Consider the following 72,089-nt stretch of genomic DNA (forward strand, 5'->3'; position numbering starts at 1 on the left):
ACGTCCATAATGCATCGTGGTCAAAGTCTAAATGTACCCCTTTGTGGCTGTGATGACCAACACAGACCAGGACATGGATATGTTTACTTTTATTATTCTGTGGTTGCTCTTTCACCCGGATTGCGGAGAAGATTGTAGGTCTACTCAGAGCGAATTGGGTCTACTTGTAACCTATCAAAGAGCCGTCCTATTGGTCCGTAGCTTACGGAGGTCGGACCAATCAGGAGCCAGGAGCTCCTATTTAGGAACTGTCAACAGCTGCGGAGGACAGTAGACGTCGGATGAGGAAGCACGCCGGAAGCACGCCAGATTGCAAGTGGGTGTTTTCAAATCTCTAAAGGATTATACCTTGTTTTTGGAGCTATTAAAAGACCTTTCCGTGTCTTAATAACTGCAGAGAGGGGGTCAAAGTGGATGAGATGGCCATGGCCACGGGGGGAAGGGGTCGGAGACTGTTACAAAACAACACAATGGGGAGGGTGGTGCTACAAAGAGAAATGAATCAACAGAGCGACCAGATGAATCAGAAGAAAGAGATGTGATAAAAATGAGGAAAGTTGTGAGTCCTGAGTTTAAGGTTCAGATCAAGCTGAAAGATCACACAGAGGCGGGGGTGGGTTTAGATCAAATCAGTGAATCCACTACATGTTGCGGAATCCCTAAAAAGCTTAGGTGGAGGAATAGATGCAAGAATCTTAGCAAATTGGATACTAATGGTGATCTGTAAAAGTGCTGAGCAGCAAAAGAGGGCTCTGAATATGAAGAAAATGGTTGAAAACAATGTTGTGGCAGTGGTCCCAAGTGTAAAGGAAGGGGCTAAAGGAGTTGTTTATGGTGTATGTGCTACAATTACAGAGGAAGAGATCAGGGAGAACGTCAAGGGAGGCAAAGTGAAAGATGTAAAAAGCAATGGGGGAAATCCAGATGCTCCAGTACTTATTACCTTTGTGGGTGAAGCATTTCCTAGCAGAGTGTAGGGCTGTCACGATTACAAATTTAAGTTGACGATTAATTGTCACTCAACTAACTGCGATGAATTACTCTGGGCAATAGAGACCATGTATGCTGGCACCATGGCCAAGGTGGTGACCCCAGATAGCAACAGAGTGGAGTTTGACATCCTGGCTGGGGTGATGCAAGGGGACACCCTTGCCCCCTTCCTCTTCATCATAGTCCTAGACTATGCGCTCAGGAAGGCCATCAGTGGACAAGAGCAGGATCTTGGTTTCACTATAACACCAAGGAGGTCGAGACGACACCTCACAGAGTCCTGACAGACCTGGACTATGCAGACAACATCAGCCTGCTCTCCACCTGGAACAAGCACAGGAGCTCCTGAACAGAGTGTGTGCCAAGGTTGGCCTTAGGCTAAATGGCAAGAAAACCGAGGTTGTCACCTATCGGAACATCCACCTATAACAACAACAGGAGGTACTGCTCTGAAGGAAGTCAAGGGCCTGACATACCAGGGCTCATGCATGGGTCAACTCAATGGATGGTAACAGAAAGACTAACATATGCGCTTGAGAAGAGAGGCGTGTTGGCAAGCTGTCAGAGAGTGGCTCCAGGAAAGGAAGAAACACCATGGGTGGTAAGGCTCGAAACTGAAATAAGGAAAGCCCAGGCAAACAAAGAGTCAGTAATGGTAGTGTGTTTTGACGTTGAAAAAGCCTATGACATGATGGAAGAAAGGACTACTAACACAAGTTGCACACGATGGTTGTTGGTGGCAGGGCTTTTTGTTTGGAGGATTTAAGGATTGGGTCAGTATGTCAAATAAGTTTATGGTGGGGAATGGCACTCCCCAATGAAGTGTAATTAGTCCATTATTGTTTACTGTCGAAGGTACCAGCACATATAGGTAGGTCACTGTTTGCAGTTGATGGGGCCTTGTGGAAAAGAGGAAGGACTATGAATCATATAATTAGGAAAGTACAGTTAGCAATGGTTGAAGTGATAAAGTAGGGGTGTGACTGGGGGTGTAAGTTAGAAAGGGTCGGAGCATTAGTTAATCTAGATATGGGCAGACCATATCAGAGAAATGCAAAAAAGTAATACATGTGATGATATGTATGACTGGTACTGAATGGGGAAACTAAAAACTAAAACTGTAATAGATTATGGTATAGCGATCTCTTTTAAAACAGCTGTGATTCAGGCACAGGGTGTGTCGTTGGTTTTTTAAAACATCACCAGTGTCTGCCTAACAGATCTACAGAACTGGGAGAAATACCACTGGACTTGAGACAGAAACAGCTGATGGCAAACTATTGGGCAAATTAGCAAGGACACTGTCACAGCCATCGGCCGTATTCCTAAGTTTTTGGACTTTTAGTATATTCCTGTTCTGTTTGGTTTAGGTGTTCTAATCATGCTTCGTTGATTGTTTACTTAGTCTCTGTAGTTAAGTAGGTTCTCTATCATATCGAGACTATCTCTCCACCCAACATATTAATATGTATGGGGAATGACCCCACCTCGCTTAAAACGTGGATATTTATATAAGACACACCAGTCCTACTGGCACGCACGGCTATATATACGCCAGGTGTGCGTGATTACCAATTGTTTTTATCTCCACCAGGCAAGAAATGTAGAGCAAAACCTATCAAGAACAGAATATTTTGAGCGTTTTTTTTTGTTGGAGAAACTACTTACGAGTTGGCAGCCAAGGGAATCCACTGCCAGGTGCAGTTCAGAGTGTGGACAGTCATTATAGCCCAGATCGAAATAAACTCAACTAAATAAATTAAAAATATATAAATAAAACCAGTGTAATCACGCACACCTGGGCCTTATACAGCCGTGCTATGTTTTTTTTTCGTTTTAAATATTTTTTGACTCGCATCGCATCCCAGTCCGGGGCCCACCTCCGGCTGGCCGACGTCCAAGAATTTCATGTAAGAGGATGTAGATCTGATTAAATCAGGGCTCAGCTCAGAGTTGTTTTAGCTGTCTGTCCATGGTGGAAGTGCAAATAGCCTAATTAATTTAGTTCGAAAATGCATCATTATAGATTGTGGAAGCAAACCAACTTCAGTCCACAAATTATTTTTTAATAAAAATAATAATATATATATATATTTTTTTTTTTTGCTGGGGGGTGCATATGGGGGTCCCTTATGAGCTCTTGAAACCCCCAGATCATTAAGGCCGCCCCTGCGTGCGTGCCAATAGGACTGGTGTGTCTTAAATAAATATTCACGTTTTAAGCGAGGTGGGGTCATTACACATACATATAAATATGAGGAGAGATAAAAACTGTTGTTTTTCTTTTCACAGAATCAAATGTTTTAATGACCTTTGATCACACCTGAGGTTATTGTCTCCGCCAGACCGAAAGGCATGGCGAGAGAGTATGTTTTACCCCCTGTCCGTCCTTCCGTCCGTCCGTCCGTCCGTCCGTGTGTCCGTGTGTCCGTGTGTGTGTGTCCTGTCCGTGTGTTACCAGCTAATCTCCGGCACCGTTGGCCCGGTTGCTGCGAAACTGTGCACACACACTCCCTGGATGCCAATTCAGAACCTCTGCCTCAAATTTTTCACATGGGCCTGTTATAGCGCCACCTGGAGGCCGATTTGTGCAAAACCCATTTTTTTATATTACTCCTACAGATTTTCCAAACGTCATGCAAATCGGTACACAGTATCTCTATAGTCATGTGATCAACACGGATCTGTCCGATTTCCCATATTCCATCCTCATTGGCTAAGGTTGCCTTCCAAAATTTGCAGGATTGGTCCGTTTTGAACAAAATGCCTCAAATCATGAACGCAGCTTGTGATTTCCGTGAAATTTCACAAACACATTCCCACTAGGCAGAGGAAGAAATGCCACCTGACATTTTTCACATCAGCCTCATGGTGGCGCTATAAAAGGCTGATTTGTGTTTTTAACTATAACTGCACCGATCTGCGTGAAACTTTGCACGCACACTCCCTAGAGGCCAAGGAAAAACATCCTTCCTGCATTTTTCACATTTGCCTTTTATAGCGCCACCAAGAGGCCGACTTATGTAAAACACATTTTTGGATATTAAGCCTTCACATTTGATCCAAATTTCACACAAATCGGTACACATGATCTCTATAGTCATGTGATCAGGATGGAACTGTTTGATTTTTCATATTTCATCCTGATTGGCTAACAATGACATCTAAAGTTTGCAGAAGTGGCCCGTTTTGAACAAAATGCCACAAATCATGAACGCAGCGTCCGATTGAGGTGACACTTTACAATCACATTCGCACTAAGTTGAAGAACAAATGCCACCCTTTAACATTGCCCTATTATAGCGCCACCAGGAGGCCGATTTTTTCAAAACTTTTCTTTGTTGTATTACTCCTACAAATGTTGTCCAATCATCATGCAAATCGGTACGCATTATCTCTATAGTCAAGTGATCAAGATGGTTGTGTCCGATTTTTCATAGTCCATCCTGATTGGCAAATTCCGAACATTGTTGGCCCACAATAACCTACCTTACCTGGCGGAGACCTGTGCTCCGAGGAGCACTTTTTCTAGTTGTACTTATTTCCCTTCAATTGTGTTTTTGATGGTATATGGGTGCACATGCATAATGTTTTTGTTGATGCTCTGATTTTACACACACACACACACACGCACACGCACACGCACACGCTCTCTCTCTCTCTCTCTCTCTCTCTCATATTCTCGTCACTAACAACGTAGGAACTCACATTGTAATTAATTGATCATTGAAGTAGAATTAATAGCAATAGTAATTAACTTGTCTACATTCAACATTCAACATGTCACGATCCGGGTCTACCTCTCCTCTGCCCCTCCCCCTCCTCCTTGACTGAACTCTGGTTTTGGCCTTGAATTGACAATTTGCTCAGCTGAGCCTCCTCAGCCTAATGACTGCTGTATAACCCGTCTTCAGCTGGTGTTTCTTTGTTGCGTCTTTATTCATGCCACGACGTGAGCTCCTCTGTTTGTGCTGTTTATTCTGCTCCCCGTGTCGTGCGCTCATTTCTATTCTCCTCCTGTGTTGAGGTATACCTTGTGCATTTGGTGAGGTGGAGCTCTGTCACGACAATTATTTACCTGTACCTTAACAACACTGTCTGCCTGTGTAACAAATGGAACCAAATGGATCCTTACATATATCTGTAACTTGAGAGTGTACACATGGAACCAAATGGACCCTTACAGATCTGTAACTCTGAGTGTACAAATGGAACCAAATGCACTTTTTCTAGTTATATTTATTTCTATTACATTTTTTTTCTAAGCTCATGACTTTTCACTGCCCTAGATTTCAAATAGAAATATTGTACTTGTAATAAACAGGGCATTCTTATTACCTGATTTATTAGGCCTACTTATACACATATTAGTTCAAACAATGGATGTAGTAATATTTTATTTAACATTTTTCCAACTTGTTGACCCTTTTGAAGGCTTTTCCAGAAAACAGTGATTGAATATGCAGCCTTCATCACAAAATGCTTGTTCAGCTTCACATTCAAACATACATATTATAAAATAAAATATTGGCCAAAATTGTGCATCCCTATAAGAACACAAAATAATCTCACAAGTGCTGGGGCAGAGCCAGGCACTGAACGAAGTAGCCTACTGGCGATGGTCAGTGACATCAAAGTTGACAATCAAAAAGCTCACAGAGCTTGTACAGTATATCAGCTATTTTCACACTGTTTGCCTCTTTCTTATGTAATATTTGACAATTTGGCCAATTTGGGATTACAATAAGGTCTTAGAAGTTGTTAAATTGTATCCCCCTACCCATAGTATTGTGTTGAGTGAGAAAACAATGTTGCACATTAAGCTAATCATCTGGGGACCCCCCTGGGGGTACTAGACCCCTTCATGTAGGCCAGGGGTCTTCAACAGGGGGTAGGGGTCCTCAGAAAACAGCAAATCTACAAGCTCACAACGCTGGCTATTTTCGAAAAGTTTGTGTAGAGGGGAAAAGAGCAGACCAAGTACATAGACAAAGGCCAAGTTGGCTAAATATTGAGGGTTTAAAAGGTTAACTCTCTACACATATGAATCATGAATTCATAACATAAATCCTACATTTGAATAGAAAATGTGTAAACAAATTTTAAAAATGTTTTATTGATACAATACTGATGATAGTGCTGTCAAACAAGTCTATGAGGCTATCTTCAAAATAAAATATAGAAAAAGTTTAATCTGCATCACAGATTTATACAATATTAGTTTTAGTGGGAAGAACTGTTTTTCATGCACCCCCCGGAAATACTTCTGATCAATGTTTACTGATTAGAAAATGTGCTGAAAATGATGAGCTATGTTAAAAAGTTGTCAATGTCCCATCTATCATTTTTATGCAAATTAGTGCCGCCATAATCAAACAAATCTATTTTCACTATATCCCATATTGCACTTAACTGAACAAATAAGATGTCCAGACCTATGTCTTGAGGGTCAAGGAACACAATGAAACTATTCTTAAAGTGATCACATGTACCTGTGGCATGCTGGTATGCAAATCAATGCTGCCATTACAATATAATCACATTTGTACCAATTAGAATGCCAACGTTTTTAGCATTTAAAATAAATGCTTACCAATCAAATTCTTCACCAATGTGTTCATAAAGGTATCTACTAACATCTGTCAATAAGTTGCCAAAAGTGAAAGGCCCACCATTATGCCTTTCACAACTATGTCCTTGAATATTTGGAGTATATCGGGATCCGATCCAATCTGATTAAGCTCGTCCCAAAACAAAGCTTGTCCCAAAACAAAGTCTGAGTTGGAAAAAACTGCTTTTTACAACAACTAATCTGTTTGTCAAAAGTAAAGGTGCTGTCAAAGGTAACGCCTATTTTGACGGCTGAACAGATGTTGGAGTGGAGTTGACAGAGCCTAGGGTCGTGGAAGATGGAATGTCATGGCCAAAGATTATTATTTCTGTTTTGCTTTCGTTAAGATTCAGGATATTACATTCCTGCAGATGGAACAGTCTATTGAGGTTAATAAAACTGGAGTCGAGTAGGATTGTAGCAAATACAATCAAATTGATGTACTGCCCACCATAATATTAAAAAAGACAATACCTTCCGGACAAACACAGTAAGAGGAGGTAGAGATGCTGTCATCTGAAGCTGCTGCTGTGGCACATTGGATGCTCTCTGTGTCTGGTGTCATCCGACAGAACTCCACCACCTGAAGTGCGAGCATAATAATATGTACTGTTCCGTATCTCCAGTTGGGACTTTCTCCACTGTCTCCAGGCCACAGATCATCGCTGCCGGAAGTGTGCAATATGCTGCAGTAGAAAACTTAAAGCAATATTTTATCAAATATTAGAAGATGAGGTGAAACCTGACAACTTGTAATTAAGCCTTGAATACGAAGCACAACATAATAATCCTATTCTGTTAATTTACTTCATGAGGAAACAGTGATTCAAATAAGCTAGTTCTGAGGGTTATCCAGACCTTGGATGGCAATTAATTTGTGTCCATTACTTGCCCAGATATTTCTATTTAGACTGTTAGAGTGCTCTACTACTCCGACAGTGGTTTTGTGGCAAGTAAGGCCACAGTTGTAAACAATACACTGAAATACATAGGGTTAGGTATTCACTTGGGATGTTACAACTGATCTGGTTATTCAGAAGTACTGTACATAATGAACTACCTCGATCATGTCCCGTGCATGTTGGACATTGTCCTTCACTTATTTTTTCAAGTCTTCACCCTTGCTCTTGGAGGACATGAGCTTGTTGAATGTGTCCTACAATAATGAGCATAATATTGGGCAACAGTTAAGACGTTTTACAATAGAATGTAAATTAAAATGTGTTAGTACACACTTTATAATGCCCTTGGATTGACTTTTTGGAAATAATACAAATCTTCTTATAGGAAAATAACAAAATGGCCCAAAAATATAAAAAGCTACTCCTATGGAAAGGCTATCATATATGAATTTACTTATAATGAACCTATAACCTATGTTGTTTATAGTATATTAAAAAAATTTAGTGTAGGTAAGGTTTTGCCCACTCAAATATCTGGTCTGGCCCAAGGACTAGCTATTTTACTCATGGTACAAATTTTCTTTCATAATAGATAGTTATAAGTAGCCTAATACATTATTAGTAAAAAGTCCGACTTTACTGCAGTAGCCTTTTTCATAAATTATATTTGTACTTAGGCTGTCGTGATATTTGTACTTAGGCTGTCGTGAAAGTTTATATTTAGAGACTAGGGGCGTCGCCAAGTTACTACGGTCCGGTGGGAAAGCAGGGGTCACCTCTGGAACAGTTCCAGAAACCTTGACTTGAACCATCTGTGAGCGTCGATAGCAATGTATAAAGCACATTGCAGTACTCCCCTCCTGTGTACGCACACCCTGCCCCTGTGAATATGGAGTTTCAAACTGACATCATCAATATGACACCATAAGTATGATGTCATTCTTGCCCAAATATGGAGTTCCACATGACTGCAGTCTGGCCTCCAAAGCACTATAGTAAATCATGATGAGTCTGTATGTCTGTCTGTACCCGTTGTACCTGTTGTCAGTGTGCCTTTTGTACCCTGTGTCTGTGTCCCCCTCATGCCCAAATATGGAGAGCTCTGATCTCATCAATATGACGTCATAGTACTGACATCGGTCGGACGGTTCAAACCGGCGCACGTCGGAAACGCAAAACTGACCGATGCGATTCAACATGACATCATCACAGAGGCAGGAAAGAAAGCTTCGGCCTTATCATATCCCGGAGGCTAAGAGAGAGACCATCAGGGAGGAGATTATTGAATGTGAATGATTGGAAGATCATCTTCATGTTCATTTAGTTTGTTTACTTACTACATTAATATTATTATGATCATGAATAATGTACTGGCTCATTGCTTATTAAGTAGAAGCTGTGTGTGTCGTAGAGCTTTGCAGTGTCCTCAGATACATAACTCTTTCCAGATGTCTCCTCACAGACAGATGTCCGGCAGGGGTTCCATGAACGTGTTTGACAGAACCATGAAGAGGAAGCAGAAGGAATGGGCTTCATCTCTGCAGGACAGCCACAAATATGACTATCTGAGAGACGAGGTTGGTAGTCGAGTGGCAGACAGAGTGCATGACATAGCAAGGACATTTCCTTTGGCGCTGGACGTCGGATGCGGGAAAAGCCACATTACAGAGCATCTGGGCAAGGGTATCGTGGAGCGTCTCCTCCTAACAGATATGTCAGAAAACACGTTGAAACAGAGGAGGCCGTGTGAGGTTCCCGTCCAGTGCGTCCTGGCCGACGAGGAGTTCCTACCCTTCAAAGACAACGCGTTTGACCTGGCGGTGAGCAGCCTGAGCCTGCACTGGATCAACGACCTACCAGGAGCTCTGAGGCAGCGGGAGGGGGGCTTCTCCCCTCACGTGTCCCCTTACGCCGCAGTCACCGACCTGGGCAACCTGCTGGGCCGGGCAGGCCTCAACATGCTCACTGTGGACGTTGATGACATACAGGTCCACTATCCCGGAATAATTGAGGTCATGACGGACCTGCAAGGGATGGGAGAGAGTAACTGTGCTTGGAACAGATGCCCCATGTTGCACCGAGACACCATCCTGGCTGCTGCGGATGTTTATCGAGAGCTTTATGGAAATGAGGACGGCTCTGTGCCTGCTACGTTTGAGATCCTCTACATGATTGGCTGGAAGCCTCACGAGTTACAGGTCAAACCGGCGAGGAGAGGATCAGCGACGGTGTCGTTTGCTGATCTGTCTAAAATCAATCAGCCGTTGTAGCAGTATAGTGGCTCAGAGCCTCTGCCTGATGACCTAGAAGTCTAATATCTCCCCCAGCCTACAAGGAATTCCCTTTAGTCTAGTGGATAAGATGTTGGCTGCCAAGCGGGAGAACCGGGTTCGAATCTTGGGCGTTACACCGTCAACCACACATGCAGCGTAGAAAACATGTGTGTGTTAATTAGGGATGGAGTTCGAAAACCGAGTCCATTACAAACCCGGTTCTGCATTTATCGGGTATAGCGGCCCCTGTCTAAACGATTAAGACAAGAGGCGATTAGTGGTTTTCCATCAGATGGCGCTATTATATGACATACAGGTCATATAACCTGTATGACTCATAGGGTAAATGTATCTACCCTATTGAATGATGCCACTCACTGCCTGATGACGACAGACCCGGCCGGAATTGACGTCATTTTGTTTCTTGTGGGGAAATGGCTATATCTCCGTTCCTCTTGCTTTATGGCAAAAACAAGCCACATTCAAATGGCCACAGCTGTGAAACGGATAACTGCGAGCGAATACATTTTTTCCCTATAGGCCTACTACGATTTTTCAAAGGTAGCCTACAGTAAAATTACTCGTTTCCGCTGGCAGTAGCGTCACACTATTGCTCTGGCAGTTAAATAGTTAAAAACCCGAGAGCGGGAGGAAGGGGGTTTGGGAGCAGGAGAGGGGAAAGATGTCTGAAACAGGACAGTTTTGTGGTCGGAGACAGCGAATTCAATTAACTCCAAATTGTGAAGAGAGACACCGGTGGAGAGAGCACAAGATCAAGAGTGTGACCCTGTAAATGAGTAGGACCATTGACAGACTGTACTGGATTAAACGATTCATACAATGTAACAAAATCTCTGGCTATAACAGACGAAGAAGGACAACAAATGTGAATGCTCAAATCACCAGACATAATAATCCTGTCATATTGAGCCATAATAACTGATAGTAACTGAGATTTATTCCAAGAACCCTGAGGAAAGTTTTGGAGGCCTGTAAATTAACACACATAAAAGGGAACTTCCCATTAAGTACAACACTGAGAATCTCAAAAGTTGAGAAATTGCCAAAGTCAACCATGGAACATTTAAAGTTGTCTATGTAGATAACTGCAAGGCCTGATGGTCTGGGCAAATTAAAACAGGCAAAGTCGGGGGGGGGGGGGGGTTCTGAAAGAGATGCCATGACACCGGAGCCCAGCCAAAGACTCTGTGATCATAAATATGTCTATTTTGTTTGACAAGGTAAAATCCTGAAAGATAAAAGATTTATTTTTAGAGCTCTTAACATTTAACAGACATAGTACAGTGGTGGTGAGGAGACGGGTGGAGTGGGGATAGCTGGATTTTTGTGAGTAGGTCTGATTAAGTTAAATTAACTCTATGAGCTAAAGGAGTGTTCAGACAGGGCCTATTTCCAGTGAGGTATTAGATATGACAACGTCCCCACCTCTGGGGGCGGAGTCCTTGTTTTCTCGTGTTTGCATTAAGCCAATCACAAGGCAGGCAGGGTGGGGCTTGGTTGAATCTAGTTACCATTAAATAATATGCATTCAGAAGTGTCCAGATATATCAGTAGGCGGACATTTCTGATCGTCTGGCAACAGCAGACTATACCCAGGTGGGTACAAATTAAACGTCAGCTGAACAAGAAAAGGCAGGTGTTTCACAGTGATGACATCTGGCCCAGGGGTGATAAAATAGTGGCTCAACAGGTGCACTGTTGGAAAATAATTAATTTTCAGTTCCAATGAGACCATGGAGTCACTGGAGATTGTTTCAAAACATGCTAACATTAATTAACAAGGACACAAGTTGCCTTGTCTACTACTGTAGCTACTGTAGGTCTGTTGTACAGGCCAGGGTGATACAGACTGAGATGAGCAACAGTACATGGAAATTGATGTTAATACAAAATACCCCAATTGTAGTTATATCTAAACGGACTAAAGTATTCTAATGACTTGTGTGTTTCAGAGCATTATGAGTAGTAATAACATGTTTTTGTAGATAGATACCTTTATTATCCCGCGGGGGGAAATCAGTCGCCCAGAGGCGGAACAGCAGCTTAAGTTTACAAAGTTAAAGTTAAAGAGTAAGAAAAGAAAAAGTACTGTTTATTCGTGACATAGCAAATCAAACATCATTCATTCATTCAACCTTTATTTAAGATTCTCAGAGATATCATTGAGGGAGATCCTCATTTACAATGATGCCGAGATTACACACATAAATGTAAATAAATAACATAAGAACAACAAGAAAAACAATAAAGTTGACAATTAACAGTTAAAACAGTTGCATGTTGACAGCGATCAGTTAAAACAATTGCATACAGGTAATGCACAGTTATTATATATTTCCTAGAATGGCCAATAGATACTAGGGTATTTAGTTTAAGCTCTTGTTGCAAGAGGTTCCAAGACTCAGGAGCACCAAAGCTGAAAGCAGTCTTTCCCAGTTCCGAACTGGCAAAAGGAACCAGAAGGACTAGCCAATTGCTAGAGCGAGTTAGAATGTGACTAGGTTTCAAACTAAGGGTTGGGGCAATATGTCCACATTAGGAACCTGGCCTTGCCCTCCCTGTGTCCCCGACCAACAATGTCTCACTCCCCAAAAGGCATATTGTGACTTCTTGACCAAACGTCCACCGGTGACTTGAAGGAGGTACCCTTCCATTCAAACGGTGCGTTCCCGGGCACTTCCGCACTCCAGGAATACGGAAGTGCGGTTCTCAGACCCAAGACGGTCTGCCAATTTTCTTTTTAAAACAACATGCCACTTACATACCTGTATTACTTTGGCCCATGAAGGAGTGCAATTCTTTCTCATCTATATGTAGGTCACCACAATCATCAAACCTTTTCACCAATGTTTATTGATGACAGATAATTGGTGTTTGCATCTCTGACCATTTTACTGCTTTTAGTTTACTTAGGTAGAAAACTAAATATATTACTAACAAGGTTATCATCAATCTAATCTATATTATATTGTTATAAATTGAATTTCTGCTTCTACATCTTGGTTGCAACCCGACCCATGATGGACTTCTTAGTGTTTCTCTCAGGTTTAAAAATGATTATATAACACTTTGGTCCAAACAGCGACACCAAAAGGCCAAAACTAGATGCTAAAATAGCAAATACCTCCACTACATCTGCATATTTGCCTGGAGAGCTGATATATGCTGGGATGAAGGCTATCCACACTGCACAGAAGATCAACATGCTAAAAGTGATTAACTTGGCTTCATTGAAGTTGTCTGGAAGATTCCTTGCCATGAATGCTAGGACGAAGCTGAGGAGTGCCAGTAAACCAATATAACATAGTAACACTGCAAAACCAACTGTTGATCCCACTTCACACTCATAGACTATCTTATCACTGTTGTATTGTGTGTTTTTATGAGGAGTTGGTGAGGCAGACACAAGCCAGGCTGTGCAGATTATTGCCTGGATGGAAGTAAGAGCCAGAACTATTCCTCTCTGCTGCATAGCACCGAACCACTTCATAATGTCTGCACCCCCAGGTTTGGAGGATTTGAACACAGCCAACACCACCATAGTCTTTACCAGGATACATGAGACACACAGCACAAAGCTGATCCCAAATACTGCATGCCTCAGCTGACAAGTCCAGAGCCTGGGACGGCCAATGAACAGAAGTGAGAACATGAAACACAGTTTCAGTGACAGCAAAAGTTGGAAACTGAGTTCTGAGTTGTTGGCGCGTACCATGGGTGTGTCTCGATGATAAACGAAGATTCCCAGGACAATGGCACAGCTAAGTGTGCCTAGCAATGAGATGGTTGTCAAGACGATACCCAGGGCCTCATTGTAGGAGAGGAACTCCACGCTCTTAGGGACACAGTGGTCACGCTGGGGACTGGACCAGAAGTCCTCTGGACAACTGGTGCACTCTGTAGAGTCTAAGAAAGACGGAAAGGTTAAAGGGACAGACAAGTAGTTGAACAATGCACAATCTAAATACATATTTTGCTCACTTCAAATAATGTTACACAAGTTCCAAAAGTATCTGTCAAATAGCTTTTCACTTCAACTCACTAGTATTCCACTCAAGGCAGCTTGACTGACTTTATTCCTTGCTAATTAAAAAACCTAATGGGTAAAAACTGCTTCTTGTACAGCGCAGCAGTGCAATGGAACACATTGACAAAGGGAATGAAATCGAGTGTTTCCCTAATTGCCTGTAAAAAAAAACTCACAAAAATTGCTACAAAACATTACTTAAATAAGCCGGAATGTAGACGGGAGCAGTATGGGTTATGCCCCAGCCTGTGTCTTCCGTGAGGAAGAAGCCCAACAAAACCACGGTGAGGCCTTTAGAAGGGTCATTCAAGCAAGCCGGAAGTGGAGCCTGCAGTACCACCACGGCCCAAGGAACCATCACGCCAGAAGGAAATGTTTGGATCGGGGATGGTGCAACGGATCTGGTACAGCACTCAGGTCCTGGACCTGGGGAGACGAAGGAGGAGCCCGGCCAGGAGGCCACCCACAGAGCCTAGTCCCTCCACGTGCCAGAGCCTCCCTGAGTCCCGGCAGAGTAGTTCCTGAGAAGCGGACTGAGTGGCCCTGTCTTTCCCTATAGGACTAACCGTGGGTAGCTACTGGGACGTAAGTCGGGGCTTAATCAACCCCGGCTGGGTCACCTGGGCGAGGGTGTATGTTGTTGCGAGACCCGAAACACCCTATGACCCCAGGCTACAACATTGATTATACGTCCCAGGTGCATCCATGTGATGTTTTCTTTTATAACCAATACAGAAACGTTTTAGGGTCTTACTAGGTTAACTTTATTCATTATTAATAAAACTCTACTTATTAATAACTATTGTTTGGATTTTATCCTCAATTTGTTGCATTTCATGTTATTTGTTTTGTAAGGTGTTTTTACGGAAATAAGCCCCTGAAGGCTTATTTCCGTACGGTCACACTTAACCTTTTTGGCCGTATTTTTGCAATAGTTTTCAATAGGAACGGAGTTTGTTTTTGCCATTGCGCAGATTTCCACAACAAAATGCTCCGTTCCCATTGAAAACCATTGCAAAAAGACGGCCACATATAGGCAGAATCGAAGTTAGGTGTGACCGTACCCTCAGGCTTTAGTTCTTTTCATTTCTTTTTTTTTGTGTCCTCGGTGATGATACAAATGTGGCTGTATATCGTGAGGTGCTACTGTGCTCTTTCCTGTGCTATCACCAAATAAACTCAATCAATTACTCAATAAACTCAATCAATCAACCGACCAGTCTGATTGCTGATCTCTCCCTCAGAGCAAGCAATGCAGTCAAAGCAGCAGACAGGTTCTCCTTTCCTTCTGGCCACACGGGTTCCAGGGGAACAGCTCTCACTGCACACTGACCGAGGAGGCTACAGAGGAAAGGAACAATGATCAGTTTCAGTCTGAATTACATTCAAACCATGAGCTCAACATTAGTAATTTTTTTAGAAAGCCAAAGTGACCTTTTTGGTTTCAAAGTTCCAGAAGATTTTGTCTTCATCAAGGATGAGTTCTTCATATCCGGAGGCTGATTTCTTGACCACACCCACATTGTGAACATTTGTGCCATCAGGAAGCCACACCCAGTTCATGACATCATAGATTGGTAAAGTATCACCATTCTCATCAAATGATACATCATCACCAAATGAAGTGGTGAAGTTGACCTTTTCCAGGTAATAGACAAGCTAGAAGTTGTGATGAGGAAGGTTAAGACAAACATTCTCAACATTTAGCTATGTCATTTATATAATTTAGGCCTGATTTGCAGCCAAGAGCACAAGAACCGATTCTTTGTGGGTCATGTGATCAGTGACGACAGCAAGAGCGGTCTGTGACCCGCCCTAGTCAGCCTGCAGTCTAACATGGTGATTTTACCTCCAGCAGAAACGGCTTGGCTAGAAAATAATCCTACGTATTTGTTAGAGCCTTTTCAGCCAATTCAGTTATATTGTATTCAAGTATGTCTTGTGAATATTTAAGGTAAACTTTGAATTCATATCATACCTGCCATAGCTGTATTGTCTGCAAACTGGCACAGCTGTGCCCAATGAAAGGCCCTCTTCCTGGCACACATTGCAACATGTCATGGAGGGCATGGGCCAGAGCATACACAGCCTTGTACACATTATACTCTGGTCTGAGATCAGACACATCCAACAGTGAAGTTTCTGCTGTTCCTAGGTCCTCTTGTCCAGTACACACCACTCCACCATTATCCACCCACTCTCTAGGAAGGGGTGCAAACTTACACTGAAATGTGTGCTCCCAAAACTGCCTTACCTAAAGAAACACAATTAAGACTTAAACATAAATAAATCAGTTTAATATGAAAAGAACCAAAATACTCACAATGCTATTTTCATGGCTGTTGTCAGGGTCATTGTCAGGATGTATTTTTAACAAGAAGTCCTTGAGACCTGGTATCTCTCCACGACGGATGGCAATACCCAGGGTGCCTCTCAGGTACGGCATGAAGTTAGGAGTCTGGAGTATGGCCGATGATGTCCACGCCTCACTGGCCATCCATTGCAGACCTGTCACATTCTGCTTTACCACCTATTGTGTTGAACAAAATATATTAGTATAGTTTGATGTGAAGTGATTATCTGTATGCTTATTGTATACAGAAGCATTGAGATCAAAAGTGAAATAAGTCTAAACTAGAAAAAGTGCGCCAGGTCAGGAAAGTTAATGTGGGCCAGCAATGTTTGGAATTCGCCAATCAGGATGGAATATAAAAAAGCGGACGGAACCATATTGCTCACTTGACTGTAGAGATAATGTGTACCGATGTAAATGATGTTTTGATCAAATTTGTAGTAGTAATATAAAAAAGAAAAGTGTTGCAAAAATCCGCCTCCTGTTGGCGCTATAATAGGGCAATGTTAAAAGGGTGGCATTTGTTCTTCAACGTAATGCGAATCTGCATGCAAAGTTCCAGCGTATTCGGACGCTTGCGTTCATGATTTGCGGCATTTTGTTGAAAACGGGCCACTCCTGCAAATTTTAGATGTGAGCCAATGAGGACGACGGAATATAAAAAATCAAACAGATCCATCTTGAGCACATGACTATAGAGATCATGTGTACCGATGTGTGTGACATTTGGATAAGATCTGAAGGCTTAATATCCCAATTTTTTTTTTTTACATAAGTCGGCCTGCTGGTGGCGCTAAAAAAGGCAAAAGTTAAAAATGCAGGGCAGATGTTTTCCTTGGCCTCTAGGGAGTGTGCGTGCAAAGTTTGATGCAGATGGGTGCAGTTGTAGTTAAAAACTCAAATTGTTCTGTTATAGCGCCACCATGAGGCTGATTTGAACATTTTCCAGTGGCATTTCTTCCTCGGCCTAGAGGGAATGTCTGTGCGAAATTCACGGAAATGGCAAGCTGCGTTCATGATTTGAGGCATTTTGTTCAAAACGGAGCAATCCTACAAACTTTGGAAGCCAACCTTAGCCAATCAGGAGGGAATATGGAAAATCAGACAGATCTGTGGTGATCGCATCGCTGTTTTGAATCCAAAATAGGTCATTTGTGTGAATTTTGCAGATCCGTCGAGAAAATTCGTATCGATTGTAAAGGCTGCGTTGGTCACATAGACTGTCAAACTTTGGACATAAAAGGATGTTGTTGTGGATGAACGCCAAAATAAAACTTCTGTTGACTAATCATGATACGTGATACTAATCAGTGGAAGTCTTATTTTGAAATCCCGCTTTAGGAAGTTGTAGCTGCAGCCTGCGTTAGCTGACGAAACACAGCTACATTAGCTGGGGGCCATTTGTTATGATGCGGTGTTGGGGAAGATGTTTGAATGGATTATACGTTTATGAGTCACTCCACTAAACGTTTTAACAACGTGAAAACCATGCACTGTGGACTAATACTGTTCTTTAGACCATCCGTTGCAGTGGTGAGTGTGTTGTTATTTTACGTCGTATCTCTGTGTGTGCGGCTATGAACTGCATATGTGTCGTACATGCGCGCTCCCTCCACATGGAGGTTAGATATCAGCGCGGCTTTGCCCAACCGTTACTGTATTCTTTGATTTTGAAGAAATAATATAAAATATGAATAGTGATTAATATTAGGATATTTGTCTCAATTACCCCACAGCCACCATGTTAGACAAAATTGTCTAGAATAATTCTTCAGACAATTTCTTTGCTAAATTGTTCACATGTTTTTCATCCATTGGCAAATCACCAACATGTATGATATACATTTTTAGATCTGGGTAAATTTGCTTTGATACAACAGTAATTCTACCTGACGTGTATAAATCTTACTTTGACTGTCAAAAAAACTGTTTGTTGTGTAAAAGAATGTTTTATACTTTCTCCAGGTGCTTCCCAATTTCACAGCCAGGTGTAAATGATGGATGTTTACTAGATTTAAGGTCACATCACATGACATCACAGTTTTCTAGTTTTCTAGATTAAGGGGGTGGTTCAATTTACCCACTGGTTCATCTTACTGTACCCTACCATCTTACCATCTTATTATATGGTAGGGAAGAACAGGGTAAGATCACATTTTACTTTTTAAATTACTATGTCCAGAAAAAAGAGAATTCTATAATAAAGTGTTAATTTATCTGGTGTAGTATTTGCTAGATTGTCCTTATTGTCTCCGCCAGGCCGAAAGGCATGGCGAGAGAGTATGTTTTCGCCTCCGTCCGTCCGTCCGTCCATGTGTCCTGTCTGTGTGTTAGCAGCTAATCTCTGGCACCGTTGGCCCGGTCGCTCCGAAACTGTGCACACACACTCCCTGGATGCCAATTCAGAACCTCTGCCCCAATTTTTTCACATGGGCCTGTTATAGCGCCACCAGGAGGCCGATTTGTGAAAAAACCTTTTTTTTTAAATTACTCCTACAGATTTTATCCAAACGTCATGCAAATCGGTACACAGTATCTCTATAGTCATGTGATCAACACAAATCTGTCCGATTTCCCATATTCCATCCTCATTGCCTATGGTTGGCTTCCAAAGTTTGCAGGATTGGTCCGTTTTGAACAAAAAGCCTCAAACTATGCACGCAGCTTGCGATTTCCATGAATTTTCACACGCACATTCCCACTAGGCCGAGGAAGAAATGCCACCCTTTTCACATTGGCCTGTTATAGCGCCACCAGCAGGTCTAATTTAGCAAAACACATTTTTGGAACAAAATGCCTCAAATCATGAATGCAGTGTCTGATTGCCGTGAAAGACCTAAGAATAAATGGCACCCTTTTCACATTGGCCTATTATAGCGCCACCAGGAGGCCACAATAACGTACCTGACCAGGCGGAGACCTGTGCTCCGAGGAGCACTTTTTCTAGTATTCCAAATATTCCAGCATGGATGTCAGGCTTTATAGTGACATTGATTAACACACATATTCACAGTAAACTTCACTGTGAATCAATGTTAATATCTTGCTCATTACTGAGTATAGATTTGTACTGATTGACTCAAGTGAAATATAACCTTGTAGTGTCCCACCCCCCCAAAACGTGTTTGGTACCCCAATTTTTTTTGCGTGCGCAGCACATTGTCACCTTTTTCACCATGGGCCTGCCTGCACATGACTATAGAGTTACTGTGTACCGATTTGCATGACGTTTGGATAAAATCTGTAGGAGTAATATAAAACAATGGGTTTTATACAAATCGACCTCCTGGTGGTGCTATAACAGGCCCATGTGAAAAATTGGGGCAGAGATTCTGAATTGGCATCCAGGGAGTGTGTGTGCACAGTTTCGCAGCGACCGGGCCAACGGTGCAGGAGATTAGCTGCTCGCAGACGGACAGGACATACGGACATACCGACACCCTAGCCTTTGGCCTGGCGGAGACAATTAAGCACACAATTGGCTGAGCATTTAAATGTATAAATCTAGAGAGTGATTCAATTGCATTGCATTAAAAAAATGTAACCTATGGTTTTTTATTCTGAATATGTGTACACTTCATTATAGCTAATTTCATATTCCTTATAATTATGAACGCATCATGAATAATAAACCAAACCTCCTCCAGGAGTTTAGCCAAACGGCTATCAATTACAAATGCAATGACCACACGAGCTGTGGATTTCTTCATCACAGAGACAATCTTCTGAAGTTCATCTGGGTCAGAGTCCTTGGACACAACCTCTACATACGCTAGACAAGCCAAACTAGACTGGGCCAGCTCAGACTGGAAGGATCTGGCAGCATTGTGTCCATAGTCATCATCAGTCACCAGCAATCCAACCCAGGTCCACCTGAACCGCCTCATAATCTGGAGCATAGCTCGCACCTGGTTGGATATAACGGAGGGATAAGTGCTTAGGGTAGATTATTCACATAGTGAATCAGTGAATCTCACATAGATTCCACAATAGAAAAAGTCTAATCATTCTCTTTTTATACTGTCAATAAAGACCTTCAGCTACAGCAGCAATACTAACAAGATATGCAATACCATAATAAACTCAATAGAGGGAGGTATTTTGTCAAGTGTGTGGAACATACACTACTACAGTGATTCTCAAAGTTGGGTCCAGGGACCCCGAGGTGTCGTTGAGGGGGTTCTAGGTTGGTCCCCAGCAAATTCAGTTAATAGCATCGAAATCAGTTTAACCACTTTATCCCGATATACATTGGCTATTTGAAAAGAGCCAAAATACAAGTCATGCTTGTAGATCATATTTTTCAAAAAAAAGTCTGTGAACATTTTTGAAATAATGTGGAAACATATGACATGACATGAAAAAGTATATGAGAACAACTGTACTACTATATACTAACAGATATATAGTCTATATAAAATCACCTGGAAGGCGTCACTTGGGATTGTTCTATAGAAGGATGGGAACTGGTTATGGTCACTCAGACAGGAGCAGGTGGAAAAGTAACTGACCTACAAAAGGTACAACATATCTCTAAAATATTAAATAATTGACAGCTGTCCACTGCAAACAGAGAATAAGAGCATATGAGCATGTAAGAATATATGCCAGCTCTGTTCACATGCTCTAGCTGAAAGTAATATTGTCCCTGTCGGGTGGAAAACCTACTTTTTTTGGTTACAAGCTGTTAACACTTTTCATAGGTTTATAAAACCCACAGAAACTTTAACCTTTACACTTTAAATGTTTTCAGGAAAAAAAGAATAGCAGATCTACAAGCTCACAAAGTGACATATCGTGTCGTTGTAAGCTTGTAGATCAGCTATTTTTGGTACTTCTGTGTGACACTGTCACTGTAGTATGACAAAGTAGGGCTCGACAGCAACAATATGTCTTTCAAGCTGTAAAAAAGACAAAATGCATTATTTATCATATTTTAGATTAGTAAATGACGAAGTAACAACAATTAGGCATAAGATATGTCACAGTGAAAGGGGGTTCAAATAGGAAACTTACCTGGGGCACTCTGTATAAACCTAATATTCTAGCAATAGCAATAGAATTAGTTGAGGAATATGCACCCACAATTCCTAGCACTGGAGGGGAGCCAACACATCTCTCATCCAATTGAAACTGCTCCTCTCTCCCAGTGACCAATGACAATGTTGTACGGAATGTAACTCCAAGCGAGATACAGGTATCATAGAGACTATATCCTAGAGTCACATTGGGTAGTAGGCTGGTGTTTCTGTTGATCTCATTAATGGCAAAAGCCATGGTCTGTGCACACCTGAAGCCTTCAAGGTGAAATCTAGCACAAAAATCCACTGTAACCTTACATGTTTATTTTGGTAGAAATATATTAAATCAATTAATCCTACTATCAATCAAAACAAGTTACCTATTGTCTTGCTTGCTATTGTATTTGTGATACTCACCTATAGCAAGTGGGATCCTGTTGCTTGGAGGTGAAAGACAACTCAGAGAAGACAGAGTAGAGGTGGATATGAAACAAGCCACCCAGAATAAAGTCTCCAGCCTTATAAATTCTGTTCAGATTAAACTGTTCCTGTAACTCACAAGAAGAGTAAGGCGAGGAAAACAAAGCAGAGAATGAAGAGAACAATATCAAGGTCAAGTACATGTATGAAAGCAGGTGTGTGTCTAGTGAAACCCTCATGACTGTCCTCCTCTGTCTAACTCCCTCCCCCCCATTCTAAATCCATTGTCCAGTTGCTACATTTTATACACAGTGCTCTGCAGTCCCCTGTGCCATCTGATGCCACTACGTAATCTTTCACACCACCCATCAGTGCTATGCTATCCCCTGTACCACCATTACGTAATCTTTCACAGCACCTATCTGGCAGAGGCAGTAGAGGCAGGGCTTAACATACTTTAGCAAGCCTTTTGTTTCTAAATAATGTTGTGTGTGTTCTTTTATTTATCAATTGTGTGTGTGTGTGTGCGTGCGTGCGTGCGTGCGTGTGTGTGTCAGTGTGGCAAAAGTTGTTTTTTTCTTCTGACAGATTGGGTTGATGCTTGTGGAGGGGCCTGTACTGGACAAGGGGATCTAGGAACAGCACAAACTAAATGGTAAATGGTGCATTTATATAGCGCTTCTATCCGAAGCGCTTTACATTGATTGTGCCATTAACCCATTCACACACACATTCATACACCGATGGCGGAGGAAACCATGCAAGGCACCAACCTGCTCATCGGGAGCAATTAGGGGTTCAGCGTCTTGCTCAAGGACACTTCGACACCAACTCTAGGGGAGCGCCCCAGCCCGGGATCGAACTGGGAACCTTGCGGTTTTCCAGTTCACACTACCCGGCCACTCTACCCCTGAGCCACCGCCCCTAAACTACACTGTGGGATTTTTTTTTCATGATTTGTTTAGGAGACAGTGGCAAGCTGTCACGGTCCGCTCCTCGGGCCGTGGACTGTGCCCTTATTATTTGGACCTTGAATGCCCTTATATGGTGTTGGACTCTTAAAGGAGAATTTTGGACTAAAGTTTTATTACCTTTTCTATGATGTTATGATCTTAGGATGAATGGTACAGTAGAAAAATGTCATAACTCCACCCCTGGTCCGCTACAGCTTAAAATGTGCGCGGATAGGCCTTAGGTTAGATCACATATTTTAATAGCTTTTTTTTTTTTTTGAGAGAGAGATCTGACGTTCATAGAACACTGTCCAAAAAAAAAAAAAGAAAGAAAAAAAAACAGAAGTCTCGCTAGACGAGATTGAAATCTCGAGATTTCAATCTCATCTAGCGAGACTTTCGTTTTTTTTTTTTTTTTTGGTTGCATAGTGTTCTGTCACTATGAACATCAGATCTCACAAAAAAAAAAAAAAAAAAAAGCTGTTAAAATATGTGATCTAACCTAAGGCCTATCCGCGCACATTTTAAGCTGTAGCGGACCAGGGGTGGAATTATGAAATGTTCTACTGTACCATTCATCCTAAGATATCATAACATCATAGAAAAGGTAATAAAACTTTAGTCCAAAATTCTCCTTTAAGGGCTGTTCTTTAGGCCTGTTTAGGCCGTTGTTCATTATGTTCTGCATTTGTAACTCTGTTGCCTTTTGCCTTGGTGTTCCGTACTCTTGTTTTGTAGTAGTGTTTTCCTGTCTGCCCTGTTTGCTGTTTCCTGTCTTGTCTCACCAGTCCTCTGATTAACTCTGTCTTGCACCTGTGTCCTAGCCTATCCCTGCGTTGATTGTCAGTTAGTTTCACCTGTGTCCAGTTACCGTGTGTCTATATATACTCCCCTGTTTGTTCAGTCCCTTGTTCGTTCGTAAAAGTAAGTCACTGTGTTTGTTAGCTCCTTGTTATTTTCCTAGTCTCCTCGTATTCGCATGTTCATTCCTGATCCTCTGTTTTTGGTTAATAAACCACCCTTTCATTCGATCCGCCCTGTGTCTGCCTCGTCCTCTGCCTTTGTCCTGCGCTTGGGTCCTACACCTCTGACTCTGATCGTGACACAAGCTGCAATGTTTTAATCGGTTTGTTCATACCGTACTAACACACTTTAGCTCTGATAGCCTGATAGGCCCCTGTCATGTGGTGATGACTGACATCACAGTCAGGCCCAAATTTGGCTCCTGATCTACAACCACTCCAACACCGCCCAGCCACCTCAGCTCTAACATCAACACGGGCAATTGCAAAGTAGGCTAATAACGTGGAGGAAGTCAGCAGTGTGGCCATGTATGCTTATTATAAGCGACTTTGGGCTTGTTTTTCTGTAAAGTCGCTTGTAAATATTGGTACTTGCGGTTTGTTGTACAAAAAAAATCAAATTACCTCTTTTTACCCAATTATTTTGTTCTTTTTTTGAAAATGGCAGATCTACAAGCTCACAACGCGCCACATCGCGACACATTGTGAGCTTGTAGCCTAGTCGCTTCTATTGGGCTTGTTTTCATAGACCTGGTTGCTTGCTACTCTCGCACAATCTGGCAACACTGAAAGTCTGACGAGGCGAGTTATACGTTCATCTAGACCTCGTAACTACTGTACAGTATGCCACCGCTGTCATCTTGGTTTATAGACCGAAATGCACAGTTTGGGCAGTTTTCTGTGTTTTGAGTTGAGGGCCCACGGTGACCACCCCGCGTCGGGGCCCACTGTTGCCTCGTTACGCCGCTGGACTTACCTGTCTATAAGTGGGCAGGGGCATCAATTGGCTTTGGCAAGATATGGCAGCTGCCATACTTTGATCCCTGCAATATTAGAGAACCACTTTTTATGCATTTTTTTTTCCACCAAATTCATCATCATTTATTTAACTCACGACCATGTTCACATGGTATGGAGCACAGATATCATACATTACATTACATAGTATTCATACATACATAGCAAAGGCATGGCAAGCCTTGTTTAAACAGAGGGAGAACGTTTTTCCGAAAAGCACCAGTTTATAGATAACTCTTTGCTTGTCAGATTGCAGTAGTAACATTTGTTTCAGCATAGATGGGCGAGGTATATAATACTTTGGCAGATATTTTTGTCTGAAATTCATAATGATAGTATTTTTACACTCAAACATAACGTGAAACTCATCTCCAACTTGATTTTCATTACATAAATTGTAGAACCTCTGGCTTCTTTCAAGTCCTCTATTTCTACCAGTAATCTTCACCTGAAATTACAAATGGCCTGTCTATTCTTCTGGTTTTCACACAACATATATTTTTCCAACTTAAACTATTGTTTGTACTCAACATAAATGTCACATGATGTCATATTATTAAGTTCACTTTGCCACTTTTGCAGAAACTGATCTTTGAACCTTTGTTCGACTGTTCGTTTCAACCAGTCAATGTTATTACATTTCTGTGTCAGCCAGATGTAAGACATACCACACAGGTCTGCTTTCCGATTTAATCCAAATATCTAAGCTGTGTGATGTATACATTTTGAGTTAAGACCATTAATATCAACCCATGTCCCTCTGCACTGTAGCAATTAGTGCACCTGGGACTGTTTAATGCTTAGCCTGTCAAAGTGGTGCCAATGGCGTAGCCAGAACGCTAGCATTGGCTAGGCCTAGGCAGGAGCGGGTGGGCACGCATGCATGCACGACCGGACCTATATATACACGCTGTTATCAAAATGGCTGACTATTATATAACATTTTAAAAATATATATATATATTTTTTTTTTGTAGAGACAAAGCATAAATTAGGCTTGTTAAAGATAGATAAATTAGACTTCATAAAAATAGGGGTTTGATGCAAAATCGGCAAAATGTCCCTTTAAGATGAAAGTTCTATGATTGACAGGGAATCTTCATAAAGTTTTTAGTAGAAATAAAAACAAAATCACACATATAAGCTACACATTACCATTGACATTGAAGACTTTCAAAAGAAACGTGTGTGTGTGTGTGTGTGTGTGTGTGTGTGTGTGTGTGTGTGTGTGTGTGTGTGTGTGTGTGTGTGTGTGTGTGTGCAAATACCCAGAAAGTGTAGTTCCAATTCTACAACTCTATGGTGTATCCAAGCAGTGGAATCCTTCACCATTATGAAAAAAACAACTCAAATTGAAAGGTTATCCACATGGAATACTCCCTTCCATTTCGGGCGCTTTAGTTGTAATATTAGCAGTAATACATCGTTTAGAGATTAACATAAAAATGTAAGTTTCAAGATTGACAGGGATTCTTCATACAGTGTCTGTAGTGAAACCCAAGCAAAAAATCCCAGGAAGTGTAGGTCCAATCCTATAACTCTATGGTTATGATGTCAAAACATTACAAACAGTGGGGGCAGCAGAGCAATGTGGATTTGAACTCCAGAACAATCTGATGAGGATGAGGGACACCGAAAAGGGGGATTCAAATGATGGGGCGAAGTTCCTCCCCAACATACTGTATAAGAGTGAAATAAGGTCTGTTCATGTCTAAATAAGTGTTTACATAATGAAAATGTCCAAAGAAGATAAACCAGCAAGCAGTGAAATCCTTCATTACTATGAATAAATAAAATTATCCATGGAATATTCCTTTTCATTTTGGGGAAAATTTCCAACGCTTTAGTTATAATATTAGCAGTAATGCATCCTTTAGAAGTTCACATAAAGAAAGATGAAAGATTGACAGAGAATCTCCATGAAGTTTTCTGTAAGAAACTCCAAGCAAAAACACCCCAGAAATAGTAGGTCCAATCCCATAAATATCCAGTCTGCAGCACGGGCACAGTTGCTTGGTAAACCTCCTCAAACTTTTGAGAAACTTTCTTTCACCCACGCAACACTCACTATTGGATCATGCACAAGTAGTTCCATATCAAAACCTGTTTAGTTAGAAAACAAAATACACTTACAGTAACAGAGCAGGAGAAAACATGCTTTCTTCTGCAGTGCAGATACAAACCAACAGGTACACATAGGTGGTTCTGAAAGACTTTAATGGAAATTAGTAACAATGTACACCTGGTGCTAAAAGACAATTTTCCTAATGTTAAGCTTAAGGGTGCAGTACACACCAAACTTTAATTCTGCCTATAAGGTTGGAGTCTGCCAATGCTTTTGAATGGTAACGGAGTGGTTTGTTGCCATTTACGGATTTCTGCAAAAAAAAAATCAAAGCATGTGGTGCAAAGTAACTAAGTACATTTACTCAAGTGCTTACAATGCTCAGTACAATTTTTAGGTACTTTTACTTTACTTTCCATTCTACTCCCCTACAATTACAGCATTTGACAGCTTTAGTTACTTGTTACTTTGCATATTTTATTATTAACTCTTTGACTGCCAATGACAAGATTTGTGTTTTCAGTGGTTTTCCACTAGATGGCGCTGTTCGCTCGCCTATGGGTCACTGTTTGGCTCCCAGAGAAGGCGAGGAGCAGCGGGTCACGTGATCGCAAAACAAACAGCCCTTTTACTTTCTTGTAATTGTATCTGGAAGAATGGCTTTTTCAGTATGCCCTGTAATTCCAGCATCATCATCATCTTTTTTTTCTTGCCACAGCAAAGTTGAGCAATTGTTCAGTAGAAAAGGCTTATTTTATATCCTTAAATTATTTTATATCCTATTATTTGGTCCTGTGACGGAAAAAAAACACTGTCACTGTCATCCCTTGTGTCCCCTAGAGCAGGGTTGTCAAACTGGCGGCCCGTGGGCATTTGGCGGCCCGCGGAAAGGTCCATGGCGGCCCGAGAAATACTTTTAAAAATAGTAAAAAATAGCTTTTTTTTTTCTTTTTTTTCAGGCTCCAGGTGGCGCTGTGGCAGAAAACGGTGGCGCGGCGCTGTCAGACATAGGATAGGCTCCTGTCTTCTGTATTACTTTCTGTTTAAAGAGACTGAGGTGCTCTTATTATAAAATGGGGGGGCGACATAGAGTCGCAGTTTGCATTGCCTTGCTGTGCGTCCAAGCTGCTGTGAGGACACTCCCCCCTCCCCCACTCGCTGCTACTAGGCTGCAGCCTAGCTGATGGCCCGCTGTAGAGAAGCTCTTCCCAGCTGTGGAATGTTCTGGCTGATTGGCTCGTTAACAGTCTATTCAACTACTAGTCGAGTAGTAATGGCTATACTCTTTGATCCTCACACAGGAGTCAGCCTAGCACAGACGTGAATTTTGTCTGTCTGTCTGACACACACACACACACACACACACACACACACACACACACACACACACACACACACACACACACACACACACACACACACACACACACACACATGAACATAGTGCAGTGTTATGAAAATAACTGGTCCCTGACATTGACAAGTTGGTTAAAGCAAAGAGATGTCAGGTGTCTGGAAGCAGCAAGTGATTTAGATGAAATGTCATGCTGGCTACACCATGTGAATTTGCCATTTTGGATATTTTTGAAAATATAATAATGGTAATAGGTAGTTAGAAGCATTAATCATATATGTGTTAAAGACTTACAAATGTATCAAAGCTGCTCCTTTTATTTCTCAGGAGCTTGCCCAGTGAAATCCTCATTGTTAATTGAGCGTATTTAAACCATTCAATCCGGGAAAGCATCTGTGTCATTTTAAGATTTATTTGGCTATTAAAAAATAGCAGATATACAAGCTCATAGTGTGGCACTGAGTGCCGTACTATGAGCTTGTAGATCTGCTATTTTTGAAAAATAATGGAAATTTGTGCAAGTCTTTACAAATGTCTTTTAAATCCTAACAGTTTTCTGAAACACTTATGTTGCTATAATATGTGGTTCTCTAACTTTTTTTTATGTCAAAATGATATTATATTATATATATATATATATATATATATATATATATATATATATATATATATATATATATATATAATCTAAAATGACACAGTATGCGTTCCCGGATTGAATGCTCCTTACAAATTGCATTTTGTTTTTAATGTCAATAATTAAAGCAGCTATTCTTCTTCATAATAACATGTTTTTAAAGGTGATATACTGTAGTTAGTAGCAGTGACTGAGACAACAGACTGAAAAACAATGCTGTATAACTGAATGCGCGTGAGCGCACATGCGCGTCCGCAACTGGTTTCTGCCCACATCAAGTCACCATTTGACCAATGTGGCCCGGACCCCAAAATGAGTTTGACACCCCTGCCCTAGAGGAACAGGTTGTTAGTGAGCTCCAGCACCTGGAAAATGACCAGTGAGTCTCTAAACACTTCACGCAACTAGAGAATGATGTAATCTCTCAGCTTTCGTTGCTAAAACTGGGTGGAAACAATTAGAGAGTTCAAAAAATAAAACTGCATTGCAGAACCAATAAAAAAGGTTTCAGGGCGGTCCTTCATATTGGGACGATGATATGATTGGTTTGTTAAGCAGTGGGCGTAGCTTTGTGTTCTCGCTGGTGTTCTTGCTACTACCTTGCATTCAGAAGTGTCCAGACGTATCGGTAGGCGGACATCTCTGATCGTCTGGCAACAGCACACTATACCCAGATGGATACAAATTAAACGTCAGCTGAACAAGCAAAGGCAGGTGTTTCCCAGTGATGACATCTGGCCCAGGGGTGATGAAATAGTGGCTCAACAGGTGCACTGTTGGAAAATAGTTAATTTTCAGATCCAATGAGACCATTGAGTCACCGGAGATTGTTTCAAAATATGCTAACATTAATGTTTACTACTGTAGCTAGGTCTGTTGTACAGGGTCATACAGAATGAGATTAGCAACAGCACATGAAAATTGTTGTTAATACAAAATACCCCAATTGTAGTTATATCTAAATGGACTAAAGTATTCTAATGGCTAATGTGTTTCAGAGCATTATGAGTAGTCATGACGTGTTTTCTTAGGAATTATATTTTAGACCATTATTTGTAACCGTGCTCGGGTTGTGTGTGTGTGTGTGACAGTCTCTGTGTGCAGGAATTTAGACAATGCTCTGATTAAAATGCACAACAGCCTGCAAAACACACACACACACACACACACACACACACACACACACACACACAGACACACACAGTCAATGTTCTCTCCCCATCACGGTGAAATAACACGGATTACAAGTCCGTAAATACACAATGTTTTCGAGCTGCGTTCGCTTCCAGCGTTCGCGCGTCTTACTTGTATTTTAGATAGATTGATACCTTTATTATCCCGCAGAGGGAAATCAGTCGCCCAGAAGTGGCACAGCAGCTTACAAAGGTTATAAAGTTCCAGGTACAGAGTAAGGATTGAAAAATTACTGTTTATTCGTGACATTGCAAATCAAATTAAGGGTTGGGGAGTTTTTTCCCTTTGGCATTATATCCACATTAGGAACCTGTTCTTGCCCTCCCTGTGTCCCCGGCCAACACTGTCTCACTTCCCAAAAGGCATATTGTGACTTCTTGACCCAACGTCAAACGGTGACTTCCAGTCAAATGGTGCCTTACCGGGCACTTCCGCACTCCAGGAATGCGGAAGTGTGCAGTTCTCAGACCCAAGACGGTGTGCCAAAACTTTTTTTTAAACGACATGCCGCTTACATACCTGTATTACTTTAACCCATGAAGGAGTGCAATTCTTTCTCATCTATATGTAGATCACCACAATCACCAAACTTTTTACCAATGTTTATTTACAACAGATAATTGGTGTTTGCATCTCTGACCGGATTACTGCTTTTATTTCCCCTCCATCTGTCATGGGGGAGGCGGTATAGCGACCAGGATTACTACAAGTTTTTGTGAGGGTATTAACTACCCTAGGAGACACGGGGAGAACATGCAAACTCCACACAGAGTAGGCCCTTTTGCCAACCCCACCTAGGGTATGGGCACTGATGACGTGGAAGAGAAGACACGCCCTCCAGCGCCCACAGTCTAATATATATTGTATTGTTATAAAATACACAGAAAATGTGTTATCATTGAATTTCTGCTTCTACATCTTGGTGGCACCGCGACCCATGATGGACTTCTTAGTGTTTCTCTCGGGTTTCAAAAGCATTATATAACACTTCGGTCCAAACAGTGCCACCAAAAGGCCAAAACTAGATGCTAAAATAGCAAATACCTCCACTACATCTGCATATTTGCCTGGAGAGCTGATATATGCTGGGATGAATGCTATCCACACTGCACAGAAGATCAACATGCTGAAAGTGATTAACTTGGCTTCGTTGAAGTTGTCTGGGAGATTCCTTGCCATGAATGCTAGGACAAAGCTTAGGAGTGCCAGTAAACCAATGTAACCTAGTAACACTGCAAAACCAACTGTTGATCCCACTTCACACTCATAGACTATCTTATCACTGTTGTATTGTGTGTTTTTATGAGGAGTTGGTGAGGCTGACACAAGCCAGACTGTGCAGATTATTGCCTGGATGGAAGTAAGAGCCAGAACTGTTCCTCTCTGCTGCATAGCACCGAACCACTTCATAATGTCTGCACCCCCAGGCTTGGAGGCCTTGAACACGGCCAACACCACCATAGTCTTTACCAGGATACACGAGACACATAGCACAAAGCTGATCCCAAATACTGCATGCCTCAGCTGACAAGTCCAGAGCCTGGGACGGCCAATGAACAGAAGTGAGCACATGAAACATAGTTTGAGTGACAGCAAAAGTTGGAAACTGAGTTCTGAGTTGTTGGCGCGTACCATGGGTGTGTCTCGATGATAGATGAAGATTCCCAGGACAATGGCACAGACAACTGTGCCAAACAATGAGATGGTTGTCAAGGAGATACCCAGGGCCTCATGGTAGGAGAGGAACTCCACACTTTTAGGGACACAGTGGTCATGATTGGGACTGGACCAGAAGTCCTCTGGACAACTGGTGCACTCTGTAGAGTCTAATAAAGAAGAGAAGATTAAAGGGACAGACGAGTACAGTATCATTCTAAAGATAATCTACCGTACACACATAATATAAAATTACCAGTTGCATTACTGATCTCTCCCTCAGAGCAAGCAATGCAGTCAAAGCAGCAGACAGGTTCTCCTTTCCTTCTGGCCACACGGGTTCCAGGGGAACAGCTCTCACTGCACACTGACCGAGGAGGCTACAGAGGAAATGAACAATGATCAGTTTCAGTCTGAATTACATTCACACCATGAGCTCAACGTTAGTAATTTTAGGAAGCAAAAGTGACCTTTTTGGTTTCAAAGTTCCAGAAGATTTTGTCTTCATCAACGATGAGTTCTTCATATCCGGAGGCTGACTTCTTGACCACACCCACATTGTGAACCTTCATGCTTCCATCAAGGAGCCACACCCAGTTCATGACATCATAGATCGGTAAAGGATCACCATTCTCATCAAATGATACATCATCACCATTTGATGTGGTGAAGTTGACCTTTTCCAGGTAATAGACAAGCTAGAAATTGTGATGAGGGAAATTATGAAGAATTTAAAGGGGTTACCACTCATCGTCAACACTGAAATATGTAATTTATATGATTTAGGACTGATTTGATCTAACGATTATATTGTTTGCATTCTATGTATGTGACTACCTTGCTTATTGTAAATCACATCTGCTAAGTGCTTAAATTGTAAATTGATTGTACATTGTGTACATTGTAAGTGGTCGCGTTGTGTGTGTGTGTGTGTGCGTGCGTGCGCGCGCGCGCGCGTTTCAAGATTTTCAGGTGGACCCTGATCCCACACCTGCTCTATAACAATGATATCTATCTCTATTATCACAGGAGAGCTTTTAAACTTTTTATTGTATTTTGTTTCAATCAATGTCAACCATATTCATTGTACAATCATTATTCTTAATACATTAATGATGCATTTTTCATCCTACTGTGTCCATTTTTCATGTGTTTTATCAATGTCATATTTACAAAATTTCACTTTAGTATAAATGTGAGTCCAACTAGTAAAAATAACAGGTATACTGTGAATTCATAACCGACCTGCCATAGCTGTATTGTCTGCAAACTGGCACAGCTGTGCCCAATGAAAGGCCCTCTTCCTGGCACACATTGCAACATGTCATGGAGGGCATGGGCCAGAGCATACACAGCCTTGTACACATTATACTGTATCCTGAGGTCAGACACATCCAACAGTGAAGTTTCTGCTGTTCCTAGGTCCTCTTGTCCAGTGCACACCCCTCCACCATTATCCACCCACTCTGTAGGAAGGGGTGCAAACTTACACTGAAACGTGTGCTCCCAAAACTGCCTCACCTGAAGAAACACAATTAAGTCTTAAACATAAAAAATACAGTTTAATATGAAATGAACCAAAAGACTTACTATGCTATTTTCATGGCTGTTTTCAGGCTCATTGTCAGGATGTATTTTTAACAAGAAGTCCTTGAGACCTGGTATCTCTCCACGACGGATGGCAATACCCAGGGTGCCTCTCAGGTACGGCATGAAGTTTGGAGTCTGGAGTATGGCCGATGATGTCCACGCCTCACTGGCCATCCATTGCAGACCTGTCACATTCTGTTTTACCATCTATTGTGTTGAACAAAATATGTTAGTATATATAATTTCTGTTTGACAGAAACCTTGTATGTCCAAACCGAACCTGTGTTCAAATGGATCCAATGTAGTTATTATTTAGTCACAAGCTCTTGTTAATACTTTTCAAAACCCACAGACAGATGTTTTAAGAATTGGTTATAGCAGTAAGATGTTTGATTGGTGTTATTATCTGTTTGCTTATTGTATACAGAAGCACTGGAAATAAGAACATGTGTAAAATAAGCACACAATTGCTGAGCATTTAAATGGATGAATCTAAAGTGATTAAATTGCATTGTGTTTTGTTTTTCTGAAAGAGTGTGTGCACTTCAATATAGCTAATTTCATATTCCTTATAATTATGAATGCATCATGAATAATACACATAACCTCCTCCAGGAGTTTAGCCATACGGCTCTCAAATACAAATGAAATGACCACACGAGCTGTGGATTTCTTCATCACAGAGACAATCCTCTGAAGTTCATCTGGGTCAGAGTCCTTGGGCACAACCTCCACATACGCAAGACAAGCCAAACCAGACTGGACCAGCTCAGACTGGAAGGATCTGGCAGCATTGTGTCCATAGTCATCATCAATCACCAGCATTCCGACCCAGGTCCACCTGAACCACCTCATAATCTGGAGCATAGCTCGCACCTAATGGAGGGATAAGTGCTTAGGCTAAATTATTCACATAGTGAATCAGTGAATCTCCTACACAGATTCCACAATAGAAAAGGTCTAATCATTCTCTTTTGATGCTGTCAATAAAGAACTTCAGCACCAGCAGTAATACTAACAAGATAATCTGTGAACATTTTGAAATACTGTGGAAACATATGACATGACCACTGTACTACTATATACCAACAGATATATAGTCTATATAAATTCACCTGGAAGGCGTCACTTGGGATTGTTCTATAGAAGGATGGGAACTGGTTATGGTCACTCAGACAGGCGCAGGTGGAAGAGTAACTGACCTACAAAAGGTACAACACATCTGTTCTTGAATATATTAAATAATTAACAACTGTCCACTGCAAACAGAGAATAAGAGCATATGAGCATGAGATATTATAACAATAATACCTTTGTTATAATCAGCCCTCACCCGTCTCTCTCTCTCTCTCTCTCTCTCTCTCTCTCTCTCTCTCTCTCTCTCTCTCTCTCTCTCTCTCTCTCTCTCTCTCTCTCTCTCTCTCTCTCGCTCTCTCTCTCTCTCTCTCTCTCTCTCTCTCTCTCTCTCTCTCTCTCTGTCTCTGCTCCAACCTTCTGAAAAGCTGTTTCACACTCCATTCAAAATCTGCCAGCTCTGTTCACATGCTTTAGCTGAAAGTAACATTGTCGGGTGGAAAACTCTTCTGTCCAAAACGATTACTTTTCAGGAAATGGGGGATCCGATGTAGTTATTTAGTCACAAGATGTTAATACTTTTCATTGGTTCAATATTTATAAAACCCACAGAAACACTTTAACCTTTACACTTTTTCATGTTGTGTCAGGTTGTAAGCTTGTAAGCTTGTAGATCGGCTATTTTTTGTACTTCTGTGTGACACTGTAGTATGACAAAGTAGGTTTCTGCTCGACAGCAACGATAAATTATGTTCTGTCTTTCAAGCTGTAAAAAATGACAATGCATTATTTAACATATTTTAGATAGGTAAATAAACAAGTAACCAAAATTAGGCATGAAATATGTCATGGTAAAAGGGGGTTCAAATAGGAAACTTACCTGGGGCACTCTGTATAAACCTAATATTCTAGCAATAGCAATAGAATTAGTTGAGGAATATGCACCCACAATTCCTAGCACTGGAGGGGAGCCAACACATCTCTCATGCAATTGAAACTGTTCCTCTCTCCCAGTGACCAATGACAATGTTGTACGGAATGTAACTCCAAGCGAGATACAGGTATCATAGAGACTATATCCCAGAGTCACATTGGGTAGTAGGCTGCTGTTTCTGTTGATCTCATTAATGGCAAAGGCCATGGTCTGTGCACACCTGAAGCCTTCAAGGTGAAACCTAACACAAAGATCCACTGTAACCATACATGTGTATCTTGGTAGAAATATACAAAATCAACTAATCTTATGGTACTATCAATCAAAACAGGTTACCTATTTTCTTGCTTGCTATTGTATTTGTGATACTCACTTATAGCAAGTGGGATCCTGTTGCTTGGACATGAAAGACAACTCAGAGTAGACAGAGTAGAGGTGGATATGAAACAAGCCACCCAAAATAAAGTCTCCAGCCTTATAAACTCTGTTCAAATGAAACTGTTCCTGTAACTCACAAGAAGAGGAAGGTGAGGAAGACAAAGCAGAGAATGAAGAGAACATTATCAAGTACATGTATGAAAGCAGGTGTTTGTCTAGTGAAACCCTCATGACTGTCCTCCTCTGTCTAACACCCTCCCCCCATTCTAAATCCATTGTCCAGTTGCTACATTTTATACACAGTGCTATGCCATCCCCTGTGCCATCTGATGCCACTATGTAATATTTTACACCACCCATCAGTGCTCTGCCATCCCCTGTACCACCATTACGTAATCTTTCACAGCACCTATCTGGCAGAGGCAGTAGGCAGGGCTTAACATACATTAGCATGCCTTTCGTATCTAAATAATGTTGTGTGTGTTATTTATCAATTGTGTGTGCGTGCGTGCGTGCGTGCATGTGTGTCAGTGTGGATGTGTGGCAAAACTTTTTTTTTTTTCTTTTTCTGACAGATTGGGTTGATGCTTGTGGAGGGGCCTGTACTGGACAAGAGGACCTAGGAACAGCTACACTGTTGGATTTATTTTCATGATTTGTTTAGGACACAGTGGCAGGCTGCAATGTTTTAATCGGTTTGTTCATACCGTACTAAAACACTTTAGCTCTGGAATTCACTCTTTTGCCCACCAGCTGATGGTATTGTACTGGACCATTTAATGAGGTGTACAAGACCTGATAGGCCCCTGTCATGTGGTGATGAGTGACATCACAGTCAGGCCCAAATTGGGCTCCTGATCCACAACCTCTCCAACACCGCCCAGCCACCTCAGTCCAACATCAACACAGGCAATTGCAAATAAGCTCTTGGCCATTGGCCTTGCAGTCTTTCAATACAGCGACATGTTCCTGAGAAACTAGACATTACAACTTACCCAGGGGCGTCAGACAACGCAGTTGCGTTGGGGCCCAGAGCCATTTGGGGCCCACCCGTGCCGTCAGTAAATTAAAATAATAAATACATACAATACAGAGATGTAATGACAGTTGAGCTGACCGAAGTGTGACAGAGCCCGGTGGCTGCTGCTAGCACCCCACAGCTCTAGTGGAGAGGGTAGGGTAGGCTAATAACGTGGAGGAAGTATGTTGCCATGTATGCTTATTATAAGCGACTTTGGGCTTGTTTTTCTGTAAAGTCGCTTGTAAATATTGGTACTTGCGGTTTGTTGTATTTTTTTTTTAAATGACCTCTTTTTACCCAATTATTTTGTTCTATTTTTTTTAAATTGAAGATCTACAAGCTCTCAACGCGCCGCATCGCAACACATTGTGAGCTTGTAGATTGGCTATTTTTAAATAGCCGTAGCCTAGGCACTTCTTTTCGGCTTGTTTTCATAGACCTGGTTGCTTGCTTCTCTCGCAAAATCTGGCAACACTGGAAGTCTGATAAGGCAAGGTACACGTTCATCTAGACCTCGTAACTACTGTACAGTACGCCGCCGCTGTCATCTTGGTTTATAGACCGAAATGCACAGTTTGGGCAGTTTTCTGTGTTCTGAGTTGAGGGCCCACGTTGACCAACCCGCGTCGGGGCCCACTGTTGCCTCGTTACACTCCCTCCTAGAGTGTTGGAACATAACTATAAGTTCATTTTCAAAACATTTCTAACCCCAGTTTGTTTAAATAAGATGTCCCTTATGCAATAGATGTGAATTAACTTTGGGTACATATTCACATATGTTCTGGTTCTGTTCAAAAATCAAACCATTTTGGGATACAATCCATGCTTTAATCGAAATCATTTTTAAATTCAAACTGAGGAAATCGCCTCTTTTGTATCTTTTAGGAGTTGACCTAAACGTAATCATGAGCTCTCCACATAGGAAATTGTTCTAATTTTATGGAAGACCGATAATATCCCAAATGAACATGTGGATGACCCAAATAATGTCTATGTTACCTCTGGAGAGGCTTAAATATGAAATGCAGGATAAGGCAGAGGTGTTTTTGGAGGTATGGTCCCCTTTTTGGACTTCATGGAAGAGAGTAATTGACTCAGACCGGTTCAAGATATTTATTTAGGTTGCTTTGATGAAGTAATAAGAGACATCCCACCCTCATTTGCGCACACACGTACGGGGGACCCCACAGATCTTTGGCCTGTCTCACTGGTCGGATGTGGGAGGATTGGGGTGGCGGGGTGCCCTGTCGCTTCTGTCGGTTCCGCCGTGGTGTGGCGCTACCCCGTCCCATAGCATTGGACATAAGACTTGTTTCCGGTGGTGTAGGTCGAGGATTTTGACAGCGCCAGTCCAAGGTGGGGGGCTGCAGGGGCGTGGGGCCCTCCTCGCTGCAAATTGCTGTCCTTTCCTCATCGGGGTGGTGGGATCCATGCTAGGGATTTTTGCTGTCCTTGAGGTCCTTGATATTCAGTTCATAGACATATATAGTAGCAACCAAAATGTTCAAATATCAACAAAAATACAGAGAAAATGGTGATGAAATAGTGTATCAACAGGTGCAATGTTGGAAAATATTTATTTTTCAGATCCAATGAGACCATTGAGTCACTGGAGATTGTTTCAACACATGCTAACATTAATTAACAAGGACACAAGTTTCCATGTTTACTACTGTAGCTAGGTCTGTTGTACAGGCCAGGGTCATACAGAATGAGATGAGCAACAGTACATGGAAATTGTTGTTAATACAAAATACCCCAATTGTAGTTACATCTAAATGGACTAAAATATTCTAATGGCTGGTGTGTTTCAGAGCAGTAGTCATGACGTGTTTTCGTAGGAATTATATTTTAGATAGATAGATACCTTTATTATCCCGCAGGGGGAAATCAGTTGCCCAGAAGTGGCACAGCAGCTTACGGTTACAAAGTTACAGGTACAGACTAGAGTATAGGATTGAAAAAGTACCGCTTAAAGTTACAGGTACAGACTAGAGTATAGGATTGAAAAAGTACTGCTTATCCGTGACATAGCAAATCAAACATCAAACTAAGGGTTGGGGAGTTTTTCCCCGTTGGCGTTATGTCCACATTAGGAAACTGGTCTTGCCCTCCCTGTGTCCCCGGCCAACACTGTCTCACTCCCCAAAAGGCATATTGTGACTTCTTGATCCAATGTCAAACGGTGACTTGAAGGGGTACCCTTCCAGTCAAACGGTGACTTCCCGGGCACTTCCGCACTCCAGGAATGTGGACGTGCAGTTCTCAGACCCAAGACGGTACGCAATTATTATTTTAAACGACATGCCGCTTACATACCTGTATTACTTTGACCCATGAAGTAGTGCAATTCTTTCTCATCTATATGTAGGTCACCACAATCACCAAACCTTTTACCAATGTTTATTTATGAAAGATAGGTGTTTGCATCTCTGACACTGCTTTTATTTTACTTAGGTAGAAAACTAAATATATTACCAACAAGGTTATCATCAATCTAATATATATTTTATTGTTATAAAATACACAAAAGAGGTGTTATCATTGAATTTCTGCTTCTAAATCTTGGTGGCACCCCGACCCATGATGGACTTCTTAGTGTTTCTCTCAGGTTTCAAAAGCATTATATAACACTTCGGTCCAAACAGCACCACCAAAAGGCCAAAACTAGATGCTAAAATAGCAAATACCTCCACTACATCTGCATATTTGCCTGGAGAGCTGATATATGCTGGGATGAAGGCTATCCACACGGCACAGAAGATCAACATGCTAAAAGTGATTAACTTGGCTTCGTTGAAGTTGTCTGGAAGATTCCTTGCCATGAATGCTAGGACGAAGCTGAGGAGTGCCAGTAAACCAATATAACCTAGTAACACTGCAAAACCAACTGTTGATCCCACTTCACACTCATAGACTATCTTATCACTGTTGTACTGTGTGTTTTTATGAGGAGTTGGAGAGGCAGACACAAGCCAGACTGTGCAGATTATTGCCTGGATGGAAGTAAGAGCCAGAACTGTTCCTCTCTGCTGCATAGCACCGAACCATTTCATAATGTCAGCACCCCCGGGCTTGGAGGCCTTGAACACGGCCAACACCACCATAGTCTTTACCAGGATACATGAGACACAGAGCACAAAACTGATCCCAAAAGCTGCATGCCTCAGCTGACAAGTCCAGAGTCTGGGACGGCCAATGAACAGAAGTGAGCACAGGAAACACAGTATCAGTGACAGCAAAAGTTGGAAGCTGAGTTCTGAGTTGTTGGCGCGTACCATGGGTGTGTCACGATAATAGACAAAGATTCCCAGGACAATGGCACAGATAAGTGTTCCTAGCAATGAGATGGTTGTCAAGGAGATACCCAGGGCCTCATGGTAGGAGATGAACTCCATGCTCTTAGGGACACAGTGGTCACGCTGGGGACTGGACCAGAAGTCCTCTGGACAACTGGTGCACTCTGTAGAGTCTAACATAGAGGGCAAGGTTAAAGGGACAGACAAGAACTTGAACAATATGCAATCTACATACAAATTATGCTCACTTAACATAATTTTAACCACGTTCCCAAAGTATCTGTCAAATTACTTTTCACCAATAAATACAATTTAGAGTATTACACTCTAGGCAGCTTGACTGACTTTATTCCTCGCAAATTTTAAAATCTAATGGGTAAAAACTACAGCACAGTGTTACAGGTCTGACGTGGAATAAACCAGCCACTGTATCATATTTAATTATTTTTTATTATTATTTCTGAAAAACAGAAGAAAAGGGGTACAGGTTCACTCTGCTGCACAGAATCACAATGATCTCTAACCCACATCAGACGGATTTCCCTTCCTGGTTAGCTAACAGTGTAAACAGTTTAGATTGTCACCAGACACTTTACCTTTTTTTCCAGATAACAATATCAACATTGATTAAAGTCATAACTATATTAAAGAACCATTAACCTCATTACAGTTTCCCAAATATCCTTAATGACGTTCTGAATACAATTGGAAATCACAATCTTACCCACTAAAATAACAAAGGCATTTTAGCATCTCTATTTTCTGAATACTCAAACTGAGTATTTCCCCAATTTAACCTTTCCATAATTTCACTTTTCAACAGACCAATCATGTCTTATTTCTTTTCATTTATATCAGTACCATCATCATTAGTATATTACCTCAGTTGTCTACTAGTACAATTACAATACAGACATAGTCTGATCATTTCTCAACAATCATGTTGCCTTTAAACAGAACTCTTAAACGGAAACAGATCAACAGACTACTATTTCCCATTATTAACTTATTCCACATTTCTCTCTTGCTGAACTAATCACCTTTTACCTGAAAAACAGAAGAAAAGGGGTACAGGTTCACTCTGCTGCACAGAATCACAATGATCTCTAACCCACATCAGACGGATTTCACTTCCTGGTTAGCTAACAGTGTAGTTCCCTGCAGTGTAGGCGCCCCTTACTGTCGGGAGGAGGGTACGACCTCTCCATTGGTGAACAGCTTAGTCCTCTGTATACTCAAATCAATTCAGAGTGTTACACCAGCAGTGGAATGGACAAAGTAAATTAAATTGAGTGTTTCCCTCATTGCCTTAAAAAAGAAAACTCACAAAAAATGCTACAAAACAATACTTAAATAACCAATACAGAAACGTTTTAGGGTCTTACTAGGTTAACTTTATTAATTATTAATACAACTCTACTAATTATTAACTCATTCAGTGCCAAGTAAATAAAAAAAGAATTACCACAATAGTGCCAGTGATTTTTCATTAATCATACCTTTTTAAGTAGTCACAGAATATTTATCTTTAGTATGATCGATCCTCTGATGGTTGGTTATCACGGTGGCTTTCACTGTGCTTCCGTGGAAAACAAAAGATTTTCACCGCAAGCACCCGTTCATTTTCTATGGGCCATTTGAACAAAATTGCAGGGTAAAAAATACAACTCAAGTTACAGCTGTTTCCCCGCAGCCACTAACCAGGAAGCGGATGGAGGAGGAATCTTGGGATCACGTGATCTCCTGGATCTGTGTAACTAGACGATGAAAAAGATCACTCGTGTGATAGAGAACCCACAGTTTGGACGTCTTCAACATCAATGGCGCTCTGGGCTTTTGAAAAATTGGACGTCTCCGACGTCAATGGCACTGAATTCGTTAACTATTGTTTTGATTTTATCCTCAATTTGTTAAATTTCATGTTGTTCGTTTTGTACAGTGTTTTTATGTCCATAGGACCACAATGGAAATAAGCCTTCAGGGTACGGTCACATCTAACCTTTGTGGCCGTCTTTTTGCAATAGTTTTCAAAAGGAACCTAGCGTTTTGTTCGGTTCCTTTTTGACGCTCCTTTCCCATTGAAAACCATTGCAAAAAGACGGCCACATATAGGCAGAATCAAAGTGCTTTTAAAAATATGTATATATCCTCGGTGATGATACAAATGTGACTTTATATCGTGAGGTGCTAATGTGCTATTTTCTGTGCTATCACCAAATAAACTCAATAAATCAATCAACCAACCTGTCTGATTGCTGATCTCTCCCTCAGAGCAAGCAATGCAGTCAAAGCAGCAGACAGGTTCTCCTTTCCTTCTGGCCACACGGGTTCCAGGGGAACAGCTCTCACTGCACACTGACCGAGGAGGCTACAGAGGAAAGGAACAATGATCAGTTTCAGTCTGAATTACATTCACACCATGAGCTCAACATTAGTTATTTTAGAAAGCCAAAGTGACCTTTTTGGTTTCAAAGTTCCAGAAGATTTTGTCTTCATCGAGGATGAGTTCTTCATATCCGGAGGCTGACTTCTTGACCACACCCACATTGTGAACCTTTGCACTTCCATCAGGAAGCCACACCCAGTTCATGACATCATAGATTGGCAAAGGATCACCATTCTCATCAAATGATACATCATCACCAAATGAAGTGATGAAGTTGACCTTTTCCATGTAATAGACAAGCTAGAAATTGTGATGAGGGACATTATGCAGAACTTAAAGGGCATTACCACTCATTGTCAACATTGAACCATATTAGTCAGGGCTGTTAACAAAAAAATGTGGACACGGATGACAAAAGCGCCAAATTTTTTCTACATGCTCTCCATCACCATAAGTTTCATTTTGGAAGGGGAGCCACGTCATCAAGATGGCAGAAGGCGGCCATCTTGGATTTCAAAGATGTCCACCATGTAATATATATAAGTGCCAATATCTCGGCTTCAAAGCCACTTAGAAGGTCAATCTTGGTGTCAAAATACACATTATCTGGGTCAAGGAATGCAATAAAGCTATTGAGAATACCACTAGATGTTTATTTGTGCCAAGATCAAATAAATATGGTCATTCTAGCAACATATTTACATAATTTTCAACTCGGTTAGCAGTCAGACACATAGAAAATGGAGCATGAAGTGTGAAGTGACATTCAAATTATCTGTCACATTGACAACTGCAAAGATCTGTGCAATTCCAGTGTGCCTTCTTGCATGAGCACCTTGCACCACAACCACGTTTACAACCGCACTTGACCAGTTCATTGCAGGCTTTTGACGCCATCGGTAGAATGCTCCACACAGGAAGCCAGACCAGCTGGTTGTTGTCATCCAATGTCCATCCCCATCCTTCTGGACTAGGTGTCGGCTGCTGGGCCAGTTCAGACGTGGCCCAGATCCCAGACTGGTAGGCAACTCGCTTCACGTGTTGCAACAGTGAATCTTGCGTTGGTGGAATGTGTTCCATCGTTTTGTTCTTCTGGCAGAACAACTCTCGCCGTGCTTCATTGACAGATTCCAAATCACTTGTCTTATCATACATGATGACTGTGAAACGCTCAAGAAGCTGAAAGTGTTGGGCATCTATGGTCACTGAAGTGTATGGATTTTCTGCCATGTAGTTGAAGGCCTGGGTGACCTCAGGGTAGGACTTCCACGCCACCCATGCTGACTTCTTCCCTTTCCCGCAGAATGCTGATGTTGTGTCACAGCCTGTGTAACAGTGGAAGATGGGAAGTGCTGTGTACTTGTCTTTGCCCAGAGCATGGCAGATGGTGTTTATATGAACGTACAGGTGTAGGTGTAGTTCTTGCCAGTGCCAAAAGCAACCCAGATGTCTGCAGCTGGATACTTGGTGAGCAGGGCATGGAACTTGCCGATGAGGATAACGACAACACCCGTATCCACAGTGCGTATCAAGCAGGTAGAACAGCCATGTTCCAGGGCATCAAGCAGGTGAATCACTATTCTGGTGTCGGCCTCTTCGTGGTTACATGGCAGCATGGAGTGGCTGGTGTCTGTGCCGACCACTGCGATGCCAGATGTGATGAAGACCAGCTTGCCCTCTGGCCAGGCAGTTAATGCAATCTTCCCCGAGAATAAAGTGAAGAGCTTTTGACTTATTTCCCAGCCGTAGTTTCCCTCTGTCAGACAGAGAGGGAGGGCATAGATGGTTTTCATGATTAAAGAAGGTGCTCATGCCCCCCTCTCTGTGTTGCATGGCTATATATAATCCGGAGAAGAGTGCCACCACATCATTCTTCAACATTGAGATCTGCCCTGTCTGCTTGGTCTTCGGTGTTGGGCATCTGAAGAGAGTGAGTGAGTTCTATTTGATGGGCTCATGAATGGAGTGTCTGCGGTCCCTGATCACTGTCTTAAGGTACTTGTTGTACAGATCTCTGCCCACTGATTCCACAGTGCAGACTTTGTTAACTACTGACTCGTCAATCACATTTCATGCTTGTGGGTATCATCTAGGAACAGATTGCCCATCCAACTGATGGTGTGTACCAACACTAGTGCTTACTCTTTGAATATCTTTTGTGTAAACATTACTTCTTCATGGTGTTGTTGTTTATAACCTTTTGCTATACTCCTGCTCAAACTGTATTAGGAGTTGTGCTTGTTTGGGCCCTTCGATCATCCACTTGCTGAGGGATTCTTGGTGAGCTCCACTGCACCTCCAGAACCCTTCAGATAACTATTCTGCTGCAGCCTCTTATCACAGTTTCCACGTATACTACTCTGTCAAAGTTCTGCAGTAGTTACATGCAGACTGCTGGAGCGGTTCAACACTTGCTTCCTTTCTTTTGAAAATAAATAGTAAATAACAAAGAGTCAGATATGTCAAGCTAAATACAAATCATACCAATATGTTGTGCATAATCTAGCCGAGGCATACAAAGTTGTGTAGATATATTGCCAGAATGAACCAAATGTTCACATCTTGGCAGATATAGTCACTTGTTGATATTCTCAATAGCTTTAATGAATTCCTTGACCCCAAAAACATTTTGACACCAAGATTGACTTTATAAGTGGCTTGGAAGCTGAGATATTGGCACTTATAGATATTACATGGTGGCCATCTATGAAATCAAAGATGGCCACCTTCTGCCATCTTGATGACGTGGCTCCCCTTCCAAAATGAAACTTATGGTGATGGAGAACATGTAAAAAAAAAATGGCGCTTTTGTCAGCCGTGTCCACATTTTTCAAAAATCTGGTCTTAAGCAACCGGACTATATGTCATTAATATATAATTAGGGCTGATGTACAGACAAGAGCATGAGAACCGCAAGAGCGGTCTGTGGCAGAAACGGCTTGGCTAGAAAATAATCCTACGACTTGTTAGAGCCCTTTCAGCCAATTCAGTTATATTGTATACAAGTATGTCTTTTGAAAAGACATACTTGCTTCACCGGGACTCGAGTGCTTGTGCTTTGCTAAGAGATAGGTTGTATAGTTTAATTGATATTGATTTATTAGTGCATTAAATTTCCCCATTGACTTCAATGAGAAAATGAAAAAACTCCCATTCAAGTATTTTTTTCTCGGAAACCGTAAGGGCTACAGCTACAACACTTGGATGGGAGGTTCACAGTCCAGTGCAAAATTATTTAAAAAATAATTACGCCAGTCGGCCTCATGGTGGCGCTATAAAGGTCCACTTTACCTTTTGGCCTATAACTCTTGAAACGTAGGTCGTAGAATAAAAAAACCACGCAACTCCCCATATAGGCCACGCCCATTTGCGCCTGGATATATTTTCCGCCATTTTGAATTTTCTTTAAAACACACTTTTAGCTCCTCCTCCCACATATTATATCCAATTTCACAAAAATCGGCACTCATGATCTCTGGGCCCATGCGATAAACATATCCAAACGGCAAATTGGCTTCCAAAGTTAGTGGGAGGGGCCTGTTTGACCAAAAATATAAAAAATCATGAATTTCATGAATCATGAAAATCCAGTCAATCCCAAATTTGAATCACATGTCAAGGGTGGTTTACTCAACGAATCCCCAAAAGCATTTCCACATTGATCCATAGGGGGTGCCACAAATGCACAAAATGTAACCGTTTGATGCAAAAACATGATTTTGGGGATGATCAGTCCTCTCAAAATAAAATACAAGTGATCTCAGGAGTGACCTGACTATATAATTGTGCCGTTACAATTATGGGAGGGGCCTATTTTTTTTAATCAAAATGCCACGTATCATGACATAGGGATGCGATCGGCACCAAATTCGAATCGCACGTCGCATGGCCTCCGACGGTATTCAGGAGTAGCGAGCACACTATAGTTATTGTCTCTATTTCTATATTATTATTATTATTCTCCCCAAAACTTTGGCACCTAACTACTCCTACATAATTTCACTTAGAAACTCCATTCAAACTGTAAAAAATCCAGCTTACTGTGGACACGTGTGCCTGTACTTCTTTTTGAAATAATTTATATTTTTTATATATATATATATAACATTTAACTTTAAACACCCCAAAAAGTCTATAGGAAAGCCAATGTTATTTCAACTGAAAACCCCTTTTTCTTTCACTTGTTTACAATCATGTTACTTCAGCATGCTTACAGACTCATTTAAACTTTAAGAGGTTGAGGTACATTATGACTTCGCAGTGACTTCGTAAAGTCACTGCGGACGCATTTTTTTACACTACAGATGTTTTTACATCACCAAGATTGCACGGGTCTGCTCTCCAATTTAATCCAAAGATCTAAGCTGTGTGATGTATACATTTTAAGTTAAGACCATTAATATAAACCTATGTCTCTCTACACTCTAGCAATCAGTACATCTGGTGACAGCTAGCCTGTCAGTCATTGGCTGCTCAGTGGTGCTGCAATGTAACTAAGTATATTTACTCAAGTACTATGCAAGTGCTTACGATGCACAGTTGAATTTTTAGGTACTTTTACTTTCCTTTCCATTTTTGTTACTTCTACTCCACTACAATTACAGCATATGACAGCTTAGTTACTTGTTACTTTGCAGATTTTATTATTAATACAAAACCTACAGTAACCACACACAGCCGATCTACAATGTGACACGTTATGAGCTTGTAGAACAACACATTTTAGTACTTTTACTTTGGTACTCAAAGTATATTTTGATGCTAAAACGTTTGTATATTTCAAGCTCCAAAACTACCACACACACACACACACACACACACCCCATACTCCACCGCCACCCCACCTCCCACACCACATGACGTACCCCTCCCTCTGTCATACTTTAACTCTTCGAAATACCCCCTCTCTCTCTCTCTCTCTCTCTCTCTCTCTCTCTCTCACACACACACACACACACACACACACACACACACACACACACACACACACACACACACACACACACACACACACAGGGCGACTGAGTTTTTGAGCGAGCGTTTTGGTATTCCTCCAACCAATACGCCCATGTCTCAGACACACTGCACTGGGGCTTGCCAGTCAACAACAGCAACACCAGCAAGTGCTACTAGTAGCAACATTAGCACCTCACCAGCAGCCTCAGTAGCGCCCCTAACTCTGTGGTAAAGCCCGGCACAGAGAGACGTGAGACCCCGTTTACGTTGGCGAAAAAGAAGTTGACAAAAGAAAAAACGGAGTAGTGTATTAATCACCGAGTGGTCACAATGTTTGTTGTCAAAGGACTATGTTTATTTGGATGTATTTTTTAGATTAAGCCTTCACATTTTATCCAAATTTCACGCAAATCGGTACACATGATCTCTATAGTCATGTGATCAAGATGGATCTGTTTTATTTTTCAAATTCCATCCTGATTGGCTAACATTGACATCTAAAGTTTGCAGGAGTATCCCGTTTTGAACAAAATGCCGCAAATCAGGAACGCAGCGTCCGATTGCGGTGGAACTTTGCAAACACATTCGCGTTGAAGAACAAACACCACCCTTTTAACATTGCCCTATTATAGCGCCACCAGGAGGCTGATGTTTCTTTTTTATATTACTCCTACAAATTTTGTCCAAACATCATGCAAATCAGTAAACATTATCTCTATAGTCAAGTGATCAAGATGATTTATATTCCATCCTGATTGGCGAATTCCGAACATTGCTGGCCCACAATAACCTACCTGACCTGGCGGGGACCTGTGCTCCAAGGAGCACTTTTTCTAGTTTAATTTAATTAAGAAAATTGGCTATTTTATTTTATTTTATTTTGTTTCGATCAATGTCAACAGTATCCACAGTACAATCGTTATTCATAATACATTTATAATGCATTTTTCATCCTACTGTGTCCATTTTTCATGTGTTTTACCAATGTCATATATACATTCACTATTAGGCTAAAATTGAGTCAAACTATAAACATTTACAGGTTAACTGTGAATTCATGTCATACCTGCCATAGTTGTATTGTCTGCAAACTGGCACAACTGTTCCCAATGAAAGGCCCTCTTCCTGGCACACATTGCAACATGTCATGGAGGGCATGGGCCAGAGCATACACAGCCTTATACACATTATACTCTGGTCTGAGGTCAGACACATACAACAGTGAAGTTTCTGCTGTTCCTAGGTCCTCTTGTCCAGTACACACCCCTCCACCATTATCCACCCACTCTGTAGGAAGGGGTGCAAACTTACACTGAAACGTGTGCTCCCAAAACTGCCTCACCTGAAGAAACACAATTAAGACTTAAACATAAATAAACTTGTTTAAAATTAAATGAACCAAAATACTCACAATGCTATTTTCATGTCTGTTGTCAGGCTCATTGTCCGGGTGTATTTTCAACAAGAAGTCCTTGAGACCTGGTATCTCTCCACGACGGATGGCAATACCCAGGGTGCCTCTCAGGTACGGCATGAAGTTAGGAGTCTGGAGTATGGCCGATGATGTCCACGCCTCACTGGCCATCCATTGCAGACCTGTCACATTCTGCTTTACCACCTATTGTGTTGAACAAAATATATTAGTATATATCATTTCGGTTCGGCAGAAACCTTGTATGTCCAAAACCGAACCTGTGTTCAAATGGATCCAGTGTTGTTATTATTTAGTCACAAGCTCTTTTTATAGTTTCAAAACCCACAGACTTTATAAGAATTGGTTATAGCAGTACGATGTTTGATTGGTGTTATAATCTGTTGGCTTATTGTATACAGAAGCACTGAGACCAAAAGGTGAATAAGAACATTGTGTAAAATAAGCACACAATTGCTGAGCATTTAAATTGATGAATCTAGAGTGTGATTAAATTACATTGCATGAAAAAGATCGGTAGCACAAAGAATGAATGAATGATCGTTTTTTTTATTCTGAAAGAATGTGTACACTTCAATATAGCTACCGTAATTCCATATGCCTTATAATTATGAATGCATCATGAATAAAAAAAACAAACCTCCTCCAGGAGTTTAGCCAAACGGCTATCAAATACAAATGCAATGACCACACGAGCTGTGGATTGCTTCATCACAGAGACAATCCTCTGAAGTTCATCTGGGTCAGAGTCCATGGGCACAACCTCCACATACGCTAGGCAAGCCAAACCAGACTGGGCCAGCTCAGACTGTAAGGATCTGGCAGCATTGTGTCCATAGTCATTATCAATCAACAGCATTCCTACCCAGGTCCACCTGAACCGCCTCATAATCTGGAGCATAGCTCGTACCTGGTTGGATATAATGAAGGGATACGAGCTTAGGCAAGATTATTCACATAGTTAATCAGTGAATCTCCTACACAGATTCCGCAATAGAAAAGGTATAATCATTCTCTTTTGATGCTTTCAATAAAGACCTTCAGCACCACCGTAAAAAAAATACAATACCGTAATAAACTCAATAGAGGGAGGTATTTGTCAAGGGTGTGGAACATGTACTACTACAGTGATTCTCAAAGTGTCATTGAGGGGGTTCTAGGTTGTTCCCCAGAAAATTCAGTTAATAGCATTAAAATCAGTTTAACCACTTTATCCCTATATGGTTTGAAAATGGTGAAGAAACCAACTGGCTACCACTGTACATTAGTTATTTGAAAAGAGTCAAAATACATATATATATAGATATATATATTTGTTTTATCTGTGAACATTTTGAAATATTGTGGAAACATTATGACATGACATGAAAAAGTATATGAGAACCACTGCACTACTATATACCAACAGATCTATAGTCTACATACATTTACCTGGAAGGCGTCACTTGGGATTGTTCTAAAGAAGGATGGGAACTGGTTATGGTCACTCAGACAGGCGCAGGTGGCAAAATAACTGACCTACAAAAGTTACAACACATCTGTTCTCTAATATATTAAATAATTAACAACTGTCCACTGCAAACAGAGAATAAGAGCATATGAGAATACAACAATAATCTCAGTGTTATAATCAGCCCCCCCCCCCTCTCTCTCTCTCTGCTTCAACTTTCTGAAAAGCTGCTTCACACTCCATTCAAAATCGGCCATTCACATGCTCTAGCTAAAAGTCATATAGAGCACCGAAGTGTCCTGACCGAAAAATTAGGCATAAAATATGTCATGGTAAAAGGGGGTTCAAATAGGAAACTTACCTGGGGCACTCTGTATAAACCTAACATTCTAGCAATAGCAATAGAACTTGTTGAGGAATCAGTACCCACAATTCCTAGCACTGGAGGGGAGCCAACACATCTCTCATCAAATTGAAAATGATCCTCTCTCCCAGTGACCAATGACAATGTTGTACGGAATGCAACTCCAAGCGACATACAAGTATCATAGAGACTATATCCCAGAGTCACATTGGGTAGTAGGCTGGTGTTTCTGTTGATCTCATTAATGGCAAAAGCCATGGTCTGTGCACACCTGAAGCCATCAAGGTGAAATCTAGCACAAACATCCACTGTAACCATACATGTTTATCTTGGTAGAAAGATACAAAATCAACTAATCCTATGGTACTATCAATCAAAACAAGTTACCTATTGTCTTTCTATTGTTTTTGTGATACTCACCCATAGCAAATGGGATCGTGTTGCTTGGAGATGAAAGACAACTCAGAGTAGACAGAGTATTGGTGGATATGAAGCAAGCCACCCAGAATAAAGTCTCCAGTCTTATAAACTCTGTTCAGATTAAACTTCTCCTGTAACTCACAAGAAGAGGAAGATGAGGAAGACAAAGCAGAGAATGAAGAGAACAATATCAAGGTCAAGTACATGTATGAAAGCAGGTGTGTGTCTAGTGAAACCCTCATGACTGTCCTCCTCTGTCTAACACCCCCCTCCCCTTTGTGAATCCATTGTCCAGTTGCTACATTTTATACACAGTGCTATGCCATCCCCTGTGGTACCTTTTGCCACTACGTAATCGTTCACACCACGCATCAATGCTATGCCATCCCCTGTACCACCATTACGTAATCTTTCACAGCACCTATCTGGCAGAGGTAGTAGAGGCAGGGCATAATGTACATTAGCAAGCCTTTCTTAACAAAATAATGTTGTGTGTGTTCCAGGGCTGGAATTTCGTCATTTTAGGGGCAAGGTCACTTGGCCTTTGGTGTTGTAAATCTTTTTAGGGCACAAAGGCCAAATGCCAGGGCAGGAAGGCAATCAAATAAAACAATGATATTTAAAGGGATATTTCACTTTAAAAAAAAACTTCGCTCATTTTATCGTCTACTCAGGCTTTTGGGAACCCCCCAGACTGTTTTTAAGTTGCTCTATTCAGTATTTAGATATTTGATATTCATTTTATCAAACACGCCCCCTTCCTATACAAACCCATTGTAACTTCAAACTCCATTTTAACCATGTTAAATTCATCGAAAACACCCGTCCTTGGTTCTGGTGACTCACCCTGCCCTCCTAATGCGTGAGGGGGCCGTATTTTTCCGATGAATTTTTTCATATATTTTTTTTATTGTATATTTTTTTTTCATTTCCCCAAAAATATATAAAAAATAAATGAAAAATGTAATTGAAAAAACACGGCCCCCTCACGTATTAGGGGGGCGGTATGAGTCACCAAAACCAAGGACATGTGTTTTTGATGAACCTAACATGGTTAAAATGGAGTTTGAAGTTACAATGGGTTTGTATATAGGAAGGGGGCGTGTCTGATAAAATGAATATCAAATATCGAAATACTGAATCGAGCAACTTAAAAACTGTCTGGGGGGTTCACAAAAGCCTGAGTAGACGATAAAATTAGCAAAAGTTTTTTTGAAAGTGAAATATCCCTTTAAGTTTTTTTAACTTGAAGGTTAAGATTGATTTCATGTTGATATAGTAGAAGAATAGTATAACTATATGTGAAATAAAACCCATTTATTTCACAGAATAATGTATTGCCAAATTACCAATATTTTTACAAAGTCATAGTCTATTATTCTCAATATTAGTTACATTCAGCCCTAGACTTCACTGTAGGTAGGGGTCACATTAATTATATTCCCAGATTAGAGATTTTATGTATTTTCCCCACAAGTTATTTCCATTAAAATGAAATGTTAAAGATTGAACTTACACTAATAATGACTTCAGTTGATTTTTCACTATCTAAAATATTGCATTTCTAATTATTAATAATTACAGCTTGTAGATTGGCTATTTCACCATTTTAAATAGTTTTAGATAATCACAAAAAGGAACAGTTTTTCCACCCGACTATATCTAGCCTATATTTGGTTCTGTATCAGTATATGAGTCAGTTTTAGCAGATTTCATTCTAATTGGCTACTATGACTGCCTGTGAATTTCATGGGCCTGGGTAGCTCAACCTGGCCTGGCGGAGATCTGCCCTGTGGTGTGTAGCAGCACAACAAGTGAATTCAATTAACTTCAATGAGGAGCTGTGCAGCAAAAACAGGCTCAAACTGTCACATAGCTGCTGAAATAAACTTTCCATTTGGATCATTGTTGACAAACTAACAGAACATGGATGTTGTTTGCAAAAGGATTATTTATTTCTTGTCCATCAGAGCGGTGAGGTCATTCTGCTTTTATATCATATTGATAGCCAAAACTTTTAATTTGTTTGCAGTTTTTCTCTCTCAGTCAAAAGCAGTACTTGTTCCACAGCATTTTAAACTGGAATACAGGCTAGAAATAATTAGTTGATTAGTTAAACAGGCTGCGTAAATGTATCTCCCATTTGGCCCGGTGATGCTTTTGTGTCGAATTACACTGTGTTGCGGGATTCCAACGGTTTATACGGCTCAAAATCAAACCTACCTACCACTGGTCATGTTGTACCTGTGCGCAGTTCAACCAAAGGCACTGGTGTCTAAAAAAACATATTGACAGGAAAATCACGCAGAGGAAAAAATGTGAAATCAGCTGCTGGCACAGCTGGGGCGCCACGGCCACTGTGGCCGTGAGGGCACATCATTTTTCAAGCGGCACGCGGCCAAAGAGAGGGGCAACGTGGCCGCCGTGAAATTCCTGCCCTGGTATGTTCTTTCATTTATCAATTACACTATGTCACCCTGGCTGTGCGTGTGCGTGGCCTTGATGTTTTTTTAATACCTTACGACAGATTCAGTGATGCTGGTGGAGGGGTGTGTACTGGACAAGGGGACCTAGGAACAGCACAAACTACACTGTTGGATTTATTTTCATGATTTTGTTTAGGACACAGTGGTAGGCTACAATGTTTCTATCTGTTCGTGCTCGTGCATCTAACACAGTTTAGCCCTGGAATACACTCTTTTGCCCACTAGTTGGGGGATGAGGTTATGTAATGGACCTGACAGGCCCCTGTCATGTGGTGATGAGTCACATCACAGTCAGGCCAAAATTGGGCTCCTGATCCACAACCACTCCAACACCACCCAGCCACCTCAGCTCTAACACCAACACGGGCAATTGCAAATAAACTCTTGGCCATTGGCCTTGCAGTCTTTCAATACAGCGACATGTTCCTGAGAAACAGGAACATGTCGCTAGACATTACGACTTACCTGTCTGTCAGTGGGCAGGGGCGTCAATTGGCTTTGGCCAGATACGGCAGCTGCCATACCTTGGTCCCTGATCAATATTAGAGAACGACTTGCTTTACCAGTTTTACCAGCTGATACAAAACGTTGCTCCCAGGCTTTTGAATTTTGAGTAATTGAGTAATTTAATTTCAAACAAAGGCTTCATGATGATGGGTTGATTATCTGTCAGGACCTGTCTAACTGACGTGACTACGTCACACATTCACGCTGCGCGCACGCGCACGCGCACGCGCACACACACACACACACGCACACACACACACACACACACACACACACACACACACACACACACACACACACACACACACACACACACACACACACACACACACACACAGAGAAGTGAGCACATTACACCAGTCCTTGTTTCTCTTCACTGATTACCTGTGAATTTTAGAATTGATTTTAAGATTTTACTGCCTCGCTCTCGGGTGCCACAGTGGGTTAATACTTGCCCACCACCGCGGAGTCAGGGGTTCAAATCCACCACCTTGCATACGGCTTGGTCGAGCATCTAAATGAACACAATCGGCCCTTTTTGGGGGAGCGAAGCTGAGCTGGGGCGTTACCTGTCTGTCGGGAGTGTTGGGCGAGAGCAGTAGGACGGAGGTGCTACGTCCTCCCGGTGGGGTCTCCTCACTGGCAGGTGAGCCAGGAGGATACATCAGCAGTGACAACAACACAGTGTGTGGAGGAATCAATTGGCATAATGACTTAATTGGGGTGAAAAGGGGGAAAAAAGCAAAACAATTATAAAAAGATAATACATAAAACATACTGCTTGTTTTTAAAGGTTCTATGACATTAATTTTCACTTTTTTTTTATTTTTTTACGTTTGTTTGGGGGTTTTATGACCTCAATTACACCCAAAATCTGAACTTTGAACATTCAGTGGATTTTCTGTGGTCTGGGGTGTTCTGAATAATTAGGCTGAAAAGTAATCTGAGCTTGGCCCTTCGGCAGTGAGGTCACAATCGATTAATCCCGCCCACTCTCCTCCTCGCCCCTCCCCTCCCCTATCCTTTCCTTTTGGGGGGGGGGGGCGGAGCAGAGGCGATGATTGACAGGCAAAATCCCTCACCAGCGACACCCGCAGGCAAAGATTTCTTTTTTCATTGCAGTTGAAAAGGCTTTAGAAATGTGAGAGAAAAACACCTGCCATGGATCAATGGAGTGGAATTTTTTGTTAAAACTTTCTATACACGTTTGAAGGACCATGACAAATACTTTTAATGTGTGGTAAAACTGAACGTCATGAAACCTTTAAAGCCCCGAATGGTCATGCTACTGCTTAAATCTGTGACGTCCCTAAGAGCCAAGCCACTGCCTGAGATCATCCAGCAGGGCCCTATATGGTTCCAAAGTCTTGCTGATCAGATTACTACTCACCTAACCCCTGCTCATTATGCTAGGGTTAGCATAGGGTGGGATGGCTCAGGGTAGAGGACAGAGTGCTGCAACTTGCAATGAGCCAAGTCTTCAAGATACTGAAGGGACCAGTGCCCATGTACCTGTCTGACCACGGGCACAACACCAGAGGGAGCTCCACTGATTCGGCACAAACATGGGGATGAATTAATTCTACTATTATGCCACCAACATGTGGAATGCCCTACCATCAGCCATCAAAAAGTGTGACTCCCTACCCTCCTTCAAAACTGCCATAGAAGAGCAGAGAAGAAATTACCACCCAATGCTTTTCTGTAAATATACTTTTACTGCTCCTAGTATTGATGATCTCTTGTATAGTGTTGTACCGGTATGTCTTTATATGTCTTGATGAATTGAATGGCAGTGGAAACAAGCCCTCATCAGGGCTTTAAAACAAAATCCTTTTAGCATTATTGTACTGTATTGTAAGTTACAATACAGTACAATAATGCTAAAAGGATTTTTTTCATCAAGACATATAAACACATACCCACAGGGTTGGGAGGGTTACTTTTAAAAAGGAATCCCCTACAGTTACAAGTTACTTGCTAAAAAATGTAGTCAGTAACGTAATCCCGATTACTCCATTTAAAAAGTAACTACTAGTTACTTTCAGTTACTTTTGAATAACTTTTAAGCAAAACTCTATTTAATATATATTTTATATATATTCACATATCGTCGCCTTGCTAAACTAATGGTCTAAGTAATTTTTTTTTGTTTTTCAGGAAAAAAAGAAAACTGATCCAAAACAAAACTATATGATATTTCTTAATAATTTCACCCAAAATGTTTATAACAAATTATGACTATTTAAATAGAAATAACACTGTCTGTCAGTTATGTAACATAAGATATTTAAATAGGTTTAAATAGGATTAAAGGTGACTTAAATATAAATAAAAAAATGGCCTAAATCAGTAAATAATTTGGCTTAAGTCACAAAACTATGTGACTTAGGCCAAAAAAAAAGGCCTATTTTGGCCTAAGTCACACTAGGGAGTTAGGCCATTATACTAAAAGGGGAGTGAACAGCATGATCCTTTTCAATTAGGAGATGGGCGATTTTACCAGAGGTGGCCAGTGTCATGAGGAGCTGACTTAGGCAAAAATATCGTTTTCCTCAAAAAATGACTTAGGTCATTAGCCTAGCAAGGTGACGATATTTAAATTATCTTTTTTGAGTGAACATCACACATTCACTCACATACATACATACATACATACAGATACACCATAAACAACTCACATCAGAGCCATAAATATTGTCTCTGATGTATGTATGTGGTTTTGTGAAATAGTTCATTATTATATACTAAAATGTAGGCTAATGTGTATTATTTCAGCAGCAATGTATTAATTTTATTATTATTATGAATTTATTTTGCCTTTGGGGTGCAATGTGACTGTCCTATAGAGGGCGCCAATTTACCATGAGAAACACTCGTGCAGTGGTGGAAAAAGTACTCAAATGTTTTACTTACAGTAAGTAAAAGTATCAATACACTGCACTTGTGGTAATGTTTATGCAATACCACCTCCGACCTCATGGAGGATATATCATATAAAAGTGGCGCTATACTGATTACTTACTAACGTAGTGCAAACATTTTTAACAAGTTTTAGCTTGCAAACGTGGTCGTTAACTAGGAAGAAGTTACCTGAAGATGCTTTTTCAGATTCGACGTTGAATCTTTGGCTGTGGAGAAACTTTTCTGGGCAGGGAGGCAACATTTACACAGGACTGTCACGTTATTATTCTTCTCCACCTGGAACGTGAAAAACTTCTGATACCTCCACTTTGTAAATGCACATTGTGGCACTGGCACCGGTGTCTCTGCCATGATGAAGATTGATGTTCTTCTAGAAGTTTCCCTTACATGTTCAGTGCTGCTCACCGTCACTGCGCAGTTCCAGTGGGCAGCCACCAAGGAAGCTTTTTGAAGCAGCCACTAGGAAGCGACACAGCGTAGGCACCCTACGGGTCGTCGCATGTGACATGCATACTGTTATTTCGACTTTATTATTATTTTATTGTTTGGTGACGGTGTTATAATAATGTATAACTTGTTTTTAAAATTGATGAGGGGAAGGGGAAAATGTAATCTGCCTGTGACCCTGTAAACATTGACTAGACAGTAAAGACTCATTTATATAGTCTACAAAGAACTCAGCCCTATAAAATTATATTTATACCCCGTAGGCTACTCTTTAAAGGTAGGGTAAGTGATATTTTTTGGTTAAAACAAAAAGTATTTTGTTAAAAGGTTAAAATACTATATTCTGATAGTAATCATTGCTATGGAGTGTTTTTTCAGTAATAGATGTCTCCCTGTCTCTCCAGCTCTTTAATAAACAGAAAATACATTTTTCGGTAGGTGTCAAAATCTCAGCCAATCAGGAGAAAGTACACATTTTTAAGCTTAATTTGTATAGTGTTCCAGTTCCAATTTTGCATGCTCATTTCTTAGTGTCATCACTTCCAATTTAACTTTTTTAATCTGTATCCTGATTGATTTCTCTGTCCTGGTTGGATAAAATTAGAAATGAAACTGAAACTGAAACGAAAATGCATTTTCTGTTTAATAAAGAGGTGGAGAGACAAGGAGACTCCTAATACTGAACAAACACTCTATAGCAATGAGTACTATCAGAATATAGAGCTATTTAACAATTATTTTAACCAACGCAAATCACTTACCCTAAAAAAGCCTAATTTTATTTGACCTAAAAAATAAAAAAAATGTACCCATTATTTTTCCCCAATCCAATATATGCTCTCCTATCTGGTATCTCCCTGTCTGCAGTGTTGCCTGGTCTCGTCTGATTATTATAAGCCACATTGGGCTTATTTTTCTGAAGTTGCTTGTAAATAATGGTAGAACGGTTGTGAGCTTGTAGATCGTCTATTTTCAAATAGCCAACATATATAAATATGCACATTGTTTAATGGACGACGTATATAGCTTTGAAGTGCTCGTGTGGCCTTTTATAGTCGCTTCTTTTGGGCTTGTTTTCATAGACCTGGTTGCTTATTTCTGTCGCAAATTCTGGCAACACCGCTCCTGACGCAGCAGCAGCCTCCACTGTGAGGATTTTACACAGAGAGGTGCACGCTGCGCTCAACTCCAATCCATTGCCGTCTGGGCGGAGTGTGCGCTCTTGCAGGTGATTGTTTGGTGTTATAATAATTTATAACTTGTTTGTAAAATTAATGAGGGGAAGGGGAGAATGTAATCCTCATGTAACCCCCGTTACAACACCCCCGTTACTGTAATCCAGATTACACATTTTAAAATGTACTCTAAGAAGTTACCGTTACGTTTTTTTTAAACTCTGATTACGTAACGGCGTTACATGTAATCCGTTACTTCCCAACCCTGATTGTAACTGTACCTCTGCACCTTTTGCAAACTGTTAATAAAGTATTCAATCAATCAATCAATCAATCAATCAATCAATCAATCAATCAATCACCTTGACACTAAGGGCTTTTGTGTGCTGGCCCCTCGGCTGTGGAACTTCCTCTTTTAAATATCTTCTTAAAACTCACTTCTATGACACAGCTTTTTCTAATTGATTAATTGTTATGTTATTTTATATTGACCATGGATTCATTCACTGTTGTTACTGTAAGGCACTTGCTGTTCGAATAAAGTTATTATTATACCAACCACCAGTTTTACCCTAGTAACCACCTGATGTACCTTAACGACTGCCTATTACACCCTAGCAACCGCGGTTTTACCCTAGCAACCGCCTGTTTTATCATAGCAACCACATACAAGAGACTTCGCGAGCTGCAGGCACACTTTCTAGTTCATTGTTATTGTCTCCGCCAAAGGCATGGCTGAGGCTATGTTTTGCACCGTCCGTCCATCCGTCCGTCCGTCCGTCCGTCCGTCCGTCCGTCCGTCCGTCCGTCCGTCGCCCCCTCCGTCTGTGGACAGCTAATCTCCACCACCGTTGACATGATCGCAGCAAAACTGTGCATGCACACTCCCTGGATGCCAGAACAGAACCTCTAAACCAATTTTTTCACATGGGCCTGTTATAGCGCCACCAGGAGGCCGTTTTTTTTCAAAACAAATGTTTTGACTTTCAGATTTCTCATATTCCATCCTGATTGGCTAAGAATGGCTTCCAAAGTTTGCATGAGTACTCCGTTTTGATCAAAACATAAAAAATCTAATAAATAAATAAATGTCTGTTTTGAAGTGTTCCCTAAATTAAATCTAATAGTATCTGCCTATTTGCTGTGTGGACTTGCCTTGTGTTTGCCTTGTATTGTACCTCTTCTTTTTTACTACTAATTGCATGTTTTTATACATGATTTTGATATATTTCTTGATGTCTATCTAACTTACATCGTGTTTGTGGTAGCAAAACAATACAGTGTCATCCCTTGTGTCCCTTAGAGGAACAGGTTGTTAGTGAGCTCCAGCACCTGGAAAATGACCAGTGAGTCTCTAAACACTTCACTCAACTAGAGAATGATGTAATCTCTCTTAGCTTGCTTTGCTAAAACTGGGTGGAAACAATTAGAGATCTTAAAAAAATAAAACTGCATTGCAGAACCAATCCAAAGGTTTCAGGGCGGTCCTTATTGAGGCGATGATATCATTGGTTTGTAAAGCAGTGGGCGTAGCTATGTGTTGTTGCTGGTGTTCTTGCTACTACCTTGCATTCAGAAGTGTCCAGACTTATCGGTAGGCGGACATCTCTGATCGTCTGGCAACAGTAGACTATACCCAGGTGGATACAAATTAAACGTCAGCTGAACAAACAAAGGCTGGTGTTTCCCAGTGTTGACATCTGGCCCAGGGGTGATGAAATAGTGGATCAACAGGTGCACTGTTGGAAAATAATTAATTTTCAGATCCAATGAGACCATTTTAGTCACTAGAGATTGTTTCAAAACATGCTAACATTAATTAACAAGGACACGAGTTTCCATGTTTACTACTGTAGCTAGGTCTATTGTACAGGCCAGGGTCATACAGAATGAGATGAGCAACAGTACATGGAAATTGTTGTTAATACAAAATACCCCAATTGTAGTTATGTATAAATAGACTAAAGACATCAGTCGCCCAGAAGCAGCTTAAGGTTACAAAGTTACAGGTAATGATTGAGAAAATAAAAAGTACTGTTTATTTGTGCTTTTTCCCGTTGACATTATGTCCACGATATGAGTCTGGTCTTCCCCTCCCTGTGTCCCCGGCCAACACTGTCTCACTCCCCAAAAGGCATATTGTGACTTCTTGACCAAACGTCAAACGGTGACTTGAAGGAGGTACCCTTCCAGTCAAATGATGCCTTCCCGGGCACTTCCGCACTCCAGGAATGTGGAAGTGCACTTCTCAGACCCATGACGGTCCGCCAAAAAACTGTTAAAACGACGGAGGCGCACGTCTCAAGTGGACTTGAGCCACCGCCGAGCGAGCCGTTAGGCGAGTGTGTCGCCGTGCCGAGTGTTGCGAAGTCCGATTGAGCTGACTCAGCACCGTTCGAGTTATGTTCCGATAGGGACAGAATCGTAACTCATATTTCCCAAAAGTCCTTCCAGTCACCGTTAAACGTTTGGTCACATTTGTCCCAAACGTATGCCTGTTCGGGGGTGAGACGGCGTTGCCCTGGCCAAGACCCTCTGCTTGAACCACAATTTCGGTTCTACAATAACTGTCGACACAGAACACGCACCAGGTGACCTCCACAACATCACAAGTTAGGGGACACTGGCCAAGGTCGCTACGGGTGGCCCCCTGAAAGGAAGTAGCTGTGGAGAGGTGTCAAAGGCCTGAGAATCTGGATTCTGCATTATAGGCTGTTTGTTAAGTGCCTGCAAAAGAATCATAGTTTTAAGCTTTAAGACGTCCAGTCACGTGCACACATAGACATGAAAGGGGGCTCGAGCGCCTGCCCTTTTACCCGTCGGTAAAAAGTGCCCTCTCCAGATCATGGATGCAGCATTTACTAAGCTGGAAATAAAACGCAAATGCCCCCTCTCCATGCCCTACTCGAAGACAGCATTCAAGAGAATTGCCCCTTACTTACTCTCCTAAACTTGAATGCAGCATTTTATGTTGAAAGAATTGCCAGAATTGCATTCTGCTTCTATGGGCCGACGGCGTGGAATAAACTCCCATTACACCCAAGACAGGCAGCCTCTGTGGATAGCTTTAAAGCACAGCTGAAGACATATTTCTTCACTCTTGATTATTTATTTTTAAATCTCTGTGCTGTTATTACTTAAAATACTTAATAATTTCAACTACAAATTTGACTTTGATAACCAGTAATTCAAGGCTACTGGATTGTTAGGGCACGCTAGGAGTTGTTGTGTCTGTGTGCCTTTGTCAATGTGTGTCATGATCAGGGCAACGAGGTTGTGACCCACTGTTGTAGAGTACCACTTGCTGAATTGAAAACATGTACGGCCGGCACGTGCACACTGGTTGGCACAATCGTGTTGTTTTTCAGGCCTTTTGACAATGAAAATGTCACACAAAGCAGCTTCAAATAGTTGAAAACAGAAGTCTTAAAAAAGATAATGCAGTTATAAAAATAATAGCTTTAAGTGTACGTTTGCCAATTTGCCGCTTATATACCTATATTACTTTGACCCATGAAGGAGTGCAATTCTTTCTCATCTATATGTAGGTCACCAAAATCACCAAACCTTTTCACCAATGTTTATTTATGACAGATAATTTGTGTTTGCATCTCTGAACGGAATCCTGCTTTTATTTTACTCAGGTAGAAAACTAAATCTATTACTAACAAGGTTATCATCAATCTAATATATATTTTATTGATATAAAATACACAGAAAATGTGTTATCATTGAATTTCTGCTTCTACATCTTGTTGGGACCACGACCCATGATGGACTTATTAGTGTTTCTCTCAGGTTTCAAAATAATGATATAACACTTTGGTCCAAACAGTGCCACCAAAAGGCCAAAACTAGATGCTAAAATAGCAAATACCTCCACTACATCTGCATATTTGCCTGGAGAGCTGATATATGCTGGGATGAACGCTATCCACACGGCACAGAAGATCAACATGCTAAAAGTGATTAACTTGGCTTCATTGAAGTTGTCTGGAAGATTCCTTGCCATGAATGCTAGGACGAAGCTGAGGAGTGCCAGTAAACCAATGTAGCCTAGTAACACTGCAAAACCAACTGTTGATCCAACTTCACACTCATAGACTATCTTATCACTGTTGTATTGTATGTTTTTATGAGGAGTTGGTGAGGCAGACACAAGCCAGGCTGTGCAGATTATTGCCTGGATGGAAGTAAGAGCCAGAACTGTTCCTCTCTGCTGCATAGAACCGAACCACTTCATAATGTCTGCACCCCCAGGCTTGGAGGCCTTGAACACAGCCAACACCACCATAGTCTTTACCAGGATACACGAGACACACAGCACAAAGCTGATCCCAAATATTGCATGCCTCAGCTGACAAGTCCAGAGCCTGGGATGGCCAATGAACAGAAGTGAGCACATGAAACATAGTTTCAGTGACAGCAAAAGTTGGAAACTGAGTTCTGAGTTGTTGGCGCGTACCATGGGTGTGTCACGATGATAGATGAAGATTCCCAGGACAATGGCACAGATAAGTGTGCCAAACAATGAGATGGTTGTCAAGGAGATACCCAGGGCCTCATGGTAGGAGAGGAACTCCACGCTCTTAGGGACACAGTGGTCACGCTGGGGACTGGACCAGAAGTCCTCTGGACAACTGGTGCACTCTGTAGAGTCTAACAAAGACGGAAAGGTTAAAGGGACAGACAAGTAGTTGAAAAATGCACAATCTACATACAAATTCTGCTCACTTAAAATAATTTTAAACAAGGTAGCTGTGAAATTACTTTTTACTTGTAAATAAATCTCACCAGTATTCCACTCGAGGCAGCTTGACTGACTTTTTTCCTCGCTAATTTAAAAACCTTATGGGTAAAAATTGCTTCTTGTACAGTGCAGCAGTGCAATGGAACTATGCACGAAAATTAATTTCACCCACTTCTTTACTTCTGTAAACCTGTGATGTGACAATAAAGCTGATTCTGATTCTGATTCGTGAACAAATTGACTAAGGAAATGAAATTGAGTGTTTCCCTGATTATTTTTTGCATTTCTTGTTGTTTGTTTTGTAAGGTGCTTTTATGTCCAGAGGACCACAATGGAAACTAGAAAAAGTGCTCCTCGGAGCACAGGTCTCCGCCAGGTCAGGTAGGTTATTGTGGCCTCCTGGTGGCGCTATAATAGGCGAATGTGAAAAGGATGGCATTTCTTCCTCGGCCTAGTGGGACTGTGCATGCATTCATGATTTGAGGCATTTTGTTTCAAACATGTGTTTTGCTAAAGTAGACCTGCTGGTGGCGCTATAACAGGGCAATGTGAAAAGGGTGGCATTTCTTCCGCGGCCTAGTGGGAATGTGCGTGCAAACTTTCAGGGAAATCGCACGGCGTGTTCATGATTTGAGACATTTTGTTCAAAACGGAACAATCCTGCAAACTTTGGAAGCCAACCTTTGCCAATCAGGATGGAATATGAAATATCGGACAGATGCGTCTTGATCACATGACTATAGAGATACTGTGTACCGATTTGCGTGATGTTTGGATAAAATCTGAAGGATTAATATCCAAAAATGTATTTGACACAAGTCGGCCTCCTGGTGGCGCTGTAAAAAGCAGATGTGAAAAATGCAGTGCAGATGTTTTTCCTTGGCTTCTAGGGAGTGTGCGTGCAAAGTTTCATGCAGATCGGTGCAGTTATAGTTAAAAATGCAAATCGGCCTGTTATAGTGCCACCATGAGGCTGATTTGAAAAGTTTTAAGTGGCATTTCTTCCTCGGCCTAGTGGGAATGTGCGTGTGCAATTTTATGGAAATGGCAAGCTGCGTTCATGATTTGAGGCAGTTTGTTCAAAACTCACCAATCCTGCAAACTTTGGAAGCCAACCTTAGCAAAGGAGGATGGAATTTGGGAAATTGAACAGATCCGGGTTGATCACATGACTATAAAGATACAGTGTACCGATTTGCATGACGTTTAGTTAAAAGCTGTAGGAGTAATAGGAAAAAATGGGTTTTGCACACATCGGCCTCCAGGTGGCGCTATAACAGGCCCATGTGAAAAATGTGGGGCAGAGGTTCTGAATTGGCATCCAGGGAGTGGGTGTGCACAGTTTCGCAGCGACCGGGCCAACGGTGCCGGAGATTAGCTGCTAACACACAGACAGGACGGACACACGGACGGACACACACACGGACGGACGGACAGGGGGCAAAACATACTCTCTCGCCATGCCTTTCGGCCTGGCGGAGACAATAAGCCTTCAGGGTACGGTCACACCTAACCTTTGTGGCCATCGTTTTGCAATAGTTTTCAATAGGAATGGAGTGTTTTGTTCCATTGCGCAGATTTCCACAACAAAACGCTCTGTTCCCATTGAAAGCCATTGCAAAAAGACGGCCACATATAGGCACAATCAAAGTTAGGTGTGACCGGACACTCAGGCTTTAGCTTTTTGTCTCCACCAGGCCAAAAGGCATGGCCGAGACTATGTTTTGCACCCTGTCTGTCCGTCCGTCCGTGTGTGTCCGTCCGTGTGTGTCCGTGTGTGTGTGTCCGTCGCCCCCTCGGTCTGTGAACAGCTCATCTCCGGCACTGTTAGTGAGGGATAAAAGAAAGGACTGGTTTATACTGGCTGGCTGGTCCGGCTTCCCCACTTCACCCAGGGGTGTCAATTAGAACACAGGACAGACAACTTCTCTCATTTATGGGTTTTTACTGAAGACTTCAATGAGCCCAGTACAGTACAACACTGGTGTGTGTGGTGTATTTTGCATGAACACACAGAAACTTCCAAGTTAATTCGAGCACAATGTCTTAATATGACGAACTGCGATACACTTCTGACCATCTGAACAGTCAGAGCAACTTGTTTGTGCACACACTCAACGAGCACGCACCAGACCTCGTTCATGACCAGCCTTTTATACAGGCACTGTTGACTTGATCACAGCTAAACTGTGCACACACACTCCCTGGATGCCAGAGCAGAACATGTGCCCAAAATTGTTCACATCCTATTATAACGCCACCAGGAGGCCGCTTTTTGCTAAACACTTTTTTGACAGTACTCCTACATATTTTATCCGGTACACAGTATCTTTATAGTCATTAAACGAAACGGGTCTTTCAGATTTTTCATATTCCATCCCGATTGGCTAAGAATAGCTTCCAAAGTTAGCAGGAGTGCTCCGTTTTGAACAAAATGCCTCAAATCATGAACACAGCATGCAATTTCCGTGAAATTTTGCACGCACATCCTCACTAGGCCACTTGAAATGTTCAAATCAGCCTCATGGTTGCGCTATAACAGGCCGATTCGTGTTTTTACCTATAACTGCAAAGATCTATGTAAAACTTTCTATGTGCACTCCCTAGAGGCTAAGGAAAAACCTTTGCCCTGCATGTTTCACATCTGCCTTTTAAAGCGCCACCAGGAGGCCGACTTATGTAAAACATATTTTTGCATATTACTCCTTCAGATTTTATTCAAATTTCACGCAAATCGGTACACATGATCTCTAAAGTTATGTGATCAAGTCGGATCTGTTTGATTTTTCATATTCCATCCTGATTGGCTAAGATTGACATCAAAAGTTTGCAAGAGTAGCCCGTTTTTAACAAAATGCCGCAAATCATGAAAGCAGTGTCCGATTGCGGTGAAACTTTGCACGCACATTCACACTAAGTTGAGCAACAAATGCCACCCTTTCAACATTGCCCTATTATAGTGCCACCAGGAGGCTGATTTTTGCAAAACATATTGCTCCTACAAATGTTGTCCAAACACGCAAATCAGTACATATTATCTCTTTAGTCAAGTGATCAAGTCAGATCCGTCTGATCCGTCCGATCTTTCACATTCCAGCCTGATTGGCGAATTACAAACATTGCTGGCCCACACTAACCTACCTGTAGTAGGGGGCACTAAGTGAAAAATCGTTACGCGGCGGATAAAAGCATGAAATTTGATACAGATGTCCCTTGGGTCATCCTAAAACATCCTAGAAGGGGTGCCCAAAAAAATCTTAAACAGGAAGTGAGTTATGGACAAAATCCAAAATGGCCACCTAAACTGTTGACCGTTGACTCAAAAGACACCAAAATAATCTCCAAAAAGCATAAAATGTGGCACACATGTCCCTTGGGTCATCCTAAGACATCCTAGAAGGGGTGCCCACAAAAATCTGAAACAGGAAGTGAGTTATTGACCAAATTGAAAATGGCCGCCTAGTGTTGTCGATTGACTCAAAAGACAACTAAAGAATCTCCAAAAAGTATAAAATGTGTCACACATGTCCCTTGGGTCATCCTAAGACATCCTAGAAGGGGTGCCCAAAAAAATCTTCAACAGGAAGTGAGTTATTGACTAAATTGAAAATGGCCGCCTACAGTGTTGGCGATTGACTCAAAAAGCCTATAGAATCTCCAAAAAGCATACAATTTGGCACATATGTCCCTTGGGTCATCCTAACACATCCTAGAAGGGGTGCCCAAAATAATCTGAAACAGGAAGTGAGTTATTGACTAAATTGAAAATGGCCGCCTACAGTGTTGAAAGATGATGCAAGATACCTAAAGAATCTCATAAAAGCATGAAATGTGGTACAAATGTCCCTTGGGTGATCTGAACGCATCCTACAAGGGGTGCCCAAAAAGGTTTTAAACAGCAAGTGACCGCCTAAAGCAGTTGACACAAAAGAAAACATAAAGGGACGTCATAAAAGTGTATAATTTGGTACGTATATTGAGTGCTTCTTAATATATCCTAGAAGGGGTTATTTATTTGTTTGTTTGCTTGTTTATTAAACTTTTTAGGAAGGGACCATCTTGAAGAAATTCTAAATGGCTGTTTAAACAGTTGACCATGGCAGTCTGCATATTATACAGACTCAATACGACAGGTTATGCAGTGCATAACCTGCCGTATTTTGTAGTCTACTTATTTATTCTCACTTATTTATTTTACTTTCTGCATAATTTTTTTATTGTACTCTTTGAATCTTCTTTATTTATCTAACTCTGCATATTCTTATTTATTTTACTCTGCATCTTATCTTACTCTTGTAGTGATATGAACGCAGGGCCATCCCCCAAAATTGGACTTATGCGGATACGTGCATTTTTGGATATTAAAGACAAATCAGGTTCTCTCCCCACAAGCTCACAGGGCCAGAGTAACTGTGGACGTCTGACCACCGTGTCACCTCAGCGACCCCTGGGACTCTGAGGCGAGGCCCTTGCAGGGCCATAAAGATAAGGATGAAGAAGGAATGCAGTTTGCCAGCCTGAGCTCCGATTACACACCAAGCCACTCTCTCTCTGTCTCCAGCTTCCCTCCACTCTGGAAGTGAAGGGGGGGAGCCCAAAGTTATTTATGACATGCAGGAAATGGACTCAGGAAAGAGAGAGATGACATCACACTCTCACACACACACACACACACACACACACACACACACACACACACACATCCCCGCTCTCTCTCCCTCTCATTCCCACTGGGACAATGGGACAAAGACATTGTATTGCAAATATTATGTCCTTGGATCGAATGCCTGCGGGCCTGGCCCCAGTCGGGTGAAGAAAGGAACTATTGAATGTGTTGTGTGTGTCGCCTATGGATGGGTAGTAGAGCCCACACTGTTTTGAGTCATTTACTAACAAACCTAACCTAAATGTATATGATGCGGAGATATGCCTGAATTGCATTTTTGATTTCACGTACAATGAGAAGCCCAAAGAGACTCAGTGACGATGCGTCATCAAGGGACGAACAATAAGTCAATATCATTCACTGGATGATGTGTGTCAATATGAGATCTACACTAAGAACTGGAGGCCGCCTCCCTCACCGTCGGTCGACCGGCCCCCTTTCTATAAAGACAGAGAGACCCCCGTTCTCTCTCTCTTCTCCTGCACCAGCCCTCCAGCGCTCTTCCTGCTTCTGCTCTCTGCTACTCCTCAACCCAGATGATGACCTGATCCCAGAGGAACCGGGGGGTGGGAGAAGGTATGGGGCACCGACCCATCGTACTGTCTCTCCCACCAAGACCCTGGTAGAGTTTCCCCCCCAGGGACGCTCTCCTCTGCTACTCCGGCACTCTGGGAGGTCTCGACTCCCAGAGACTAAAGATTTTGACCTCTCACTGGACTCTGGAAAAAGACTGTCACAAAAGGGCTCCCAACCAGGTCGTATGAGTCTAAAACATGAAATTATGGCAACTATCTGACGATATGCTGTATGGATGTGTAGATTTCTTCCTTCCTAAAGGGCTCCATGAAACGTCATTTTCCAGGCAGCGTGGTAGTTAATTTCTGTTCAATTCTTTCCCCACATGATATCCTCGGTTCCACTTTATCTACTAACATTTAAGCCCTCATTTGAGTGGGGGAACTAATACGTTCTTTTTGGTTCTAAATTATCTAACTGGCTCCCTAGTAGTTAGCATATATTGATGGAGAGCATGGCGTTACATGCCGGCCTTCCTCAAAATATGGCCTACGATGGAAACCTACCTAGGTCTAAGTCATGACCTTTGAGGACAGCACCAGCCTGTCATTAAACGTTGAATGAAAGATCACCTAGTTATGACGTACAACGAAATACAGTGGCATTTCCGATCATCTTTGTGCATTTATTTTCATTAATAAATTTCTGAGACTATTTTTATTAAGAAGGCGTGTGTCATTCATTTTTCTCTGTTTACAGTAATACTATTGGGATATTTATTGCAAGTCTGACAAGAACTCACGTTACTGTTACAGTGACGTAAGTTTCAGTATATATCAATATATATATTGTAATAATTCATAAATTATATTTATATGATTTATGGAATATTACGTCCTGTACCATGCTGAAGTTATGATCTCGGCGTGTGATTGCTACAGGTGGTGCCCCCTGTGAGGCAGACTCTTATCCCAATACTGTACGTACTGTAAACACCGAGATATCAAAAATCATATTTTTGATAAAAAAAATAAAAAAAATAAATAAAAATAATAATAATAATAGGCCAATTATTGTTGTTGCTTTCTTTTTTTTCCCTCTCGTAATCAAGTTTAGTGAATTAAGTTGATCATAACTGTGGATATCTGTGCTGAAACAATTCTGTCTGCTGTCCCCAGTGGACGGACGACAGCTGAGTTGAATAGACAGTAGCATTTTTGTTGCCCATAAGTGTGTGAGTACGTGTAGCAGAAGTAAGAGCCTCAAGATTTCTAAGAACTGTTCTTAAGCAGTTGTTGGAAATATTGAGTTAAAACAGCATAAAAGGGGTTGCTGCTGATAACCGCTGAATGCAAGTTGATCCGCCCTTTTTAAACTGTTTCAAAAGCGTTCGGCAGAACGAAGGAGACACAGTAAAAAGAGTTTTTGTCTTCCCCCCCGGGAAACAAATTAAGAAATGTTTTAATGTGAGTCCGGCACTCAAAAGGTTGAAAAATATTATTTTTAAACTAGCTACTTAGAAAGAGCCTTTCCCTTTTAAATCCTGACTAATTTACAATGGCCTTTTTTATGAATAAAAAGAGAAAGATAGTTATCAGATAACAAAAATCTAAGCAAAACCAAGTGTAAATTACGTCTAAACTGGACTGAGATTTATAACTTTAGTAAAGCTGTTATGGTCTCTAGGAAACCTTTTAGATAGTTTTAACTGTCTTAAAAGGAGGGGATTACTGAAAGGATAGCAACTGTGACGCTTCCTCCTCGCAGAATCCCATTAAAAGCTTACAGACCGTGTTTGAAAAAAAATAACAGGTTGAAACTTTTGATTTGGAATGGTTTTTGCATTCCTATCCTCAGATTCCCAATTTCAAACCCCAGTGGTACAGAGCGGAATGGAAATTCTGTTCTGACCACTGAACCAGGAAACTAAGTTTATGGGTCTTTGTTTCCCTGAGTAACTTGATTACTGGAGGTGGGGGTTGTATCCTCTCTCTCTGAGAAAAAGGACAGTAGCCTGGTTCTGACTAAACCAGACAGCTGAAAACCATAGCGCTCTGTGAGACGTTAGAGATGTTTTGGCTTGTCTATGTCTTGCAGAGCATGTCTGCAAGATTTCCTCTTGACCGGCTAACAAGAGCCTACAAGGTGAAATCTCAGACACTGTCACATGGCTCCAATAAAACACCTATTCATTCATAAAAGTTCAAGACAAAGAGTAAACAGCCCTCTTGAATTTTATGGACTGATAGGCAAGCCCCTGTGACGTAAGCACTTTGGACGGTGAGGGAGGCCCCCTCTTTTAACCTGAGGGAATTAAAAGGCTCCCTCCGTCATGAGATATTTTCCAGCAAAGTGCATTTGGGTAGCATTAGGCTACTATTTTTGGAGGTAGTGGGTGTTTGTTGTCACAATCCAAATGTCTTGCTCTGGTGTTTTTCTAACTGAATCCAACATGGATTGGGGGGAAGTTTTACAACCTTCATGTGAGGGCCCTGCCACTCAGCTTTGTGGCTTCCAACCCAAATGTTTATCCAGGCGTGGACAGAATGACAAGAAATCACCCCTCCTCCTCCTCCCTGCTTGGGCTCAACATAAGCATGTCTGCTAAATATTGTGATACTGTGATACTTGTTTGTAGAGTACTAGGACTGAGAGGTGTACCGATCAAGTGAAATGTTGTTGACTTACTCCTAAATTTAAGACAAGCATAGGAACTTTTATTGAATAAATTCTATTCAAGTTCCCAATTTATCTCAATTAATCTCAGCCGCTGATCCCAACACGGCTGAGTTAATAAACGTGGATCAGGACAAACTTTGATTTATACTAGCCTACTGTGGCTACATGGCTTTCAAATGAGCCAAAATTCTGAAATGAATGACATGCAAATACTTGGTGTGATTATTTGATTATTCCAAATTTTACCTTTGAGTTCACTTGATTTGATTTTGAATTCATGATTCTTATTCTGTCAATCCAAAGCCATGATTTGTTGATTGTTAAGAGAACAACTACATACGAGGGTTTAATTATGACAAAACTCTGACTGAATCAAATTGGATTTCAACGTGAAGTCATCATTTTATGGTGATAATTTAAAAAAAAATGAAGATTTTAAACAATTACACACTAAATTGCTGTTAACATTTTTAACTTTTCGAAGAAGGATTCAAATTTTAATGTACTTTAAGTCCTCTAATTTTTATCCTGATGATTTCAAAGTTATGTTCGTCTACTTAGGAAACAATCTTAGGCTATTAAATGATGAGAGTCTGTTACCAGACGATTAAAACTAAAGGTTACGTGTGTGGCCCCAGTTTCCTTGTCTTCAGCGTAATGTACTTGCATATGGGATAACATATGTAAGGGTATTACGAAGAGGAGACAGGATGACTGGAGGTTACATATGTAAGCCCAGTTTTCTTATCTTCGAAGTGGTATACTGGCATATGTTATCCCATATGTAGGTATATTACGAAGAAGAGACAGAATAACTATACCGGATGTAACCCGGTTTGAGAAATTACAGCACCTATTATTTTACCTCCAGTGCCATGCTGTGAGGCCTTGCAAGTTCAAAAGGGACTTTAAAGAAAAGAATGTAGGTGACCACTGCTAATTTCACCATGATTTGATGGGAGCCTAAGTATAATTGGTTTAATGTTTCCGCCTCAATTCAAATTAAGGACTAAACAATGGTACAGGTCAAAGTGTGGCAAAATCCTGATCAAAATAGTGCTTGTTTTGAGTAAGCTCGAACATTTTGCCTTTTTCCCTAAGAAACCCAGTTTCTTTTATACTACCATTCTGAACTAGGCCCATAGTCCTAAGTGTGTATGAGATGTAGTTCCATGCTATTTGTTCCGGTTAATCCGGGCTTCTGAATTCTCTGGGAAGATTGGACTGAAATTACATTTCACTTCAATCCTGTTTACTCCCAGTTAAATGAGAAAACAATGTCACTGCACACTGCTACTGCATACTTAAATTAACTAAAAGTATTTGATTGTATGCCA

At 41.3% G+C, this 72,089-nt stretch overlaps 3 protein-coding genes across 3 annotated transcripts; 1 reads left to right on the forward strand and 2 right to left on the reverse strand.

The window, feature by feature from the left end:
• Positions 1-8,969: 8,969 nt before the first annotated feature.
• Positions 8,970-9,773, forward strand: LOC308093672 (arginine-hydroxylase NDUFAF5, mitochondrial-like; the record flags this gene model as incomplete). The annotated part of the gene is made up of 1 exon (XM_080440000.1): positions 8,970-9,773. The coding sequence occupies one exon, from the start codon at positions 8,970-8,972 to the stop codon at positions 9,771-9,773; it is 804 nt and encodes a 267-aa protein (XP_080296126.1).
• Positions 9,774-12,789: 3,016 nt separating this feature from the next.
• Positions 12,790-27,353, reverse strand: LOC308093673 (extracellular calcium-sensing receptor-like; the record flags this gene model as incomplete). The annotated part of the gene is made up of 9 exons (XM_080440001.1): positions 12,790-13,703; positions 15,042-15,165; positions 15,259-15,483; positions 15,803-16,078; positions 16,148-16,354; positions 19,816-20,085; positions 20,602-20,688; positions 21,194-21,474; positions 27,275-27,353. 9 exons carry the CDS (start codon positions 27,351-27,353, stop codon positions 12,790-12,792), a joined length of 2,463 nt encoding a protein of 820 aa, XP_080296127.1.
• A 3,200-nt stretch (positions 27,354-30,553) lies between these two features.
• LOC308093674 (extracellular calcium-sensing receptor-like) lies at positions 30,554-53,609 on the reverse strand (the record flags this gene model as incomplete). The annotated part of the gene is made up of 10 exons (XM_080440002.1): positions 30,554-31,467; positions 31,554-31,677; positions 31,768-31,995; positions 32,543-32,818; positions 32,888-33,094; positions 33,494-33,763; positions 49,799-49,885; positions 50,179-50,473; positions 50,602-50,732; positions 53,553-53,609. 10 exons carry the CDS (start codon positions 53,607-53,609, stop codon positions 30,554-30,556), a joined length of 2,589 nt encoding a protein of 862 aa, XP_080296128.1.
• Positions 53,610-72,089: the final 18,480 nt, after the last annotated feature.

Source organism: Gymnoscopelus braueri, assembly GCF_963280865.1.
Source record: "Gymnoscopelus braueri genome assembly, chromosome: 10".
NCBI classification, from domain to species: domain Eukaryota; kingdom Metazoa; phylum Chordata; class Actinopteri; order Myctophiformes; family Myctophidae; genus Gymnoscopelus; species Gymnoscopelus braueri.